Here is a 72,089-nt window from a genome sequence, read left to right as displayed (position 1 = left end):
TTGGTGTTGTCATGAGGAAGAATTATTTTCAAACACCAAAAACTATAGTATAATTACAATTACTTACCTATTATTCATCTAATAACCATTATATCATGAAATTTTTATAAGACTTACACACACACACATAGTCAAAAATCAACAACAAAGTTCATTAAAATGATGGAAATGTGCTTTTTAATAAACCCAACTTTTTTCAATAGAATCGCTCCGACTAGCATATTTCAACGATGGGACCTAAAAATCAGTCTCATCCACATGAAATCATTCCATCCACATCAGCAAAAGTTACACTCCTTTGTAACCAGGAAAGTCATTGGAGGTTTTCTCAATTACATCCTAACATTTCGCAACGCGATGTGTTGGACTTTTGTCTTTAAATCTGAGTCATTTTCCAATCATCCAAACATTTTATATGACAAGTTTTATTCTTTATGATGGAAAGATTATTAAAAAAAAAAAGCTATTAATAAGATTATTTCAACCCTTTGATAATTTGGCTCTTCTCTTTCAACATGAATGGCCTTAACCTTTCTATAATCAATTGACGGGGTGGATCATCCACATGGTTATTTATACCCAAACATTTTATTCTCCATGGAATGGGTATTCGGATCATTTAAATGCATTCCATTTAACCAATGTATAAAAAGAAAGTTTTATAGAACTTTTATGTATGATGGATAGGTGCATAATTGCAATTATATTGTAGTTTGTTGATGCAAAAATCTGGTTCACCCTCGCCGAGCTCCGAACACTCGCGCCGAACCCTGTAAGCCTACAAAGGAGGAGGACAAAAGAGACCCTAGCTAGAGCAGGGGACCCTCCGATGCTAAAGTCAGGCTAGGAATCTGGGTCTAAGTAGTGTAGATGGGGCTTAAGGTGTGAGATCTTGCGTACCTCTCTATGCCAATGGGTCCCCTATTTATACCTTTTCATTGAGATGACTGTGCCCGTCAATCTTGGCACGATCTCAGCCATTAAGCGGGATGTGCGCAGCCGGTAATATAGTCGGTTACCCTAAGATCGTGCGTTGGGCATTATTCCTGTCGTGCGTTACTAGAGTTGATCCCTCAATCGTGACTGCTGACCGAGCTCTCATCTGAGTTGCCTCGAAGTCTAGGTCTTACTCAATAGTCCAAGCCCACGAGTGAGCTGACCCCTGCACTGGGTAAGAAGAGTTAGGTCAGAGGCAATCAAGTCGGACATGTATTGGCTTCTTCCGGATTCCAAGCTGACATGAAAGCCCTGCAAAAGAACTTGGAAGCCAAGCCTTGGTTACTACCGAGCCAGGACTAGACGAGCTATTCTGCCGAACTGGGACTACGCTTGTTGGCCTTGGTTAGTCAATCTACTATGGTGATTTCACTAGGTTGGCCGAGCTGAGTCCGTCTCTTCCGAGGTTGGCCCATCTTTTCCCATAACTGAAACCCTCTACTCTTTGAGTTCATGCTTGGACGCAAGGAGTAAATGTCAGGGAAAGTGAACTGTCATTCCTCCCCCAATGATGAGTCGGTAACATCAAAACCGAGCAGTCGTGATCATTGCTCTTCGAGATCAAGGCATCATAGTTCGGTAGCGACCTTTTGATGTGGACCTATGGTGAGCAGGCACGTGGCCGCAGCTAGGGATTCGAATCGCTTGGGTACATGGAGTGATGGAGGTGGAGCGTCGTCGGAGCATTGAATGCTCTTCAGTGCTAACGGCGAACGGTACGGAGGGTGTCAGCTTAAATGAATATCTTGCCGCCACGTATACAGCAAGCCTCGGCGCCACGTCGCTTCGACTCCAAGGATAGCTGTTTGTAATGATTATGTCCAATCGCTTAAGGTTATAAAAGGAGCCTTCCGCTTTCATTTTGGTTCTCTTGCATGTCACTCCTTAAGAGAGTTTTAGAGCTTTGTGCTGCTAATCCTCTCTCGGAAGGCGATTTCCTATGAGTTCCCTCCTTCCCAAGCCATCTTTCATTTTCCTTTAATCGCATTATGTCGAATGGTTCAGACGAAGTCCAGATAGTCCGAGCAGTGGATGAGGAATCCGAGCCGGAGAGCACAAACTCCGAGCGCAGGGATTCTGACGGTCCCTTTGAAGCGATACCGCTCCAGCCTCCAGCAAAGAAGATTGCGGGCCCAAAAGCCAAGGGTCGCGTCACGGGATCGTAGAGGATACCTCGGGATCTGGCTGGAAGGGCCAAGGTTGGGCCCTCAGGAGGCCGATCCGAGGCGGTCGTCCCTGAGGACTCAATCCTGGTCGAGTCCCAAATGGCTCAGATCTGCGCCGAGTACCAGATCCCCGACTCGGTACATATCAGAGCTCCTTCTCCCCCCGATGCTCTAGAAGATCCGGCCGATGGAGACGTTGTCATTTTCATCTGCGCCCTCTAGTGCAGGCTTCAACTTCACACCCATCCATTCGTGCATCTGACGACTGCACGTCTGAAGCTAGCACCGGGTCAGCTGGTGCCTAATGCCTGGCGGATCCTGGTCTCCTCATACATCCTCTAGCGCCAACTTAAGAACCAGGAACTGATACCAGACAAATTTTTGTCTACGTACCAAGCTAAGCATGACTTGCTCGAGCCATGCTGGTACTACTTTTCAGCAAGGATGATTTCACTAGGTTGATGGGTTGGATCATCCACACGGTTATTTATACCCAAACATTTTAATCTCCATGGAAAGGGTATTTGGGTCATTTAAATGCATTCCATTTTACCAATGTATAAAAAATAAGTTTTATAGAACTTTTATGTATGATTGACAGGTGAATAATTGTAATTATGTTGTAGTTAAAGGTGTTTCACTGTAATTTTTCCTTTTGCATAATGAGGCTAGATATACTACAAAGCTTAGTCTGTTAATCTTAACCGCTAATATATAGTCAAGCTTCCATGACATCCAATCTCTCCGTCACGTGTGCCCACACGTGTTCTCCTTAGAGCCCAGAAATCAGGCCGATCTACGCCGTGTAAAATCATACCTGAAACTTCAAAAATCACATCGTGTAGTCACCTTAGTTTCTAACGGCCTGATTTTTGGGTTGTCCACTCATCCTGGTGGGGCACGTCTTCTGAATGGATTTGATGGCATATATATAACCGTTTGGCACCACACAATTTAGTATGTTTACATTTGTGGCATCCCTTCCCAACTATTCCCTCTGGCGTGGCATGCCATAGTTCCCAATCATCCAGATTTTTGGGATCTAAGGAGAACATGAGGTAGAGCATGAATGGACGGATGGGATGTCATGAACATATAATGGTGGGTGCCACACATCACATTTTAAGTTTATTATCTACACAGCTTTGTAGTGGATCCCTTCTCAATTGTAACTTATAAATAGACACGTAAGAATGCTAATCAGTCCTTTTTTTTTAAAATGTTCAGTGGTTCCAAAAGCGGCACAAGAAAGCCATGCTTGAAGCTTTGGAGAAAATCAAAGCAGGCCTCTCTCTATCTCTCCCCCACCGGTCCTTAAAATATATATTTTAAATGGGGCGGTTGCTGGCTAACGAATTGATAATTTCTCTATTTATTTATTTATTTAGTTTGATGTGCAGAGCTAATGCTACTGGGCTTCATATCCCTACTTCTAACTGTGGGCCAGACATACGTTGCCAAGATATGTATCCCTGCCAAAGCTGGAAACACCATGCTACCATGCAAGAAGGTAGTCAAAGCATACGAAAAGGTCGACGGTGGCCGGAAATTACTGTGGGATGATGATGGACTGATTTGGCGCCGGGCCTTGGCTGCACCTGCCGGCGGCGGTGACTATTGTGGGCAGCGTGGTGTAAGAAAACCTATTTTGTTTGGCTAGGAGAACCAAGTGTAGCTAGAGGGCCAGGTTGACCCAACCATTAGCCTAGGGTCCTACACTTTCAGGCTCATATTATAACTAGGCCCATGACACCATTAAGGAGGGGTTTGGATTGTAAGTTACTTTAGATAAGCAACTTATACCTTAAGTAGCTTATCTTGGTTTCTACTTATTAAGCTGAAGTGATTAAGTAACTTTAAATAAAAAAAAAGTTACTTATAATTTATCTTGAACCAAACTTACTTATCCACTGCTGTAGGTAAAAAAAAGTAACTTATTTGATGGTATTCAAGTGGCTCTTTAGGGAGTGTTTGGGTTTTAAGTTACTTAAGCCTGTCTTGGTTTCTACTTATTAAGCTGAAGTGATTAAGTACCTTAAAAATTTTATTGATAATTGATCTTAAACTACACTTGCTTATCTCAAATAAGTTACTTATCTACTATTGTAAGTAGAAAAAGTAACTTATGTCAGTAAAAACCCGGTGAGAATTAGGAAAATATATATAAATAAATAAAAACATTATTTATGAAAATATCATTATATCTTTTTTTTATTTTAAAAAATTCACTAATTTATTATAAATCTGATGCAGGGCAAGGTGTCCCTGATATCTCAATCTGGGGTCCACCAATTGCATATATTTATTTTCGTCCTGGCCGTCTTTCATGTCTTGTATAGCGTCATCACAATGGCCCTTGGACAAGCAAAGGTAAGTGTGACATATGTTTCTCGATTGAAATGGCACAAGTGGGCCAGCCTTTTTAATAATTCGATCTGTTCATTTGGTGGACCCCATCATGGAATGATCCTAGCCATCCAATCTCCAGCTCAGAGCCTAATCAGATGAGGGAACACTTCTCAGTAGCCACCATATGAACGATTTGTATCACCAAAAAGTGGACCCCACATGTACAATTTGCATGGGCTGATTAAATTGCTCAATTAAGCATTTTGAACTTATCTAACATAGCAATATTTTTATGGGATTCAAAAATAGATGAAGAGGTGGAAGAAATGGGAATCAGAAACAGCCTCTCTAGAATATCAATTTACAAACGGTAATCTTCTTTTTTTTTTTGTGATAATTAGTGATATTTGCAATTAGGGTTGGCAATGGGCCGAGCGTGGAAGTAAGTCTGGCCGAATTAATCCGGGCCCACAAGTTCAAAATGTAGGCCTAGCCGTTGCCATTGCCAGGCCTATTTTCAATGGTTAGGTCGTTCTAAATAGCAATGAAATCCAAATTGAGGTTGATGGTGTGGTGGCAGATCCGGCAAGATTTAGGTTCACGCATCAGACGTCCTTCGTAAGGCGGCACACCGGCTTATCCAAAACGCCCGGCGTCAGGTGGATGGTAAGTTTCGTTCTTTCATTTCATCATCATCGATCGCAAGAGAACGGTTTGCACATTTGGAATGCATCCGTGAAGTCAAGCTTGCCCTTGTATGGGCTGGGCTGGGCTGGGCTGGGCTGGTCTGGGCTGGGCTGAGCCTTCATATGGGTCCTTGAAATATAGGCTTGAGGGCTGGGGCCGGGCCAGTGACAAATGGTCTCGCTCAGACTGCTGGCCAGGTCCAATCATCAAGTGGACCACCATTATAAAAATTGAATTTTGACCGTAGTAGACTCATGGTATTGCCAAACACCCTAAAAATGGTTAGGCTTAAACAAATTCCCTAGCTACTATCCTGATACCTGTTTGGAAAAAAATTGGAATGAATTTACCCATAACTGCACCCATGCATAAAGTGTTGCCCCTGTTAGGGCATTGAAGCGGAAGGGAAGCAGATTGAGCGTGTTAGATAAACTCTATGAGGCCCACTATGGTGTTTGTGAGAAATTCACCCCATTCACATGTTTTGCCAAATCATTTTATGGTATGACCCAAAAATAAAGCAATCCAAAGCTTAAGTGGGCCACATAATATAGAACAATGGATATTGTATGCTCACGATGGAAACATTCGTGGGGCCGTAGAAGCTTTGGATCAGGCTATTAATTTTGTTTATCCCAGTGGTAATGACCTTATGAACACTTGGTCCATTTTAGGAGCAATGTGGATTGTATGTAAACATAACGGTTAAACCTAAAAAGGTTTGAACGGTAGGCAACTCTTTTCCACTGTTTCCCGTCAGATGGCCCATTTGAGTTTTGGATGCACCTTTAAAAAAAAAAAAAAAAAAAATTCTCATGTTTTAACATGATCCAACAAAACAGATGAACATGGTGGATTTCTCACAAACATCACAGTGGATCCGACATAACTTCCATTGCTAGTAACTTCCAGTCAAAGGCATTCACTGGAAATCTGCGCCCATGTGAAGGGACGTGATGCGGGTTGGGTACCACTCCAACAAGACCTATGAAGTGATCTGTGGGGCCCACTCTATATATATATATATATATATATATATATATATATATATATATATATATATATATATATTCCACCCATTTTAAAAGATCATTTTACCACGTGAGCTTAAAAATGAGGCACATCAAAAGCTCTAATTGACAATACCATAGAAAGCAGTGAGATTGAAACCCTATCATTGAAAACTTCTTAGAGGCAACATGATTTTTAAATCAAGTTGATATTTATGTTTCCCCGTCGTACAAGTCTGTGACCTTTAGAACAAGTTTGATGGCAAATATACATCATGATGGGCCTTAAAAAGTTTTCAATGGTAGGAGTTCAATCATCATTGTTTCTTGTGGTACACTGAGTGAAAGATACCTCGTTTCAAAATTGAGGTCTTGGTATCGATCCCTAGTGGGGGTGGCTAACAGTGAAGTGTGAATTGACAGTGGGGCGTACTAACAAGCTAAAAAAAAAAAAAAAGTCTTTGGCCTACCTCCTTTAGGGGCTCATGGTCTAAATTGTTCTATAAAGATATATAAACAGCATGGATAAATTATATACATCACAATGTGAAGCAAGACAATTAACCACTTGCTCTAAAAGCTCGAACTGTTAGAGTATGGTGAATTAACCCATTTATCTCATAGCCCAAGCCCCACATATCATGGGTTAGGACCTCGGCCGAACCTCCCTCGTGGGCCCCAAATTAAATGGACCGTCCACCCTGACTATGTCCCGCATCCCACAGGCTACCCCACTCGAGCCCAGTATGAAATGCGCATTAATCACCCCAGTGAGGAGTCTCGAATATGAGACCTCCCCCGGAAGCCCCAAATCACATGGGTTACCCACCCCGAGTATGTCCCCGCATCACACGTGCTACCCCACTCGAGCCCGGTGTAAAAATGCCCCTACATTAATCACCCCCAGTGAAGAGAACTATTAGAGTATGGCGAATTAATCCATTTATCTCATAGCCCAGGCCCCACATCTCATGAGTTAGGACCTCGGCCGAACCTCTCTCGTGGGCCTCAAATCACATGGGCCGCCCACCCAGAGTATATCCCCGCATCTCACGGGCTACATCACTCGAGTCCGGTGTGAAATACGCATTAATCACCCTCAGTGAGGAGTCTCGAATATGAGACATCTCCCATAGGCCCCAAATCACATGGGTCACCCACCCCAATTGTGTCCTTGCATCCCATGGGCTACCCCACTCGAGCCCTGTGTGAAAATGCCCCTGCATTACAATGGTCCAGAACAATCAATAACGATGGTTGGTGGTCATTCACTCCTAACTATTTTCTTATGGTGGGGTTCACTTTATTTGTAGATGTAACTCATTCTTTGACCATAAAAAATAGTGAGATTGAAAACCTACCATTGAAAACTTCTTGTAGGCTACAAAAATTTTAAATGTAACTTATTATTTGACCATTGACATTAAATTAAATTTTGAATCTAATGGACGGAGTAGATTTGACACATATCCAATGGTGAGCCCCACAACCCTTAATACATGACAACCTAGGCCATTAACACATGACAATTTTGACCCTTAACATATACTCGATAATAGGCCCCACAAATAATGTCCTTGTAGTGTTAAGAGTCAAGGTTGACGTTGTCCTGTGTTAAGGGTTGAGGTTATTATGTATTAACGTTGTTTAGGTTGTTAGGTTGAGATTGTCATGTGTTAAGGGTCAAGGTTACTATGAGTCAACCTCCCTTAACACATGACAACCTCGACCCATAACACATTACAACCTAGACTTTAACACATGATAACCATGACCTAAGCCCTTAGCACATGATAACCTAGACCCTTAACACATGACAACCACGACTCAAACCCTTAACACATGACAACCAAGACTCTTAACACGAGAACCCAAGCCCAATTCTTTAACACATGAAAACCTAAACCCTTAACACATGACAGCCACTTCAACTAAGGAAATATGTTACAAAAATTCAAATTCTATCTCCTTCATTGTCTTCTACATGACAACCACAATGATCATTCTTGACCTCAAAACCCTTCCAACAATCACTTCTCCTCACGGCAACAACTATGGTCATCCCTCTCTATCCACAACAAAAGTAGCTTCCATCTCTAAGAAAATGATATTCTACAAAAAGTAAAATAAAAAAAATTCATTTAAAATATCTTCTACATATCAGTGGCTTCTATCTCTAGGAAATCTAGTTGTCATAGCAAAAACAACACTTTTTGTAGGGCTTTAGAAGTTGTTGGCGGTGCCCAAGAACTTGTTGGCAGTGCCCATACACTGGAGAAGTTGATGGTGATAAATATACACGGGAAAATGTGGTCAAAAGGAGTTGTGGTGGGGCCCTAAAAGACATGTTTGAAAATGAAGAAGATGTCCTAGGAAAACAAAGAAAGAAGAAGAAACTCTATACAGGCACTAGGTTCCAAAGTAGGGGCATTTTCATCCATTAATTCTCTAAAAAGTTATCAGAAGGCTAACTAAGGAATATATTTGAGAGGTCAATTTTTTTATGCTTTTGACAATACCACAAGGCTAGTATAGTCAAAATCCCTTATAAAAAAAATGGACAATTAATAGGCACATGTGAGTGGCTCATACATCTATAGTTTAAGCACACTCATAGTCAATATTACATGTGTGCTATGTAAAAGTGACAAATAACAGATATTTTTGTAAGAGGTGTGCAATCCTAAACATGATGTTTTTGTAAATGACCATAACATCGCTAATTTTACCATTTTCTTTTGACTTGTTTGGTGAACCCGAAGGTAGCTTTCTTTCGGCAGTTCTTCGCATCTGTAACAAAGGTGGACTATCTAACCATGCGCCATGGTTTCATCAATGTAATGGGCCCTTTCATTCCCTTCGAGATTTTAATCTAAGTACTTGGTCCATGTTTGATTGCCAATTATAAAATGATTTCATCGCCTTATAATCATAAGGCTTAAAATGATTCTAATAACCCATAATTTATATAAACAATGATTTCTAAAATGCGATGAACTTATTATTAAGTGGCAACCAAACAGACCATTTTTTCCTCATATCTCAAGCTCAACAATAGCTATTGATTGTCTTAAAATGAATGAAATGTAGGCACATTTGGCTCCAAACAGCAAATTCGACTTCCATAAGTACATTAAGAGATCATTAGAGGATGATTTCAAGGTGGTTGTCGGCATCAGGTCTCTCTCTCTCTCTCTCTCTCTCTCTCTCTCTCTCTCAATCTATCTATATATACGTGTGTATCTAGCTAAATGTTGAAGTTCCTCCCACAGCATTCCGCTATGGGCTTTTGCAGTCTTGCTCATGATTCTCAATGTCTATGGTATGCAATACTTTCATCTTCCATTCCCTTTCCATATCCTCGCACTCTACTCATTTGGTCCACTAATGTTGCAGGTTGGTACACACTCTTCTGGATGTCTTTGGTGCCTCTCATTGTAAGATCCTGTAGCCCTCTCTAGCCTTGACTATTTCTTACTTAATGCCACATCTAACACTCAAAATTGCCTTCCACAGATACTCCTCATGGTTGGCACGAAGCTTGAAGTTATCATCATGGAGATGGCCCAGCAGATTGAAGAGCGGACGGCTGTCATTAAAGGAGCCCCAGTGGTTGAGCCTAGTAATAAGTTCTTTTGGTTCAATCGTCCCCAGTGGATCCTCTTCTTGATACATTTTACTTTATTTCAGGTAATTTTTCATTTTCTGTTTTTTTGCACATGAAATTTACATTACCAATCAATAAAGAAAATGGGGTAAAAAGTAGGTTTCCTTTAGGGCTTGTTTGGATGATGCAAGTTTTTTTAAGTTGTAATTAAGTGACGTACTGGTGAAAGTCACTTACAGGTGATCCTGTTTGGATGTAAGTTGTAAGTCACTTATAGATAAATTAGTTTTTGTATTTAGATAGCATATAAGTTATTTACAGGTAAGAAGTTGTATGTTTAAAGCCAAGAGGAGAGAATTATTTCAAGATGTTAGAATCACATGAAAAAAATCTTGACACCAAATATATCATTCTATTAAGCCTGCCAAGATGAATATTTAAGCTAATTCTTATGTTATTCCATGGTGGGCCATTTTTTATATTTTAGTTGTACAATGTGTAGTGTAGTCCCATTTGAAAGTCATCCATCTAGTGCACCCAATCACATAGATATACCAATGCGTAGAAATAGGTGTCCACTTGTTTCACATAGCATGTTATGGCCCATATAAATTTTTTAAAAAAAAAAACAAAACAAAACAAACAAACAGTAGGACAGAAGATGCACAATTTAGATGCATTAAAATAATTAAATTTAAAAAAAATTAAAAGTAAAGAACGTCCACCTCAATAGACTAGACAGTGGGGAGATTTAATGGTAGACATTCAATCACCAATGTTTCTTATGGTATGGCCCAACTAAGATTTGGATATACTTCATGTCTGGGCTTGGGCCCTAAAATGAGCTAGCAAAATTGGTGAATGGCATAGATATACCTATAATTAAAAAAACACAAATTACAGTGGGCCCCTCTGTCACAGCCTAACTGAATCAGTTGATTCCAATAAAAAAACCCTAACTGCATTCAAAGAAGGAGAGAGGGGAAGAGAGATGGGCACACAACAACACTAATTGCAGAGAGGAAGGCGCACAACACCATTATAATGGAGGTGCATTATCCCCCTTTTCTCCTCATTAAAAAAATCAGGCCGTTGGCCTGTAGGTCACTTACAAGGAAGTGATTTCTCAGTCCCCGCCCTCAAAATTTCCTAGCGGTTCTGCCTATAAGTGACTTATAGGTTGTAAGTGACTTACAGGTGAATTTCCTTCCCCAAACAGCACCTGTGAATGACTTCCCTTTTAAGTCACTTTGCACTAACCCAATTCGCATCTAAACATGCCCTTAGTTCATTGGACTTCTTACATTTCACATCTCACATGTGTGTGAGATTGGAACCACTCATCTGGCGATGTCCCACCATGCATGCAGCATGTCTTAAACATTGTGGTTCATCAAGTCCGGCCCCAGCTTCACATGAAATTTGGAACATCAGCAGTTTCTCGTAACCGTTTATTTACATTGCCCATGTGTGGACCACTCCATGATCGCATCGACTTGATTTGTTACACATGGGATCTGAAGAGTGAGGATCACCTGATGAGTGGCTCTGATCTTGCACGTGCTGCTCATTTCCACTTTGAAATAGAGAGTTCAACGAATAAAACCATTCAAATTAAACATTTTTTTCCTACTAACCAAAACTGATTATGTTTGAGCAGAATGCATTTCAGATGGCATACTTCTTGTGGGTATGGGTAAGTAAACCTCCATCTTCCTCTCTCTTACTTACACATGGCACAGACAGCATTCTTGTTTAGAAAAATTACAGGGTCTTGATTTATCATCAGTATAAGTGGGGCCCATGGTTTGGTTATCTAGATGAAGAGCGTTGATCTGAATGGCCTACCTTGGAAGATTCTAACCCTTCCATTAGTGACTAACAAAAAATGCCAAAGGTTAGATGACTTCCATCTACCAGTCCAGAAGTTTTTTTGTGGGTCCCCCATTGATGATGGGACTCATAGGATGGACGGTCTAGATCACTCTACCATGGGCCATAAGATTCCTCTTCGCACTGCCTAACTAGTAGTGTTGGAAATGCAGTACGAGTTTGGGTTGACATCTTGCTTCCACGCCAACATAGGGATGAACCTGGCTCGAGTTTTCGTGGGACTTGTCCTCCAGTTCTTATGTAGCTACATCACATTCCCCTTGTATGCTTTAGTAACTCAGGTGAGTTCTTTTTACAATGACTCAAATCTATCAGATGGGCCACACATGTACGTTGAATGTGGACCTTTGGTTGATCTTTCTTCCAACCGTCCATCTTTTTTCATGCATGTGTGGTCTACCCAATCCTTGGGCCAACCTTAGCTTTGGACCAAGACAGTTACATGGTGGGCCCTGTAGATAGTAAGCGGGACATGGGCCTACGTGAATCTTTCTTAGACATCCATTGTATTCATGCATATGTGGTTCACCCAATGATTGGACCTTGGACTCGGTCGAGTCTGATATAGTGGCCTGAAATGGATGTGATGGCTTAGCCAGTGATCCCAACCCCATTAACAGCTCTTAGTAGACTACCTGCAGAAACATTACACGAGGATAAATCTGAGTCGACTCAGACTCAGTCAAGCCTGATCTAGTTCACACTTCGAATATTAGGGGTGCACATTGTTCGGTTCGGCCTTATGGTTTTGGGGTGAAACCGGAACCAAACCGTTCCCAATGGTTCCAGGAAAATCAGAACTCGAACAGGACCGTTATGGGCTTTTTATAATCCAGTCCAATTGCATGGTTTGTTTTTACAATCCAGTCTAATTGCATGGTTTTTTTTTTTTATAATCTAATTCAATTGCACGTTTCTTGAGAGATAGAGAGGCCAAGAAAGTGGAGGAGAATAAAGAAATATTAGGCATTTTTTTCTTTTTATGTTAAAAAAATAATAATATTTAAATATTTATTGACTAAGGGGTCCAGTTCCAGGTTCAGTTCAAGGTTCGGTTTTACGGTCCAGTTCACGGTCCAGGTCAGTTCTACATAACCCTAAACCGATAACCGAACTGAATTAACCGGTTCTTTGATTTTCAAAACCAGAACCAAAACCGTTGCGCTTCAAAATTAGACCAAACCGTGCAGTCTGGTCGGTTCCGGTTTGGTTTACCGGTTCCTCCATTTCCATGTGCACCCCTAGTGAATATAGGGTGACTCAGCCTGACTCAGCCCAGTCTCCCCTCACTTGGCTGAGTCATGACTCAATTACGGACCAAAGTCACTAAAACAAGTTAGCTCTAATAACCAAGTCATAAAACGAGGCTGCACATCCACAGATGGGATCTCACATGAAGAAGGCAATCTTCGAGGAGCAAACAGCCAGAGCTCTTATGAAATGGCGAAAGGCGGCCAAGGACAGGAAAAAGCTGCAGAAGGCCGGAGTAGATGTTCCATCTGGGTTCATGAGCGGCGATAATACACCTAGCCATAGTTCATCTCCCATACATTTGCTCCACAAGCACAAATCCAATGTGGTCGACATAGAAAGTGTGCCGAATTCTCCTATGTCTTACCAGTCCGACACGGACTTCTCTGAACCAGAGCCTTCTTCCCCGGTCCGACATGGTGGCTATCATCCAAGGAGGCATGATCGATCACCACCAAGAGATGTAGATCTTAGCCGTGATTTCTCGTTTGTTAAGCCTTGATGGGTGGCCCATGATCAACTTCATGGGATTTCCAAGGGTGCAGGTCGATAACTGATATGAGATGTTTGTACATTGTAAGTTCAATTTGAGAAGTGGGCCATTTCTAGTTTGGGTGTAACAATATTAGAAGTGGGCCATTTCTAGTTTGGTAGTAACATATGCCTTTTCTTTTTAATAGATTGATTGAAGCAGGAAAGAAATTATCTATTTAGTTGATACACGTGAGTGAGTGGTTCTAATCTCTAATTAACGTACAATCATTGTTGAATATAGACTGTCCAACAATTTTTTATATTCGTGGGCTGTTGGATTTCCGTGGATTAGTCAATTAGGACATCAGTTTGACATGATTTACTGATTGTGTGGCCCATCTGTGGTATGGATTGGCATGATTTTTTGGGCCATGGCCGAATGATAGATGATGTGCATGATAGCCGGAGTGGATTCCGTGACTAGGGTATAATGGTGCCACACAACTCATTTGCATTATAACTATGGTGAAATGTTTGCGTTAGCTCACAGCTCTTGGGCATTGCTCCGTACACTATTTCCAACCATGTGCTCTTCCTAATCAAGGATAGATGATGCAAAGAAGGGGTGTAAAATGAGCAGAAGAAGAACATTATCTTTTCTAGGCAATATGAACCTTTAATCCACGAGGTAGTTTCTTAGATCTACAAGGAAAAAAGTGTTTATGATTTCTCTGCTATTCTAAACCTAATAAAAATTATCCAAAATAGTAAACTCATTTAAAGCCTAATTTGAAGAAAATAGAAAATCCAAATAAACCTTGCTATAAGAGTTCTATCATGATTACAAGTAATTTTTCTTTTAAAATAGAAATCTAAAACACTAAAAAAAATATGACAAAAATAGAATTATTAAAATTAATAAATAAAAGAAAAAAAATTCTAAAATCCCGTTTTTGAACTAGAAGTGTGAGTTTTCTCACAAAACTGATAGATATGACCCACTTTGTCTGTTGGTTGACTTCGAATGGCCCATTAGGGTAAAGATTGATAGGTTGTACATCCTATAACAATACTCGGATTAAAATTTATGACTGATTTATGGTTCACACTTCAAATGACAATTTCTCCCTATTTGAATTGAATTTCTTCAAATTGGACGCTTCTAAGGGCCAATTACGTCATGCCTTACATAGGACTAGGCCCGAATCTGATAGATTACTTTCACTTCCATTTTGCCTTCTTTTGGTCCAACCATGCTAGGAACGTATCTAGGCTATATCCTACATCATACCCCTCCACTTGGCTCATGATATTCATCCAAGCCTGGTATATTAAAAGGCTATGAGATTTCGATGCCTTCGGGAGGATTAATAATATACTTGATTTTTCTGAGGATCGGAACAAGGCTGATCTTCTTGTTCCTCCACTTGTTATACATTCCGGTCGAAAATCTCTCCTTAAATTGGTGAACTAGCACTTCATCACCCATTTCAAACATCTCATAGCACCGATGTTTATTAACCCTTCCTTGTACTTAGCAATAGGCTCCTGTTATAACTTCTTCCAAACATTGGTAAGCACTATTGTGATATGGTCCGCCATAATTTCTATTGCAACACTCATAACCAATAACTTAGGCAAAAAAACCAAGTCGAGTGTATGTTTGGGAACATGATCATACACAACCTTAAATGAGAACTTGTCAGCATATCAATTCTGCATGTTGTTGAAGGTGAACTCCACCTAAGCAAAAGCAATATCTCACATGGGGGACAACTCGTCAGGAAGTTTATCCGGTATAAACCCATTGAATTCCTACAACATCAGTTTCAACTTCTTTGGAATATTCAAGGATTCTACTTATTTCCCCTTCACAACTAATGCATTAATCTCCCCCATCTCTTCATTTTTTTTTATGAAATCAGGTGCAATTATGAGAGATTATTCCTCCACTTTAAAGGTCTTGGGTTGGTTCTTCTTTCTTCTAAGGGCAATGATGATATTTCTACCATCTTTGATAAAAATAAATATATTATCCTGGCCATAAATATATTATCCTGGTCTCTATGCGTAGCGTTAGCATCATATTGTTATAGTCAACCAAGTAACATGTGACAAGCTTATATGTCAACTACATCACACATTACTTTGTCCTCGTAATATTTACTAATGGAGAATAAAATATAGAATCGTTCAATTGCCTTTATTTTGCTCACCTCCTTGATTCATCCAATTGTGTTTAGAGATATGTGTTTTTCTATCTCCAATTACAGCTTTTCTACCATAGTATTCGACATGAGGTACTCACTACTCATTACATCTATAACCTTATCACAAACCCTTTTAATTTACAGTGCATCTCATTTAAAAGGTGTTGTGTTGTTATAAATCTATCTCCTCTCCTCCTTTAGTGTGTACAATTACTGTCACGCCCCGAACTCGGAAACCGAGCTCACAAAATTCTCGATCGCCGAATCCGGCGCCGACAGCCTCCGTAGAACCCCATTCTTGGCTCCCGGCACCCATTCACCAAGTTTCGATCCTGAGATACTACAAGGAGGGTTTATAATCATCAGTCTGATTCATAATGAGCATAACCAAAAGCATAACCCACAAATAATAACCACAAGAACACCACCACAAAATCCACTATGATCAAAAACTTTTGAGTACAATGCGATTGAAAGGGAAAATACAATGATAACAATAACGAAACTCTAGAAGCTCTGCGGCATGCTCCTTCTCCTGCTCAGCCACGATCTAGCGTCACCTGCACGCATCAATCGTGCATAAGCTTATAGAAAGCTTAGAGGGTGGTGTAAGTATGTGTGCAATATAAGCGTGCTCAAAATGCAAGGTCAGAGTAATGCGGAATCATGGTGATGAGCACATGAATGCAATCAGCCGTACCAAGGCTATGCGGTGCAAGATATGAATGCTATCGGCCATAACACGGCCATGCGATGCGAGATGCAACTCAAGCATGACAATCCTCATCATGTATCAGTACAGTTCTCATTCTGGATAATCACCGGGGTTTAGTACACTCCAAGAGGCACTGCCGCTCTCCAAGCCACACAGTCCAAATGAGCGTAAGAAACCTCACTATCCGCCTGGCCAATAGTCTGTCAATACCTATCCGACACGTCAATGGCGAACCCATTCACGAGTTAGTCAAACTCAGCCTAGTATTGCCCCCTACCCTCGGGCGAGTAAAGCCACACTCCTTTCCAACCGACCACGACACAGTGGAAGACGCGGCCTCCTGGTATTCGACCCTCATGCGCTCATATATCCACTCGGTCTCGACGTTGGAGTCATCCTCTGGTACCATCGGGTTTAGGGATTTTCACTCAGGGACATCTATGGCGCCCGTATGCTAGAACCAAACATTTCTGGTATCCCATTTGGCCATCCACAATATGTCTGTGGAGGCTATGGCCCTGGTGTCGCTAGGGCATACAATGATCATGATCACACAAATGCAAGTGCATGAATCACCCTACCAAACATGCAACAATCCTGCGCGTACCGAGCGCTCATGTGGGGCGACTCCGCCTATCCGAGAGCCCATAAACGATCTGTCCGAAGGCATATGCTATGATCAATCACTTCTCATATCAGGCATACATATGATGCGTATGATTATGAATCATGAATCTATACTAAGCATGTTATGTGGTGATGGGTTCTGATCAAAACGAATATGGGCCTAGACGGACTACATGGTACAGGTGTGAGCCTATTAATGGGCCCTAGGGAGAGAGCGACAATGCGGACATTTAACCAACATCATCCTCACAATGTGGACATCAAACCATCATTGCTCCCAAGGTATAGCCCATTATAAAATCAATATATATATCATGGTGGAATCACACTACAATGGGCCTTATGTACGTCCTATTGGGCCTTGACCCATGGGCCTCCAGTACATCAAATGGGCCTCATAATATGGGCCTAATACAAATCAAGGTGGGCCTCAACAAGGACCACCAATACATGAAGATGGGCCTCCACAATGGGCCTTAAATTATCTCCAAAACGGTTGGACAGTTGGATGAAACACATGCATCATGATGGAGCCCACTCTAGTAGAGGGTATGGTTTACAATACATACATAAGTGGGTCCCATGTGGGGCCTACCATAATGTTTATTTCCCATCCAACCCATTGATAAGGTCATTCAGACCGGGGCCCACAGTAGTGTTTATTTTCCAAGCAACCTAGGGCCCAACATAATGTTTATTTTCCAACCAACTGTTCATAAGGTCATGTGGACCAAGGTAGGGCCCATTGAAATATTTATTTATCGTCCAATCTATTCATAAGGTCACGTGGGCTTGGATAGGGCCCACTGTAATATTTATTTTTTCGTCCAAATTGGGCCCACTGAAATGTTTATTTGTTTACCATCCAAACTGTTCACAGGTCGTGTGGACCAGAGGAGGGCCCACTGAACTGGGGCCCACTGCATGTTTATTTGCCATTCAACTATTCATAAGGTCACGTGGACCATGGTAGGGCCCACCGTGATACTTATCCGTCATCCAATCTGTTTGCAAGGTCACATGGACCAGGGCCCACGGAAACGTTTATTTGCCATTCAAACAGCTGATGAGCCACCCAAACTTGGGACCCACCATGATGTGGTCCATAGATCCAACCCACCCATTATGTGTATCCCACTGGACTAACGGTCAGACCGAATTTCAGCAACATCCAAAACTCAGGTAGGCCCCACCAAGCGATTTTATATGTTTTAGGCATGTCTTCACATGATTTTAGATGGTATGGCCCACCTGAGTTCCGTATATGGCTGATTTTTGGGATGGACAGATGGTCCTTGGGGTCTCATCAAATGCACGGTTCTGATGGACGAAACGCATCAAGGTGGGGCCCATAGTTGGGCCGTGAGGCCCTGCCTCGTCCTTCCGTCAGGACGTCCAGCGCAGGCGCTGCCTGCGCCTGTTGTCAGTGGCAGCAGTTGTTGCTGCTGTTTGTTTTTTTTTTTTTTTGAAATATTGGTTTTTCTCAGGCGGGGCCCGCATCAGCAAGATCCACACCAGCCATTGGCCCTTGTGGCTCGATACAATTCTATCGAGACCAATATTGAATAGTTTTCTGATGTACAGCAACATCGGTGTGTATTTCAATGGTAAAGAACTTGTTCGCTATACTATGGCCCACCATAAGTTCAGATTGAGATCATTTTTCGGTTCAACGCCTAAAATGATCTGAGGAAGAGGATGGATGGCTTGGATTTGACTTATACATCAGGGTGGGGCTTGCATGAGAGGCCCACCACTTCTTTCTCTCTCTTTTTTTTAAAGTACACACCCATGCCAGTTAACACTTCACCGTTGCCAACGTCCAGCGTCCAGGGACGCTGGACGACTTACATAATCACATCATTGTGGTGGGTCCCACACGTGGACGTGGCCCACCAATATATATGCATATACATATAATATGTATCTTATATTATATATATATATATATAATACATATTATATTATATATATTATATAAAATATAACATATATATATACATATATATATATATATATAAAAGATGCATTGGGCCCATCCAAACAGTGGATGGTGTGGATCATCACCTGTAATAGAGTGGGCCACACCGTCTGATGTAGATGGACGGGGTAGATGTAACACATATTGGTGGGATCCACACCATCACATCGAAAGAGAGAGAAATATACGGTGAGATAGAGAGGAGGGACCCCGCCACTATGGGCCCTCCATTGATACAACACATACATCAAAATGTCCCATAACAAGTGGGCCCTAAAGATCAAGATTTCAACGGTGGATTACCCACCTTTAAGCCTCCTCCTTGCTCCCTTAGCTTCAAATGCTCCTTGCCTTTGCCTTGGACGGTGGATGATGGGAGATTAATGGTATGGATGAGAGATGAGAGGGTGTAGATGAGAGATGAGGAGGTGGACCACACTTGGGAGGGAGAGGGAAGCTTAGACGTGTGAGGCTTGGGTTGCTTGGGAGATTTGAGAAATGATAGAGAGAGAGAGATGATATGGATGGGTGAGGTGTGATGGGTGATGGGTTGGGTTGAAAATTTGTAAAAGTGGTATGGTTGAGGTTGAAATTTGGAAAAAGAGGAGTGGTGAGGTGGAAAGAGGGTGGACTTTTGAAAAATGAGGGAATGGATTGTAGTACTTGAGGCATGGGATGCATTTATGGTTGATTGATGGGACTAATTGTAGAGATTCCCTCGAAATCCGTAACGCGCCGTGTTTCTTCGGAATAAACGCAGATCGGCATCTTCTTGCCTGGGTATCGGTTCAGTGCGCGAGTCGCGGCGTTGGAACCGCGGCGACGGCGCGGTCGCCAAGATATAGGTTTAAGATCGCGCGCAAACGTCGGATATGGTGCGAAGGTTGTCAAAATTTGACTGGAAGGACCGCGGAAGCTAACGGAGCGGCACGGACTAAGATACGGGTCTTACAATTACTTCATCACGATTCTAGTGATAGCATGTGATTCACAGATGTGGATTTTCTACAAAAGTCTTTCACAGGAAGTTGTAGTAGATTCTACCAGCCTCTCATCACATTAGTCACCTCAAAGGGGCATCACATGCATGGTGGTTAATCATCGGAGCTAAAGCATTGACAACGCATCGACAACATGATTGGATGAGCAAATGGGAGTTGATTGAAGTACGGGAGAGCATCAATCAAGCAAATCGAGAAGACGCTACAAAAAAAAAGGTTCAATCCGACAAGTTATTAATTATAAGAGTCTATGTACACTCATTCCTATTATAAAATTGAGTGTAGAGTTTGAATTGTCAAACTCGATTAAGTCCTAGGGTAGGCCACCGAACATGGGTGTGTATGTGTTAGTCTTTGTGGGAGCCTACGATGGGAGTAAACGTATGTCTTTAGATTAGGATCGAGGTTATTGGTTAGCCGATAGAAAACCAACACAAGCCTCTTACAGGAGCCTTCGGCGGGAGTGTACATTAGTGTTCTTATGTAAGGTTGTAAAGGTTAGAGTTGAACCTGATTTAAAACTTCAAATAGTGAAATCTAGTATACTCATGGGTTGAGTGTGGAAACTGAGAGTGGAGTAGGGAATCCGAATAACTATACATGCTTGTGTTTGGGATTGTATTTGAGCAACAATTTAATTATGCTTATGTGATTGTTAATGAATTGTATGAATGCATGGGTAGATGAATGATAGAAATTGATAGGTAGCACATCCCACACATATGTACACTATTATATATAGACTGGTTGCTTTAATAGAATATAATTTGTAGTCTATGTAATTGGACTCTTTATTAGCTTGGAAGCCTTAGACTTAATTGTAATTAGTTTAAGAAGGCAATTGTGTATTAAAAGATGAAATTTTCATTTAATCCTAATCACCTCCCTCTAAGACATAGCCTTCATTTCGTAGCTCCATCAAGCTTTTGTGTGTCGTGGTATCCTATTCCACGTGCAATTTAAATTGGTATCAGAGAGGGTTCCTTTTAAAGGGTTCAACCACCTTAAGTTAATCCAATATGTTTAAAAATGATGTCTAATCAAGAGGGGTGTGTAGTCACATGAACACCCTATTTTAATGGGTCTAAATACGCCTATTAGAATATTAAAATGATAGTCTTTTTAAGATTCATCAATCTTATAATTTAGATTATTATCGAATAAGGATGGATGACGCACATGGAACAAGTTGTGATTAATAGTAAAACCATTAACACTCTCAAATATAAAACCAAATGGAGTGCTGATAAAAGAGCGTAATATACCTATGATGTTAAAGCTCTCAATATTATTTACTATATAATTTCTCTAATAAATTTAAATGCATTTGCACATGTGAAACCGGAAAGGAAGCGTGAGACATATCGGAAGTTTCCCACGAGACAACTAGCATAGTAAAAATATTGAAGCTTCAACTCTTGACAAGAAAATTCAAAAATATTATAATGGAAGAGTCTGAAATTTTATTTTAAACTAAATGATATTTGTAACTCCATGTAAGGTTTAAGAGATAGAATTTGAAAGGACATATATGTAAGAAAATACTTAGATATCTACTGGACAAGTTCACACCCAAGATAACCTCGATAAAAAAAAAACTAAAAAAAAAAAAGATAAAAGAAAAAAAGATAAAAACATCGATGAGCCCTACAAATATTTGAAATTATTTGTAATATATCTTAAGGCCTCCTCTAAAGCACAAAAATTAACTATCCTCAAAATATCTCATAAGCATTCATATAAACATAAGATGTTAAATATGAAATTGATAGTGATGATGATAATGGTGAGGAAGAGAAATTTCTAGAAATTTTAAGAAACTCCCCGAGTTTAGTAAATAAAAGAGTTGTGATAAGAAGGACAAGATGGTTGAAAAACATAAAAACAAATCTATTAAGCCACCTAAGCAAGTTCAATGTTATAACTTTGAGAGTTATGGACATATTGCCAGTGATTGTTCTACCAAAATAAGATCTAAAGACAAGGCTATGACAGCAATATGGGATGAGAAGGAGGAATCTGAATCTAATTCAAGAGACTCCTCTAATAACGAAGACTTTAGTTACCTCAGTGTCTTGACGGCCTTTATCATGATGTCCCTCTCTAACGACTTAGAAAACCATAACACCTCACATAGGTGACCGTAGAAGGTCTCTATAGGATTAAATAGAAAATCAAAGGATTAAGCCTATTTAATGAGTATTATGGGAAAATCAAAGGATTTAGTTTTTTTGTGCTTAATAGTTAAATATGATAATTAAGCTTCATTCATTTTTGAAAGTTTAAACTTTAAAGTTGTTGAATTTTTAGTATCACATGTTTTTAATTTAGATTATCATTGGTTATTTCTATTTTTAAATATTATATTATTTTAATGACCATTAGCATGCTCTATGCTTTAATATTTATATGCACCCTTTAATTCCCTAAAAATAGAGGTCCCATCACATGCAGGCAACCACGTGTGTCAACATGGCAAACGTGAAAAAAAAGAGCTTTCCGTTCGGTGGGGCACACTGTCTTGATTTTCTTGCATAAAAATCAGGACTGTTTCCCTCCACCAATGTCCAGAACAAACGGACTGCTCAAATAATTTTCTTCCAGCCATCCATTTATTTGGGACATTGTGGCCCACCTGAAGAATGAAACATCCCTGTTCTCAAGCTATAACATATAAACAGTGGCCCACCTGGTGAAAAGCTCAAATCTTCCACAAGCCTGCCATATTGGCACGTATTCTTGCCTGTAGGTGGGCTGGAACATCTTGATTGGACAATCTTATCCTTTCATCCCTAGCCTCTATATGGATGGTTAAGATCATAACCTCAGCAGTGGCCCAAGATTGGTAGATAGGATCTTTGAATCTGGAAATTTTTCATAGGCACAGGTCCATCACAGGCTGCATCAGACCAACGATCTGGATGATGGAGAGATGGGCCGCACTTGTACAAACTTAAAACCAGAGTAGAGCGTGTATATGCTGGGATAGGGGATCATATGTTTCCTTCCAAAATGCATATTACTACTCTGGCAGAGAATGACGCTTGATATGCAGGCACTTGACATGTGGCATATATACATTAACTCAAATTAAATAGACTAAATTGTGCAATGTCACTAAACCACACTTCCAAACCAGATTGGTTGAGGAGTCCTACCCTCTGGTTGGTGGACACTTATTTTTCGAAATAATACCATTTTATAAATTTCAATTTTAACCGTCCACTAAATGTCTATCAATTTGACAGGCAGGTTATCAAATAAGTCTAACTTTTCTTTCCATAGAACATCTAAACTAAGACTCATAATTTGGACGGTTTATGTTGAATTAATTATATGCTAAGTATGCAATTTCTAAGGGCATGTGTATCTTCCATCACAATCTGCCAGAGTATCAAGGTTTTTCGAGGTTTTCTAAACTGCTACATGAATAATCAAATAAGGCTTTCCTTACCCATTCCCATATAATACTCAATACAGAAACGCATTACAATTTGAAAACATAGCATTTGGACAAACATTTGCATCCAAATTGCAATAATAAAAAGATCCCCATCTGGGTATCTCTACTTCTACGAAGTCAAAGTTCTTATTTTAGCAAACGTATATTACACATTGTTCTCTACTTCCTACAAAATGATCAAGTAGGCCAATTTTTCAATTGATCAAAACACCCCCTTTGGTAGCCGACAAATGCCACCCTTTAGTAGGGGTGGCAATGGCCGGGCTGCTTTCGCCCCTTGGCAGCCTAGCCTTGATAGTGCCAGGGCTTGGGCCCTAAGCTTGGCCGGGTTAGTTCGAGCTAAATATATAGGGTTAGTGTCTAAGCCAAGCTAAGCTAAAGAATATGATTATTTTTTTATTATTATTATTTAAAAATAAAAAATAAAATTAGGGGGTTAGTATGTACACACCCCCTACCGTTAGCCACACCCCACTAGGAAATCGGTACATGACCTTAGTGTTGAAACAAAGTTATTTTCACCCAATCTACCACTCGAGCTATGAACTGGTGTGTATGACCGGTTCAGCGTTGGCTAACTAGGTCACTGTTGTAGAAAATAAGAGATATATATGAAAACACTTGTAAATAATTTCATTCGATATATATTCATTGTTTAAAATTAGTTGGTGATGAGGATACTGTAATTTATTCATACATACTTAGAATATTTTAAACCTTGGATTATATACATCTTTTTCTCTTGTAGACTACTATGCCTCCGCTAGGCTTTGCAAAGCTAGGGCTAGGGTTTAAGGTATAGGGTATAGGATCGGCTAACTTGGCCTAGCTACGCATGCTGCGTGACCCAAAGGTTTATTTTTGTTTAATTATGATTTAGGGTTTTTTTATTGAATGTTAATATAATTGCATGTTCTGACTACTAATTAAGAAAGAGTAAAACTAAAGATTCTCTGACAGATTATAAAGGATGATACACAGACTTAGAAATTACTTAGATATTAGCATGCGTGGCATACAAGTAATGCAATTATTTAACTGGATCAATATAGATGTACATGTGTATAAAATAAAATTATACTTATTTGATAATTTAACTATTGGATCAGTGGACATTTATTGGACGGTTGAAAATGACAAATTCGGTCTTTTTAATTCTACAAGCAACTGTCATGAAACAGATGTTAAGATTGTTCAACCAACACGATTTTTGGTACTGTTACTTAGAGATAGTGGGTTCCACAGATCTGACAGTTAATTTGAGTTGACGCATGCCACGTGTATAATTTGATAAGTACATGCGGACGCGGATTGCGTACTACCCGCGCCCGTCCCTAGCTCCGAACGGACAGTTCTGTGGGCGGCCACACCGTGATGTATCTGTACATCCAAACCATCAATCCCTTTTCTCATATTATTTTAAGTCATCAAGACAAAAATGAGCCATATCCAATGCTTAAGTGGACAACACCAAATAATAATCTTGATTGCATTAAAATGCACAAAGCATTAAATACAAGAGTCATCTGTGGTGTGGTCCATTTGATCTTTGCAGCTACCGCATTTTTGTTTTTATATATTAAAATAATATAAGAAAATGGATAGACGGTTTGGATGTACAGATAAATCATGTGGGCCCTCCCACAGAACTGCCCGTTCGGAGCTAGGGAGGGGCGGGGGTAGTACGCTATCCGCGTCCAGTACATGCAGCAAGCGTCACACCTGACCAGAGTATCTATTAATTCCCCTTAAATAGCCCGCATGAAGGGCGGGCGATTCGCGCGTGCAGATTGAAAGAGTGTAGTGCAGTACGTGTACACATTTTACACGTACATAAAATATCTGAACGTTAGCACTGGTTCAGTGACCAAAAATTAGTTGATTCAATTATCAGATCGCCCAAAAATATTTAGAAAAAAGAATGATGGTAGAAAAGTGCCCAACTGTCTAAATGTTCATGAATGCGTGTTGTCCGCCTGGTCTGTGGGCCTTCTTGAAATTTATAACAACGTATCTACAAATCTATCTCTGTCCTACGTCCGGCCTAGATCATTCACATGCGGCATGAATGCCTCCAATAGAACCTTCAATACCTCCACGCGCGAATCGCCTCGTTATTTCTAAATATTCCTTTGATGAATGGTTAGGACAGAGCCGCTTAGGTGCGACCCTTATGGCAGGGCGTATTTATTCTATATCCTAGCCGTCCATCCGGTTTTATAGATCATTTTATTGTATTATCCGAAAAATAAAATAGATCTAAAACTTAAGTGGACCATACCATAGGAAATAGTGGTGATTGATCATTAAAAACTTCTTTTAGGCAACGAAAGCTTTGGATCAATCTGATTTTTGCTTTTTCCCTTCATCCAAGTTTTTTCCGCATTATCGAAAGGTTGGATAGAACATAAGCATTACGGAAATATTATGGTCTACCATAGGAAGTTTTTAATGGTGGAGCATTCAATCACCTGATGTTTGGCCCACCTGATGTTTGGATCTGCTTCATTTTTGGGTTGATCAAATAAAATGATCTGAAAGACGGATGGACGGTGTAGATTTAGAATACATACATCAAGATGGGTCCCACGGCAAGGGCCTTACCGTCTTGGGTAATCCGCTCCCGGTTAGGACGGCCTTCCTTTGGCGCGAGGGAAAGCTGCTCGCCCCTTCCAGGCTCACCACGTGGCGATCCAGACCGCTACGGAAATGGATTGGCTCCTCCCCCCGACACCAGCCCCGTGGCTGGTAGTCGGTGCTCTGTGGGCCTTACCATGATGTATGTGTTTCATCCATTCCGTTCATACATTTTTTAAGATCATTTTAGATATTTACACCAAAAATTAGAGGGATATAAATCTCATTTGGACCACACCACATAAAAACAATAGTGATTGGATATCTACCATTAAAATCCTCCTAAGTCCCAATGTACTGTTTATTTGACATCCAATCTATTGATTAGGTCATACAGGAATAGATGAAGGGAACAAACAAAAATCATCTTGATCCAAAATTTTTATGGCCCTCAAAATCTTTTTAATAGTCGACGCTCATTCAACACTGTTTCCTGTAATGTGGTCCACTTGAGATTAGCATATAACTAACTTTTTGTCTCGCATGGTAAAATTATCTTTAAAAATATATGGACGGAATGGATTAAACACATACATCATGGCGGGTCCCACAGAGCACCGACCACCAGCCATTGGCTACTGTCAGGGGGAGTAGCCAATCCGTTTCCGCTACATAGCTACCTAGCAGAGTCCATGGACGGTTGCGCTCAGCGGTCCAGAGAAACAGTTCGTAACGCATCTTTGCCGTGTGGGCCATCGCGCATTATGCTGCTTCTAGTAGGTCCCACAAATGATACGCCCGTGGCACATCAACACGATCATCTGGACCGTTTATCTGCTGAGAACCGGTCTTGTTGGGTTATATTCCGGAAACGATATTAATCTGACATTCCCAGCCATCTAATTGCAGGACACTTTACCATTGAACGGATGTGATTGCAAGTATATTTGTGAGTGCAACTAGGCCGTACATGCGAGGCCCACTTGGGTATAAAATAGTACATCGGGACACTACAAATATCCTAGTACATCACGACCCCATGATGCCCACAGACCAGACGGTTGGATCTAATTCAAGCAAATTTTCATCAGCTAATTTTATTGGCTATGATCCAACCCTGTGGGTCCACCAGATGAATGGTTGGGATCACCGTACCGATGCCCCTTAACGTCTGCAGTGCGTAGCGGATCATACACGTGCTCGAAATTTATATACGTGGCATACGTGTGACTCAGATTAAACGTCCAAATTTAGGGAGCCATAGTAGATTGGTCATGACCCAACACCAGGTTGATTGGACGATCCTAGCCTCTGATTTATTAAATCGGACAATAGATTATGTTTCCTTTTAAGCCGTCTATTAGGTGTCTGCAAATCTGCAAGTTACGACACAATTTCAGTGTGAAATTTAAGATACGTCCTATGTAAGATAGGACAGAATCTGGGCAGTTTAATTTAAGTGTTTGCATGTGTACAATTTCCAAGTGGAAGTGTATAAACCATCACACTCCGCCAGAGCATTAAAAAAATGTTTTCTTTCGGCGGAGCTCGCTGGCGCTATCCCAGTCTTGAAATAGAGCAATTACAGGATCCCGACGGACCATTTTTTTTTGGCGTGGGGACCATGATTCAATGATCCACACCGTTGATTTGAAGTATCCCATGATTAATAGGTGATGGCTAAAAATCTCTAACGATTCTAACCCTTGCACCGTTGCCTTGCAAATTAAGGTTTACGGAAAAACAAAGCAGCGTTTCGAAACAATGGTCATAGATTGGACGGGTAGAATCATCCAATCTAGAAATGTTTGTGGCAGAGTCATTCCATGCTCGGGTCTATCACATCAACGGTCACCGATCGTGCGCCCCTTCAGAATGGACGCCTTCACGCCGTGATGCATGAAGACGATATGTTCCTCGTCATAACATGGACTGACACTGTCCCGATGCACCCATTCCCTACAAGCAGGACCCTTTTTTGGTGATCTAGACCGTTGATCGTTTGTTGACCACTTTGAATCGTTTGCCACTTAAAAATTTTCCAGACTGAAACATCATAGACATTCCTTTTTTTTCCTCTTTTTCTGGAACGTAGCTATATTGATCTCTAACTATCAATTTCTAGGCTACTGATCAAAGCTTTACAAGATAGTTTATCTTCGTTATTTTTTGGACCTATCATATGAACGGTCTGGATTATGGGAACATGGGTCCCATTTTACATTTTGATGCATCAGAAGTTTAGAACACCATCTTCGCGACTATGCATCAGCACCCCACGGTTCCGTAGCAGCAGAAGGGTTTTTATTTGTAAAGTGGCACCATATTTTTGGATAATTAGATAAAACTAACCAATTCAAAAAACTTTAGAAGACAACACCCAATGTCTCTGGGTTTCACATTATTTCACCACCTCATTCTGGTTTCACCTACATCACCAAATACTTTGAAAATAAGGAAACCATTCCTAACATGTGAAACAATGAAAATCACACCCCTCCTTTTGTTGAGATGATAAAAATATCCTCTTAACATATTAGATATTTTAGTTGTACATGGGGAGTGCATTAGAGAATGTTGTGCAATAATCTGGACAGTCTGACAGTGGTGAGAGGGAGAGAGAGGATGCATCATGTGAAGGGAGACATGGACATTCTACATAGTCTACCAGTTTTAAGTGGTCACCTAAAACACCATGTTGTATGTGGGGCATACCATGTTTTATGTGTAGCTCACTCATTTCATAAGATGAGAACTGTCATTTGAATAGTACATGTGAAAAAATTAGCATAATAAAGCTTCTTATGGGCCATGTTGGTCTGAACAATGTAAAGTTGCTCTTAAAATCTCTAAGATCATATGGTGAATGTGGCGCATGTGATGTTTAGGTTAAGTTGATTTTATATTTTTTTCACATCATCCTAATGAAACACACCTGATGAATGGGTTGGATGAAAGATGCACACCATAATGGCCCATCACATACTTAAGGTTGACATCCCATCCCCATTATTCCCTATGGCGTGGCCTACCCAAGTTGTGTATCTTGCTAGTTTTTTCTTTTTCTTTTTCTTTTTTCTTTTTTGCCTAAGGCCTTGAAATCAACAATAAAACTTAATGGATGCAATGGATTTTATTTGCACAAGATGATGACCCGTGATCGAAATCTATGGTTAGCATCTCATCGCTATTGTTCCCAGTTGTGGATCTCAATGAGCTTTTGCCTTGGGTCCTCAAACTATGAGTGTTTTACGCCATGCGTAAAATCAATCCTCCAGGATTTCTAAGGGAGGTGTAGGGTCTTAAAGACCTTGACTATGACTAAGGAGCATTTAAGTGGCATCTAAGCCAAATTGACCGGTAAGGGCTTGTACTCTCTCTTCTATAGACTCGCTATCCCTTCTCACCATAATATGGGAAAAGGGAAGTGAGATTTACTGATTGATTTGATATTAGATGAGCAAGTATGGCATGTACAATGCATGTGAAGCGAGGAGGTGATAAAGAAAATGGGAGAATTTTAAAGAAGAAAAATGATAAAAAAAAGGATGAGAGATGTTGAAACGATGATTTCAATCTATGTAAAATCATGGGACATCCATCGATCGAAACTCTCTAGAATAACAATTTTGGACCATGTTTGATTGCCAATAATATATGTAAAAAAATCATTATTTACTCTCCGGATAGTTTTGAATTAGTTTGATCGCTCGAACTTTGGTACGCTCGATTGACTAAAGGGTGCTCGATCAGTGTTGATCGAGCATCAACGTGCACAATACTATGTAAGTGTGCAATTTGTTTTCTATTCTAATTGTGATGAGTGAGTGTGTGTGTGTGTGTGTGTGTGTGTGTGTGTGTGTGTGTATTGGGTATAATTGAGATTAGGATAATTCTAAGACATTTTTAAAGATTTTATAGAAAAAAAATTAGGGTTTTGAAAGATTCAAATGTGGTTCTCATCATTGTAAGTGTATCATTTATTATAATATCATTTAATAGTGGATTATTTGTTGCTCTGTACCGTGGTTTTTTTTTACATTTGATTTGCTTTATTTGATTGAAATCGGATATGCTTCTGCATGATTTCCGATAATAGAGATTAGAATTATTTATAACAACTATTTTATGGACAACTTAAAATTTGCTCAAATCATTAGGTTTTATGCTCATGTTAGGCCTTTAGGCACACACTGATTCATAGCTCAACTAAGTAAAAACAAACTCATTTCAATACCAAGGTCTTAGTATTGATTCCTAAGTGGGATGTGGCTAATAGTAGGGTGCGTACTTATGTGCTAATCAATAACAAAAAAAAAAGGTCTTAAGGTAAATAAAAAAAACCAGCTATATAACTACATCTACAACTTAGATGGGCTATACGACATGGAACAATGGGAAAGGTACGGCAACCACATATTTATAGGTTGCCCATGCGTATCCTCCGCCAAACTGCTATTTTAGCAAAGCTCATTACAATGTAGAGATGAACAAAAATAAGCTTGATAAAAACCTTTTGTGAGCCATGCCATGTGAATTAACATAGTGTTTTTGGTAGCAATGGATTATTTTCAATGGGACAGCTTATGTGAGTTTTTAATTGGGCTCATCTTTTGTACTTGGAGTGAATTTTACATGGTAAAACCCACAAAACATTGCACTCTCTTTTCTTTCAGGCTACCCCCAAAGAAGATGAAAGGTTAGTGAGGGCTACTCATATTAAAGAAGGGGAAGGAAGTGGGTTAAATTCAAGCTGGTCTTTTGTGGAGTGATATCTCGACCATTCCTGGTCAATCGGCTACACTTCTACGGTGGATTTTCATTTGCCCTCGCTTTGGCTAATGATAGGGGGTTGACTTCCAAGGTTTATTGAATTGGGTGGTTTTTCTAATTAGGCCAACATACGGGTGTATTTTTAAAATTCCCGCAGCAAAGACAGAACAAAAAACAGCGAGCTTGCTTTGTTTCTTTCGTTCTTCCGCGGCTTTTGGTTGATTATATCAAAATCCAAATGGAACAGAGAAAATATAAGTTCGTGGGTCGTTTTCAAATGGTGGTTGGAATCTTAGGTCGAGAGATCAAAGCAGCCCAAAAAGTAAAAAAAATATTTGGAGCTACCAATTCTCAGTTTGGGTTTTTACTAGTTCTGAGATCTTGGGTTAGATATCTCATCTGATTCTCACCATAAAATTTCTCTCTCTGTCTCTCTCTCTGTCTCTTTCTCTCTCCCTCTCTACAACTGTAAATGCTGTTGGGTTTTAGCTGCGAGTTCCGGCAATGGCGAGACGTCATGGATGGCAGCTCCCTGCTCACACATTTCAGGTACATTTTCATTTTTAATTTTAATTTTAATTAGTTTCTTGCTTTTTGTTATTTGTTTCAGGCGTTCTTATGGGTAAGATTATTTTTTCAGACCATGTTTGGTTGTGGGTGGTATGAAATTCCAATTGGTTTCTTTCTTTTCTTTTTTATTGTCTGACTTTGTGGTTTCGGATTTCAAGTCGCCACTTCACTGTCTGTTTGATCATCTACTTAATTTGTGCACTGTGGGTTTTATTTATTTTTATTTATTTATTATTTATTTTTTAATACTTTTTAGTCGTGGTGGAATATAATCCGCGCATCATGCACAGTGATGTTCCAAGAGAATGTGGCATGTGGGATGATGTTAGATGATCTAGAGCGCTCGTTTAGTGGGCTCCACTTTGGATGCAGCACGGTTTGAATACTCTCATTGATCTGGACCGCTCATATATTGGGCCCAACTTTGGATTAGACACTGTTCAGAAACTCCAGTGATTGGATGCTCTTGATTGCCAACTTTTGACTCCAGAAGATAGATGGTAAAGAAGGAGATTGGGAACATGGAATGGAAAACTGTGAATCAGGTGGATAGGATTACTTGTGTTGTGTGGTCTTGGAACCATCTAGACTGTAAGATCATCATGCCATGTGTATTATTTTCGTGGGAGCACATGATAAGCAGCATTATGCACAGTTTGTTCTTTTTTCTTATTAAATCTTCTAACTAGATTGTGCATTGTGGATTTTGTTATGGGCTTTTGGGTTGTGGACACAACGATTTTGGTTGTTTTAGATCGCTATGCAAGTACGCACAAGTGTTTCCAATCCAGACGAATCTTGCATTTCTGGTTTTGTTATAGACCTTTCAATTTGATGGATATCGCGCCTTTTTTTTTTAATCCTTATAATTTTAGGCCCTATTTGATAGAAGCCTAAAAAATGAGTTCATCTCATTTGAATTAATAATAATTATGTATTAGAGATATTGTTCTCTAATACATAATTACTGCTGACATGAACATGAACTTGTTATGCATTAGAGATCAATTTCTGAAATACATAATTACTCTTAACTAAAATGTAAACTCATTTTTAGGCATCTACCAAACATGGCCTGTCAACATGGTTTTCGAGTGATATAATTTTACTTGCTCCAAGCAATATTTTCACATCTACTCTATTTATTTATTTATTATTTTGCATGCATATATATTTTTTACCAAGACTATTGTAAAGTTGCTTGTATTTTACCAGTAAAATTCTCATTGGATTTGATTAGCTTATAGCATTCCCTCGCCAAAATCATAGATGGGTGTACAAGGCTTTTGAAACATAATATCTTTGTTGAACTTTAACTCGTCTATTGTTTGATTTAAAATCATTTTGGATAAACTTATCATCATCATCATCTAAGCTTCATCCCAACTACCTGGGGTTAGCTGCATGAATTTTGTTCCACCATTCCCATGTCCCGAGCTAAACCATAAGTTATCAAATTTTTTTGTTACTACCTTCACCATGTCCTTTTGGGCCTTCTCCTTGCCCATTAAGAGCCTTCAACTTGGAACCAACTTACTACTCCTAACTGGTGCAGTTCTTCATCTCTGCTGACAAGGCCAAACCTTGTAAGTCTACTTTCCCTCATCTTTTTACCTATCAGTCTACTCCTAAATTCCCTCGAATGCATTCATTTCTAATTCTATCCTTCTTCATCTTGCCACTCATCAATCTTAACTAATTCCTTGTTTCCACTCGTATTACTAGTTAAATTGTATTCTATGTACTGCACTTTAGTCCAACTAATATTACAACCTTTAGATTCTAGAGCATCTTCCATAGTTCTGGCTTTGCGTTTACCCCTTCCTGCTTCTCATTAATCAAAATCATGTCATTTGCAAAAAAAATATATACCATGGGATCTCTTCTTGTAGATGCCTCGTTAGCTTGTCCATAAGTAATGCAAAAAAGATACGTACTCAATGCTGACCCCTATTGTAAGGCTACACTATTTGGAAACTCATGTCTCTGCACCGGTGGTCCTCATGTTTGTTACCACACCTTTGTACATATCCTTTTATTATTATTATTATTTATTTTTTACACACACTTGCACCCACACACACCACAATGGGTAATCGAACCCATGATCTCTGTATTGAAACTCTTGTGAGTCTACCCTTGTACATATCCTTAATCAGCTCAACAAGTTGGAATTTTTTTAATGAAATGAAATAGAAAAAAAAGAAATTTCACTAACTAGGGTTAGTCAGTCGGGAATTGCCTGAGTAGGCAGTGAGTCTTTTTGGCTGCATCGACTAATCTTGTGTGGATCATGAGCCAAGTCGGTGTTTATTTTAGTTTATCGTTATCATGGCTCAATATCATCGTGAAGCTTCTTATCCTCATTTTCTCTTTTGTTGGTGGACAGGTTGTAGCTATAACGGTATTTTTCTTGCTAGTAGTTGCATTCTATGCCTTTTTTGCTCCATTTCTCGGAAAGAATTTATACGAATATGTGGCGATAGCTGTGTATACTCCTGCGGTTAGTACCCATTTCTCGCAATATCATTTCTGGACATATCTTTACTTGCTCCACGAATTTCTAATTATTCAATTCATATTTCAGGCACTTGCTGTGTTTTTTCTCTATGCCAGATGCACAGCTATCGATCCTGCTGATCCTGGAATATTAATTGATCATGTCTATAGATCACGTGACGCCGCTGATTTGCCTGGTGATCTGTTTTTAACAACATTTATATAAAATTAGTTTTGATTTTTGCTTATTTAGACATGTTGAAAAAAGGTTTTGTGTTGTGAAATTAGGGGATGCGGCTTCTCTTGGGGAACCAAGCAAGGTAGAGTTGAATGCAGTAGATGAATCCGCTGAGCATAGTTCATCTTTCTGTTCAAGTGTCGGGAGCTTCTTTTGTTGTTGTCTGGTTAGAGGTGATTGCTGTGGTGATGAAGATACTAGCCATCAACAAGGCAGTGATGGAGATGCTTTGTTCTGCACATTGTGCAATGCAGAGGTGTAGCCTTCATCTTGGATACAATACACCTCTAAAGCCTTTTTCTTTCATTTTATTTCTATTACTTCTCTTGCTGATCTGAAATTCATTTTTAGGTTTGTTTGCGTTTTTATGTGGATTTGATGCCCTCCCACCTTTTCCTCCATCAGGATAACTTCATGATCCAATTGAAGTTTATCCAGTTGAGGTTGTGGGGGAAAAGGTGACCTCCTTAAATGCCTGCATATTTGGATCGACATTTGAATCACCATAGGTGCCTGATCCAATGGTGATTTGAAGTACATCTAAATGGCCTTTTAGCTATTCGAATCATGATTTTAAGACTTGGACGAGTCTAATGCGAATTGTCTAACTCAACTTGGATTCGGAACTACCTGATCTAGTTCAATAATATGAGTTGTGCCCCGGACTCGGGCAAGTTGCGACTTGAGAGGACGAGTCGATCCGAGTCACTGAGTCTAAAAACCATGATGCAAATAGCAAACATATTAGCTGATGTTTCTATCTTCCGTTCTCATCCTCACTCCCACTCTCACCAAATTAGCACAAAAATCATGTCTCTATCACCCCCACCTTTACTGGTTGCACCTTTTAACTTCTAATCTCTTTGTAATTTACGTATGACTGAGGATCTAACTATTTGTGAACCAAACTGCCATTATATATTATTTGATATTTTTCTTTTTGTACATGTGCTTCCTAGATGTTGTTGCTTTGTCAGTTCAAATGGTTTCCTTTCATCCTTCTTGTTTTTTACTTCGTTAACTAAGCCCTAAAATTATCCATTTACTTTGATGTTCCTTTTTATGTGCCAAGGACATTGTTTGGTTTCTCTTTTATTTGCAATGTAATTCTGTCTATATCAATCTATATAAGATTTAAGTACTTGTGTTTAAGAATTTTCTTCGAGAACTAATCACATATGGTCAATGTTACCACAACTTGCTATACTGTACAATATTTCTGGCAAACATGCCAATTGTGTGGGACATCAGTACTGTGAAAGCTTTAGGACCCGCTATGAAGATCACCCTTGTCGAAGACCAGGATGATCTTCTCAATAGGTTGGCCTCACCTGTATGTTGAGCGAGACCGTCAGTTGTCCATTGATCTCAACTGTGGGGCCCACCTAATGAGTGGGTGTTCACTCTCCAAGTATAGGGTTGTGATGTAGTAATAAACTCGGTAAGACCGAGGTCGAATCCCAAGGGACTGATACCTGTACGTTATCTGAAACTAAGTAGAAATAGAACTAGCGTAAGATGAAATCTAAATCCAATATAAAGTGATGAATAATGGTGAGAGATTAACAGTAAAACTTAAGAGAAATTGGAGATAAGAAACTATAGATTCAGAGGATCCACTTGTAGAGATCAGGGAGATCTTATGTCTGCTTCAAAAATCATGAAAATTAAACTGAACTTCCTCTAATATAATTTTAAAGAGATGAAAGGTATATGAATTAGAGTGGATTCCATCACCAAACCATGCCTAGGAGACAAAGTCAACAACAGAATTAGACTAATTACCAACCAATCAGATGATTATGAAGGTTAGGAAGGGTACCGACATCCAACCATGCCCATGAGACGATGGCGAACAACATGGCTTCCTGACGTCATAATCAAAATAAGGAAAAAGAAATACTCAAAGCCATTGCAAACCCATTGTAATTTCAGTCACAACAGGCCATTAAAAACTAAAAATATTCCCATACTAAAATTAAATCAAAAATCCATTCAATCTAAACAAAATGCACAAGCAAATAGTTCTCCCATCACGCTACAAGCTTCACCTCTTAGCCCTAACTAAGAGGTTTAGCCACACTTAAGCATGATTAGGCTAAATCTCAAAAAGAAAAGAAAAGAAGAAGAAGAAAACAAACAAGAAATAGGAAAAACAACAAACTCTCTTTCCTGTGCTTCACGTCCTATCTGTTCCCCCAAAACTCCCCTTTCTCTAGCTCTCCTAGGACGTTTTTATAGCTACTAGGGGTGGTGGAGAAGCTGTCGCAGCAGCTACACACGCATAACGAAAGCTTTTTCGCAGCAAACTTCGGAGCCTTTAAACTTGCCACTTTCCTCGCTCAATTTTCAAAGAAACACCGTCCCTTAGGATGTTTTTGAGTGCTCTACATGATGGATGGTTCAGATTTACCATATAATGAAAGATGGTGGGCCACAACCGCCTGGAAATCCGAATTTTTGCGGATGTGGGAAAGCTTCCGCACCTCTTCGCTGTCGTGATCGGTGGGCCTCACAGGTATTTTCGGGGAAATTCACCCCGTCCATTGGATTCAGGACGAAATTTCAGTCAAGAATGGGTGGTTTTGAACGTCCATTGACGAGGCCCAGAGAAGAAATCACGCCAAAAATCATTTTGATCGTCGCAGGACCGCCTGTTTGTAGCCTCTGTATCGCGCACATGTGCACGCATGGGTGTAAAATTTCAACAAGGTTTTGTAGTATTCGAGGCGTTCTACACGATGAACGGATCAGATTGGTCGGACAGGCCATGGGTGGGGCCCACAAACTTCCGCAAAACGGACTCTCGCCGGTTGCGAAATAGGGACGCGGAAGCTTCCGCTGTGACGTTGGTGGGGCCCATTTTAGTGTTATTTTGACAAATCCAAGCCGCTCATTAAACTCCCCTCGAAAAACCAGTCAGGAAAGAGTATTTTTGGCTATACTTTGATACGGCCCACGTAATCTTTAAAGCCACTGTCCGTTTTGTGTTTGAATGGTTATAATCCCATCCTCTTTATTTCATCAAATATTGTCACCTAGACCTTGGTAACATGGAGCTTGGAAATATAATGGACGGTTTGGATTGTCCACTAGGACAATGTGTGGGGCCCACTAGCGTCTGCAAAACAGACAGTGTCCGTCCGTGGAAACGGGAGTTTCCTATTTTTGAGGAGAAGGTCGGGTCAGCGCCTGCTGACCCGTCTCTTGATTCCGGTGCGGCGCGGGCGTGTGCACGCTCCATGCACACGCTGCATGTACATGATCCGCTGTGATGTTCTTGCTAAATTCAGTCCATTCATTCAATTAGTATCTCTATTTAAGGCGTTGAGACCAGATTTGAGGCAGTTCCAGATATCAGGTAGGCCCAGAATCAACAGTTTATAGGCTGATCTGTCAGTTGGGGCACTTCCATAGTGATCCGAGGGCTGAAATTTGATATGTACGGTTAATTTATGGTCCTCAGGCCATGTATAAAGTTTCGAACCGAATGGATGGTGGGAACCCCGTGATCTTGCATTCTGAATGATTTTCGGGCCACTTGAGCTTCAGTTTCTCGATTTTCTTGGATCTCTGGCATGTAATTCCATCGATCTTGGTCCCCTAGAGTCCGTCCCTTGCCTTGGGTGTCATCAGAGCGTTAAATTCATGGTTTAAGCACCCTTTTTCAGTTCATGCTCGTAAATACCTTCTGCATCACAAACACGATTAAATCGGGCCATTGAATGGTATCATGCTTGTAAATCCAGGCAATAATTGGGTCTGATATGCAATATTTGACCCTCAACAGTGGGATGACCTGATTTTTGTTTCACGTGATCTTCATGGTAGGGCCTATTGTTTCCATGGCAACGATTTCCTACACAAGTGCCATGATGGTGGGAAGGATGGTATGGTACCACAAACTGTGGTACCTTGCCTGTATCCAGTCAGTTCTTATTTTCTTCACGAGATGGTAAGTCTTGAATTTGATGCATCAGGATGTGGATATTGTCCTGATTCCCTGGGCTATACAGGCGGGCCCATCATACAGTGAGCCGAACTTTTGATCTGATGGACCCCACTGTAGATGGGAACATACCCCCCAAAAAATCTTTCATTCTGAAGCTTAGATGAGTGGACTGTGAATGGATAGTTCAGAAAAAAAGAAGGAAAAAAAATAAAATAAAAAATAAAGCAACGGTCCAGAAGGGGAGACCTAAGACTGGATGTCAGGATATCATAATCTGGGTGATTTTTCCAACATTCCCAGACTCATCGGATCAACCGTCTGGATCATTGAGACATGGGCTCCACTTGTTTTGACTGGTTCATTAGGACACTATTCAGATCCTGTTTCATAAGGACTTGATAATTCCTCTTTCTACATATGTTTTGTCGGTTGTGTGTATAAAACTAAGACCTGGGTTTTATCTAGTCTACCAAGATGTTGCCGCATCCAGTTAGGGGAGCTCTAAAATTTCAACAATTTATAAAAAGATCATTTAACACCTCCCCCCCCAATGATATGAGAGTGATGTGGTTCTTTCTCTAGGTGCGTAAATTCAGCAAACATTGCAGAAGCTGTGACAAATGCGTCGACAGATTCGATCATCATTGTCGTGTAAGTGACCGTTGGAACTTGCTCATTGATTTGTTTCTCTGTATGTTTGACATTTCTTCAAGTGTTACAAGTTCTCTCTTTATGGTGCAGTGGTTGAATAATTGCGTGGGGAGGAAAAATTACATTACATTTCTTTTCCTTATGGCTGCAAGCCTTGTCTGGGTGAGTATAGAGAGTAAATACATCACGAGTGATTTTCCTTTGGAATGTTGTGATTAATTATGCATATGTTTCTGTACTTTGTATCCATTTTGGTAATGAGCAATTATATGGTCCTCAAGGGCCCGTTTGGACACTTGCAAAAAGGGGGGGTTTCTGGAGAAGGGGGTTTGAAGCCTGCTTTTTTGGCCAGCCCGATGAAAACCAATTGGATTGGTTTTAGCTCCTATTTAATCGAGCAGGATGGTGAAATGCGGGTTTGCATGTGCACTCAAACACGCATAAAAAGTGCCGGTTTCACTCAAAAGGTGGCATATGTGTCAAATGCCTGTTTTGAGGGTGTGTCCAAATGGGTTCCAGGACTAGGATATGCAGTATATCCACCTTTATGCTTGTACACGCATGTCCCATAGCATGTTGAGGCAGGCTTGAATCTGATGGTCTCCACCATGGATGAGGGATCTACCAAAACCCCCTTGGTCAAATGATCTTAACCGCCTATTGGTGCTCTGTGAATGGATGATTGAAAATAGGGTAAGGCGATGGTCCACATTCCAGAGAAAGAAAAAGAAAAAAAAACCAAAGGTTCGATGGATATGAGCTTCAATCCTTGGAGGTTTTGAGGACATGGTCAGATGGTCTATCCACATTGGAGCCCATCAGATGTACTGAGCTGTGGGGTTCATTTTCCCAACTCAGGGCTTGAGGATACTGCAGATATCCATTCCATTCCTGGACTGGGCAATCATATAATATCTGTTTCGCAATATTACTGATATTGAACGGCTATTTATATATTTATTTTTGCTTATGTTATTTATTTCTAATATTTGTATGTGTCAGCTTGTGATTGAATGTGGGGTCGGGATAGCAGTCTTTGTACGCTGCTTTGTTGATAGAAAGGGTACTGAAAATCAGATCAGTGATAAGCTTGGAGAAGGGTTCACCCGTGCTCCATTTGCTACTGTGGTGGTATGTACCAATAATTTTGATCCCTGCTTGTCTATTTGCAATTTCTCCAAAGTGTGCTTATATTTTCTTTTCCTGAAAAAAATTACTGAGCTTTGCTAAGCTCACATGCATGTGCAGTAGAGCTCAGGTACATGCCACAAATGTGCCAGCATGGCATGATAGGTGCGATATCCAATCCATCCATCGGAATGGGATTACTATATTGATGCTATAACCCAAGAATCAGGTTGATCCACTAGTCAGGTGGGCCACAGTTAGCAAAACAAATGTACGGCTCTGGAAAACCTTGCTGAAGTTTCTAACCCATTCACCTGTTTCTAATATTGGGGCCTACGTGCTGAGAGGACCAGATTTGGTTTTGGGAAAACATGTGGAATGCTGGACCAACCTGATGGATAGATCGGATTTTGCACCCATGTGCCATGCTGGCACATGTGGCATGTATATGAACTTTATTGCATGCACGTCTGCGCCTAGCAAAGATCCAATTATAACTTTATTGTTCTGGTCATCTGGGAACTCCTGTTTGCACTCAAGAGTGTATGTTTGGTTTCAAATGGAAACATCTTTTTTGTCTTTATAAAAGGAGCAAGTATAGTGACGTCTTAATGTAGGGGCATTTTCACACCGGGCTCGAGTGTGGTGGCCTGTGGGATGTAGGGGCACACTTGGGGTGGGTGGCCCGTGTGAAGTGGGTGGCTCGTGTGAGGCAGGCCCCACTCATGTGAGGTGGAACCTATGTGAAGTGAGGCCCACGAGGGGGGTTCGGCTGAGGTCCTAACCGGTGCGATGAAGGGCTTAAGCTATGAGATAAAGGGATTGATTCGCCATGCTCTATCAGTTTGAGCTTTTAGAGCAAGTGGTTAGTTGTCCTGCATCACGTCTTCTAGCATCTTGGGAACCCACTAGAATGGGACCCAGGTCTAGCCTCAATCTAGCTCACTAGCCAGCTGCACAACTTGACAGTGTTAAGTTGGACCCAGCTGGCCTATTTGGAACTTCCAAATGCATTTTGGCACTAGCTGATCATGTTACAGGATCCTTCTAACTGGTTGCCGGTCTGCTTCAAATAATGCTTCCAACTTGTGCTCCCTCTCCCACTTCCTAGCAGTTTATACTTGCTAACATTTTGATATAGATGCTTCCCTGCTCTCACATTTGAACTTGGTGCCGCTTCGCTTCACGCTTGTGCAACTATGTCAGACTTGGCATGTGGGACTTCCAAACATAGCTGACAATAATTGGCATGTAGAGAATGTTCCTTTTACTTGGTTGGATGCATTTTACATGTTTTTTTTTTTGTTTTTTTGTTTTTTTTTTTAAAAATATTTTCAGGCCCTATGCACGGCCGTCTCTTTGCTGGCTTGTCTTCCTTTGGGAGAACTATTTTTCTTCCATCTGATATTGATTAGAAAGGTGTGTTCTGTAAAAGTTTTGCTCCTCTATCTCTTCCATACCTTTCTAGCAATTCTTTTTGCAGCTATACATGAGATGAACACATTTTCATTGCTTTTTATTTTTATTTTTACTTGTAGGGGATTACGACATATGAGTATGTCGTTGCTATGAGAACACAAAGTGAGCCACCTGGGCCATCTGTTAATGAGGACCCACAAAGTCTGCCATCTTCACCAATCAGCTCAGTTGCCACTGGTATGAGTGGAGGAAGTTCCCTGGGGTTGCAGTATAAAGGTGCTTGGTGCACACCTCCAAGAATTTTTGTGGACCATCAGGTATACATCATATCATGCTCAACTTCAATGGCAAAGAGCCCATGAAAGTCTAAAGGTGCACATATCTCTCACCGTTTACAAATGGTTGGAAGGAATCTAGCAAGCATTTCAAAATGGCGGGATAAATATGTGCACTGACTCTTGCTGCACATTGTGCCCATAAGATCTTTTCCCATATTATATACTTGATGTTTTATTTTTCTAAATTTCAATTGGGAGGCTTTTTTCTTCTCCCCATTTCATATCTTAGTGCTATGAATCTTCTAGTGAAGATGCGGCTCCTCCAAATCCTGGTCTTGCTCTTGGTTTTTGATCTTTTATAGCTTTGACCACCAAATACCTTGCCATAATTCTTTGAAGGCTACCTTTAACACTATCAATTCTGTGCTTCTCTGCAACTTTACCATTTGTGAATTAGATGTCTCAAGTTATATTGACACAACACTGAATAAAATGGTTTTGATATTATGTTTACTGTAAATGCATAGTCGAATGATTTTGTATTATTTTAGGCAGACATCCTGGGTTTTTTGGGTAGAGATTTGCTCAATATTTTAGGCAGTGTTCGAAATATCGGTATCGCGTTAGATATCGCACCCTTGGGATACGGATATGTATCGGTTTTCGCATGGGATATATTGGTTGTATCGCATAATGTGTCACTGTTGCTGGAAACATGGGGAAACATTGGGAAATTGGTTGACTTTTTCAATGAAACTTCAGTGATTGTTAAAAAAGACATCAATACACACTTATAAATCAATACATTACAAAAAAACAAGTGCACATAATAGGTTTTCTTTGTATGGGTTCTTAATCTATGCATTGTCTAACTGAATTGATGTAAGTATATTCAAAATCTGTTCGTATAATTTATCAATGTAAGACGACGTGTGGAAACACAAGCAATACATTTAAAAGCAAAAGAGGAATCACTAGATTAGGTTATGTACATGTTTGATTTTATGTTTGGACACAATGATTGCAACTGATTTGCGAGAAATTGGATTATTTTTTTTTTTTTTATTTTTTATTTTTTTTGTTTTTTTTTTCAATTTTCTGCAACTCAGCCCATGTCTTCTATATTTCAAAAGTGAAGCTTCCAATCCATGATTTTTCATGCAAAATCATGAAAAATCATGTATTTGTAATAATTTGACACTAATTTAACATGATTTATAGAAAAAATGGATCGAAAATAAAAAATGCTCACCGGATCGAACATGTGAGATATATCCCACTACTTGTGCGTTTTGTATCGCATAGGTGGGATACAAAATATATCGTGGGATATATCGGCTAATATCATCAATATTTAAAACATTGATTTTAGGTATTGATATTGCACATGGTATCACACCTTTGAGAATGGGAAATATTGCAGTTATTGTGTAAAGTATCACTGTCCAAGGGAAACTTCAGGGAACTTGTGGAAATTTTCAATGAAACTTTAGAAGATGTTAAAGACACATGATGGTTCGGTTAGAACTCAAAAAAGAAAAAAGAAATTTTTTTATGCATAATAGTTTTCGATTGTTTAAGGGATGAAACTATGCATGGTTGAACAATCTCTTTTTATTGCAGTTTTGTAAAGGCCGAGCTCTAAGTCCTAGGGGGGGGGTTGGTAAATAGGACTATGCCAAATAAAAATTAAATGCGGGATTCAAAGATAGATAGCACAATCAAATAATAAAATAGCACAAGTAAATAGCAACCTTAAATGCACTAGTCTTGAGAGGTTGATATAAACTGAGTTCTAAGGACAACCTAACACAAAAAACTAAAGGCTTATGGCAGGACAGCCTTAATAGAATGTTTGTAAGTATCAAAAACCCAAACCAATAAAGAGGCAAAGGAAATAAACTAAGTTATTACAACATTCACCACAAGTGCATAAAGTAAATTACACCATTCATCACAAGTGCATAAAGTAAATTACAACATTCAAACACAAACAAATCCAATCATCCACCACAACTCCAGGAATTATAGGTGGTTCGTTTGTGTGTACACCAACTGTTAGCAAACAGCCACACAACTACTCCACTCCCAATAACCACACAGGATATTGGCTTTCACTATGAAATAAGGTTTTCTAAGGTTCAGCTTAAAACCTTCACAATTGTGTCTTTCAAATGGGCTTACACAATCACAAAAACCCCACAATGAGTTTTTCCTGGCTACATCTCTCAAACCAAAAATGCAGAAATTTAAATACTTATCTGAAGATTCCGATGTAGCCCGGTAGAACCAATTCGATGTAGACGTAGATATTCAATGTCCAATCTCACAAATGAAAGAGTTCTAGGTCTAAATGATTTTTAAATTAAATCAACTTGAGGCTAGCTTGATTTGATTTTGATCTCAAAAGGGTAAATCACAATTCCCCTTTTTAATACAATAGAGTTGAATAGAGATCACAAAATCAAATTCAAAAAGCTAGAAATAGAATCTGAAATGAATAAGTAATAGTTTCACAATATGCAGGAACTTATCTCTCAGAGTGATGGCTTGATTAGGCTTGGAATGAATGAAAAACTCTGAGATTCGTCCTCTATTTATAGGTTAAAATTCTGTTCCCTCGATTGGTCTAAGGATTGGTTCGACTGGTCGAAGCACCAACCAATTTTCAAAATTTTTGGTGCGATAAGATAAACCTGTTACTCGACTGGTTAAGTGGCCTGCTCGACTGGTCGAGTGGGACCAGAAAAGCTTGTTGGACTTTGAGTCGAGCACTGCACGACTGGTCGAGACTGTTCACTCGACTGGTTGAGCAGTGTCCACGACTGATCGAGCCATAACAAAAAATTCACGAAAATTCTCAACAAATCTTGGACTGGTCGAGAAACTTCTTAGACTGGTCGACCCAGTGCTTGGACTAGTCGAAAAAAAGCTTATAAACTTATACATTGACCCAAATTCAATATGCAATCAATATGACCTATACTATGGTCAATCTAGGGTCATCCATACCTTGTTCGTGAGTTTGAAACATCGCCTTGAAGTCTTGAACTTGAGCTAGACTTAAGGTAGTGATCTTGAACTTAGCTTGAGCTTTGAACTTCTGTTCTTGTACTTGAGCTTGTAGTCTTGAACTTTGTCAACGTTATTCAACTTGAATATGCAGAAAAGTTTGACGAAGACATGGACAACTTAAAATGCAGGAAGATGATCTTTCTAACTTATCAAAACATGATACTGATTCTAAATGGTTTGGCACAACAAAATTTGACAAATCTGGGTGCTGGATTTCCAATATAGCACTTACAATCTCCCCCTTTGTCAAATTTGTGACAAAACCAACTAAAGAATCATGCACCAGTTCAATAAAGAATCATGCACCAGAAATGCTACTACAACTCACTACAACTCCCCCACAATCCAATACTCCACCTCAAACCAGGCGAAGTGATTTGTAGAGTACCTGTATTAATCAAATACATATCCAAAAAATGAAAGAAAATGAAAGAGAGGAGTAAAATACCACAATCACACATCATATATATATATATATACCATCAAGAATCATTTAACATTTCTCCCCCTTTTTGTCACAATATGACAAATGAAAGAAAATGAAAGAGAGGAGTAAAAAAAAAGAGAAGAGTATGATTTAAGAGAGTGAATAGCATAAACATGTCCATAGATTAGTATTAAAATATCATCATGAAGCATAAACCGAACATGTCTAAGAACTATTTAAGCACAAGTAAAGTTAAGAGTTATTACAAACCCAACATAAATAACAGCTAGTCAGAACCAGAAGAGGGAGCAGGAATAGATGGATCAATTTGATGTAATCCCTTGTTAATACGCTGAAGGTATTTGCGCATATATTTGAATTGAGTCTCTTGAGATGCATGCAAACCTTCCCACTTCTCCTCTAAGGTTCTCAACCGCTCATCAAAATTAGATGGCTGAAAATCAGGATTAGCCTCAGAATCAGATTCTAATTCATCAAAAATATTATCCATAGTCACATCATCAGGGGGTAGTGCTTCTTCCTCTCCAGCTTCTTCAGTAGCTCCTCCAGCATCCCTATCAACTTGGCTAGGAGCCAACTTTAGATTCATCTTGTTAATGTTGGAATTGTTGAAGGGAATATGGGAAATGGGAGCTTCTCCAGTAGGCATGACAACAAGACAATGAGTAGCAAGGGTAGTCATCAAGTAAGCGAAAGGTATATCGCTATGGCCCGGATGGAGACGAAATTGAATTATCATATAGCAAATTAGAGATGGAAGACACTTGAGTACCAGAAATAACAGAGTGAAGAATACTTACCATGAAAGAAGTTAATTCAGTGTTGTTACCAGATCTTGGGTAAACATTCGAGATAAAGATACGATGAAGAACTCTATATCTGGGCAATATATGGTTGGATCAGAGTGCAATCCCAGAATTCCAATCCGAGTTCATGTTGAATAAATCTTTGGTTAACATTCGTTTTTCAGATTCAGTCAATCTTGCAACCAATGTAGATATTGGTATTCCTTCATCATTAACAGGAATATCCATCAAGTTAGAAATCAAGTGACGATCTACTGGAAATGTACCTTCTCTAAACGAAATAATGAAGGTTAAATCTTCAATAGACACATCACTAATGCATGCATACATGGCCTAGGCAATGGACCGATATGCGGGTCCGCCCCAATTCAGTATGTTAGCCCATCCTATAGCCTCAAGGAGGGGAACGATATTGAAAGGTCTAAAATGGTTGGAATTGATAGTCCGCTCAACAATGATGTTGTGGAGACGAATATCCCGCACATATTCTGGGTCCTCTTCGGGTGGTTGAAGAGTAGGCACCGAAATGGGTGTGGAACAAGAAGAAGGACCATGAGTGGTTCTCTTCTTATATCAACCTTCCATTGCAAGAAGCACAAATAGAATGCAAGAAGGGTTTATGGATTTCACATAAATCAGATTCTTTTTTTTTTTTCCTAGAAATGTAAAGAAACCACTAGAAATCTTGAAATAAACCTTAGAATCAAGCAAATAGAAGTGCAAAGAACCAAAATCCGAAAGGAAAATGGAAAAAACGTACTAACCAAGTTGCAATCGAAGGTGGGTTCGGCCAGTTGTGAAAGGGGCTGATGGAGAAGATGAAGAAAGTAAAGAAAAAGTGGTTTTACTCATCTTAAAAGCACCCTACACGTGCTACTCGATTGGTCGTGTAGACCCAAAAATGTGCAATTTTTATTAATTTTTGAAATCCAATAAATTTGCAAAAATAACAATATTCAATATGATACAAGAAGACAATAATCTCAAACCACATTACATGTACCAATATCCAATTTCAATTTAGCGAACCTGTTTATGTCAAGTGGCTTTGTGAAAATATCCGCAAGTTGATTTTCAGTTTGAACATAATCCAATGAAATAATCTTATCTTCCACTAATTCACGAATATAATGATATCCAATGTCAATATGCTTAGTTCGTGAATGCTGGATAGGATTTTTAGAGATGTTGATAGCGCTATAGTTATCACAATAAAAGAACCATAGTATCTTACGCAAATCCATAATCATTTAGCATCCTTTTCATCCACACAAGCTGGAGCACATGCATTTCCAGCTGCAATATATTCAGCCTCAACTGTGGATAGCGAAACGGAACTTTGTTTCTTACTATGCCATGAAACTAAACAGTTCCCGACATAAAAACATCCACCGCTGGTAGACTTTCGATCATCTATATTCTCAGCCCAGTTAGCATCCATTTAACCAGCTAACTGAACATTATTATCATATGGATATCAAAGGCCAAGATTGGCTGAACTTATGACATATCTCATAATTTGCTTGACAGCAATCATGTGAGATTTTTTAGGATCTGATTGATATCTAGCACAGATACCTACGCTGAATGCTATATCAGGTCGGCTCGCAGTTAAATATAATAAGCTACCAATCATACTGCGATACTGTCAAACAACCATTTACTCCAAAAGCTTAAGCTGTCAGAGTGTGGTGTATCAAAGTATATCAAGGGACTTTATCACTTCAACACCCCCCCGCACGTGTGAGGTAGGAACTCCGCACGGGAACATATTGACGAAGGTGGAGGGACACTCACACCATAAATAGGCAGGGCTTAATTTCCCGGTCCTTGGGTCGGACCTGATTTTTCCTGACCCCCCGTGGGAGAATAATATATTAGCGAGGCATATTTGCTGCTCTCGAAATTCGAACATAGGATCTTCCACTTTGATACCATGTCAAACAACCATTACGGGCCCGAAACGGTAACTTTTTTTTTAGCTCTGTTTTTGCCCTTTTTTTGAAACCTCTTGCTTCCAAACTGTTTCTAAGTCCTTCTACTACTAATTTCGACCAACCTTAGCTAGGTATTTGATAGAAAAACACATTATATTATAGATTTTTTTGAATCAAAGCTCGGTGGGCCATTTTTTAAATTCGTCAAAAATAGGTATTTATACTTTTTTAATATATTTTGCTGTTTTAATCATGTCATATGATGTGTTAATCATAGTAGAACATGTTAATGTGCATTTTACAGATTTGGGGTGCCATTTAATAATTTTTTAATATTTTTTTCTATTTACGCATGAATTTTGGCCCCTTTTTTAAAATTTGAAAAATCAGTTTTTAATGGTTGTTTTGCTGTTTTAATCATGCCATATGATGTGTTAATCATAGTAGAACATGTTAATATGCATTTTACAGATTTGGGGTGCCATTTTATATTTTTTAATATTTTTTTCTATTTACGCATTTATTTTGGCCCTTTTTTGAAAATTCGAAAAACCATTTTTAAATGATTCTTTTGCTGTTTTAATGATGTCATATGATGTGTTAATCATAGTAGAACATGTTAATGTGCATTTTACAGATTTGGGGTTCCATTTTTTATATTTTTATATTTTTTTCTATTTACGCATTTATTTTGGCCCTTTTTTGAAAATTCGAAAAATCATTTTTAATGATTCTTTTGCTGTTTTAATGATGCCATATGATGTGTTAATCATAGTAGAACATGTTAATATGCATTTTACAGATTTGGGGTGCCATTTTATATTTTTTTATATTTTTTCTATTTACGCATTTATTTCGGCCATTTTTTTGAAAATTCGAAAAATCATTTTTTAACGATTCTTTTGCTGTTTTAATGATGCCATATGATGTGTTAATCATAGTAGAACATGTTAATGTGCATTTTACATATTTGGAGTGCCATTTTATATATATTTTTTATTTTTTCTATTTACGCATTTATTTCGGCCCTTTTTTTGAAAATTCGAAAAATCATTTTTAATGATTCTTTTGCTGTTTTAATGATGCCATATGATGTGTTAATCATAGTAGAACATGTTAATGTGCATTTTACATATTTGGGGTGCCATTTTATATTTTTTTCTATTTACGCATGAATTTTGGCCTCAAAAATAATTGCAAACACCTAAATGTAAGATATTTTCATATTACATTCATTCTAATATATCTATCATTGATAGTAGATAGTTAGAAAATTAAATATATGAATTTTGTAGTCAAATTCAGGTTATCTGGTTCATAAATTCATCAGACAGTCCGATACTTCTCACTAAAGAGTGGACCGTTACACCACCATAAACATGTTCCAATTTATAAATGAATGCATATTTCGAATGCTTAGAATATTCCGGATTTAATCCATATTTTTTCATATTTTTTGGCAAAAAATAAAATAAAATTGCCCCGTTACGGGCCACTACGCCCCCGTATCGCCGTTACACCCCCGTATCCGTATCGGTTTCGGAGGGCACCATTACGGCAACCGATACCGATACCCCGGTCCTTGGGTCGGACCTGATTTTTCCTGACCCCCCGTGGGAGAATAATATATTAGCGAGGCATATTTGCTGCTCTCGAAATTCGAACATAGGACCTTCCACTTTGATACCATGTCAAACAACCATTTACTCCAAAAGCTTAAGCTGTCAGAGTGTGGTGTATCAATGTATATCAAGGGACTTTATCACTTCAACAGATACAACCTAGGATCTACACTTTTACCTGTTGCAGGTTAGAACATGTAGAACCATAAATAACATCATCAACATATATCTGCACAATGAGTATGTGATCATTGTGTTTTTTTAGAAATAGTGTCTTATCAACATTCCCCATTATAAATTTATGACTTAGTAAAAACTTAGTCAACTTCTCATACCATGTCCTGGGAGCTTGTTTTAAACCATATAGTGCCTTTTTCAGGCGATCAACATGATCAGTGTATTTAGGATCTTCAAAACCCTTAGGTTGTTATACATATACTTCTTCATGTAAATCACCATTCAAGAAAGCACTCTTGACATCTATTTGATAGATTTTGAACTTTTTGAAACAAGCAATGGATATAAATAATCTGATAGATTCAAGACGAGCTACTGGGGCAAAGGTTTCATCATAATCGATACCTTCTATCTGAGTGTACCCTTATACAACCAGTCTTGTCATGTTTCTTATAATATTTCCTAATTTATCAAATTTATTTTTAAATATCCATTTAGTTCCAATTATATGTTTATCATTAGGTCTAGGAACCAGATACCATACATCATTCCTTACAAATTGATTCAGTTCATCTTGCATGGCTACTATCCAGTTTTCATTAGTAAGCGCTTCTTTTACATTGGCCGGCTCAATCTGGGAAGTGAAGGACACATAATTAAATATGTTTTCTAGTTGTCTTCAAGTGCTCACACCAGTGAGAGGGTTCCCAAGAATTTGATCAGTTGGATGGCCTTTAACTAATCGCAGTTCAGTGACATTTTGACTGGCTGAAGAGTCTAGTTTATCAAATATGGAGACTTCATCATCTTCTGAACTAGAGACAGGTGTATTCAAGTGGTCATCTATAATCACATTAATGGACTCTTGAATAACACCGGTTCTCTTGTTGAGAACTCGATACGCTTTACTATTTAGAGCATACCCTAGAAAAATCCCTTCGTCACTTCTAGTGTCGAACTTCCCTAAATTTTCACGATCACGCAAAATATAGCGCTTGCTGCCAAAAACTCGAAAGTATTTGACTGTGGGCTTCTTATTGAACCACAGTTCATATGCAGTCTTATCATTTGATTTTCTAGTATAAACGCGGTTTATTATATAGTATGCATGTTCACAGCTTCAACCCATATATTTTTAGGTAATTTCATGCTATTTAACATAACATTGGCTATTTCTTGAAGCACATGGTTTTTCCTTTCAACAACCCCATTTTGTTGAGGTGTCTTAGGTGCAGAAAATTCATGCGATGTGATATCCCGTGATCGTTACAGAACTCCTCAAAATTACTATTATCAAATTCCGATCCATGGTCACTTCGGATTTTCGAAAATTTGATTTCTTCTCAGTTTGGATACGCTCCAGTATCCTTTTCACTTCATCGAGAGTTTCAGACTTTTCTCTCATGAAAGCTACCCATGTATACCTGGTAAAGTCATCTACTATTACCAGAATGTATTTCTTACTGCATCGACTCTCCGTTCTAGTAGGTCCAATGAGATCCATGTGGATGAGTTCAAGGGGTCTGGATGTGGCACTGGAGTTCACTTTCTTGTGAGCATTCCTAGTTTGTTTCCTAATCTGACATTCGCCACAAATTTTATTCATTTTCTTTAATTTGGGTAGACCTCTTATTAACTTGCTTTTGCTCAGTCTATAAAGATTATGGTAGTGTACATGTCCAAGGCGTTTATGCCATAATTCAGTCTCATTGGTTTGGACCATGCAGCACGATAATTTAGACGAGCTATAGTCACTGACTATATAACAATTCTCATATGTTCTGCGACCAGTCAATATCACAGAACCTTTCTCATTAGAAATTTCACATCCTAGGTTAGTGAATTTTACGCTATGCTTATTATCGCAAATTTGAGAAATGCTTAAGAGATTATGTTTAAGATCTTCTACAAACAAAACATTCTCAAAAGGAGGAAGATTGAGGAGTTGAACCATACCTTGGCCAATTATTCTGCAGTTGCTACCATCACCGAAAGTGACTGAACCATTAGTCATATCTTTAAGGTTGGTGAGCAAATCTTTGTCACCTATCATGTGTCTAGAGCAACCACTGTCTAGGTACTACTTTGATTGACTCGAAGCCTTGAAAGCGGTGTGGGCAACCAAACAAGTAACCTTAGGGACCCATTTCATTACTGTTTTGGGTTTTGGAGCAATGTTGATTTTTCTATACTTGTAGTTGTTATACATTCTACCATTAGAGTTAGATTTCAGAAGCTCCTTAAGTAGATCCACAATTTTCTCAGCTAAGGGGTTATAATTCTGATTTCTAAAATTGATATGGTTATTTTTAGATTTAGTAGTCAGAAAAGTTTTAGGATTTTTAAAACCATTTTGATTAAGACTTTTCCCTTTTGAGTTGGAGGTCTCCCCTTTAACAAACTTAGGAGGTGTAGACTTACATTTTAGAGGCGTAGTCTTCTCATAGCCCAGACCGGATCTATCTCCACATTTCCTTGATTCGGTTAGCAAATTTTCTAGTTTAGGATCACCCTGGGCATACCTCCAAGTATCCTTCAAACTCAAGAGAGGAGACTTCTAGTTTTAGTTTTTCATTTTCTGATTTTAGATTTTCAACTTGGGACGTTTTGAAATCTAAATCACATTTAGTCTTTTCAAAACAATCAGAAAGATGTGATTTTTCTAAAACTAGATTTTCAAAATCTTCTTTTAACTTTAAAAACTTTTCTTTTTGAAGTTTAAGTTTTATAGCTATCTTACAACTTTCCCTGTATAGGGCATTATAAGCATCTTGTAAATCTTCATCGTTTTCAGGGTCACTCCTCAGATTTTCATCATAAGTTGAATCACAACTCTCCGAGGAAGTGACTCTGGCTAGAGTCATTAAGGCTTTGATCTCATTAGAAGATTCGGGTTCAGAATCATCTGACTCAGAAGAAGCTTCAGAGCAAGACGATTCATCCCATGTGGCCAACATGCCTTTTCTCTTTGGCTTGTCCCTTTTTGGACACTTATTTGCCAAATGCCTGTATTCATGGCAGTTGAAACATTGGCTGTCTTTAAGTGATTTTCAATTTTTAGATCTACCCTTTTTCTTCTCAGAGGGTTTTTGAAAATCAACTCTCCTTTTGCTTTTGAAAATTTTATAAAACCTCTTGGCTAATAGTGCCATGTCATCTTCTGAATTTTCGCAATCAGAATTACTAGAATTATTTTGAGAAATACATTTAGATGACTTAAGGGCTATAGACTTACCTTTAGGAGCCTTGAAATTTAACTCGTAGGTTTGTAAAGAACCAACAAGCTCTTCAACCCTCATATTATCCGTATCACGAAGTTCCTAAATGGCAGTGACCTTAGAATTGAACCTTTCAGGCAATGAGTGCAGTATCTTTGCACAAACTTTACTTTCTGGGATGCTATCTCCAAGACCCCACATTGAGTTGACTATGTCATTCAATTTAGTATAGAAGTCTATGAAAGTTTCACTTTCTTCCATACGTATTTCCTCAAACCTAGTGGTAAGGATTCGAAGTTTAGATTTCTTGATTATAGTCGTACCCTCGTGTGTCATTTCTAAGATATCCCAGGCTTGCTTTGCAGTATCACAAGATATAATTCTTTTGAATTCATCTGGTGATAGTGCGCAAGTGATTGCATTTAAAGCTTTAACATTGGCACTACTCTCATTTTTCTGAAGAGTGGTCCATGAATAATAAGGTGTAACTTTAACAGATTTAGTTCCATCAGTGCCTAGAACTTCAGATGTAGGTGGGTTCCATTTAGTCACTGTGGCTTACCACACGCTCTCATCGATGGACCTTAAAAAGATCCTCATCTTGGCTTTCCAATAAGCATAATTGGAGCCATCAAAAGGTGGAGGCCTAGTAATAGAGAGGCTATCAAAATTTGACATATTATAAGCTCGAGATCGGTTAGTTCAGGAAATGAATCCAAATAAATGAATTATTAGGCGTTGATACCACTTATAAAGGCCGAGCTCTAAGTCCTGGGGGGGGGGGTTGAGTAGGACTATGCCAAATAAAAATTAAATGCAGAATTCAAAGATAGATAGCACAATCAAATAATAAAATAGCACAAGTGAATAGCAACCTCAAATGCACTAGTCTTGAGAGGTTGATACAAACTGAGTTCTAAGGACAACCTAACACAAAAAACCAAAGGCTTATGATAGGACAACCTTTCTAGAACGTTTGTAAGTATCAAAAACCTAAACCAATAAAGAGGTAAAGGAAATAAACTAAGTTATTACAACATTCACCACAAGTGTATAAAATAAATTACACCATTCATCACAAGTGCATAAAGTAAATTACAACATTCAAACACATAAACAAATCCAATTATCCACCACAACTCCAGGAATTATAGGTGGTTCGTTTGTGTGTACACCAACTGTTAGCAAACAGCTACACAACTACTCCACTCCCAATATCCACACCCACGGGATATTGACTTTCACTATGTAATAAGGTTTTCCAAGGTTCACCTTAAAACCTTCACAATTGTGTCTTTCAAATGGGCTTACACAATCACAAAAACCCCACAATGAGTTTTTCCTGGCTAAATCTCACAAACCAAAAATGCAGAAATTTAAATACTTATTTGAAGATTCCGATGTAGCCCGGTAGAACCAATTTGATGTAGACGTAGATATTCAATGTCCAATCTCACAAATGAAAGAGTTTTAGGTCTAAATGATTTTTAAATCAAATCAAACCGGGGCTAGCTTGATTTGATTTTGATCTTAAAAGGGTAAATCACAATTCCGCTTTTTAATATAATAGAGTTGAATAGAGATCACAAAATCAAATACAAAAAACTATAAATAGAATCTAAAATGAATAAGTAATAGCTTCACAATATGCAGGAACTTATCTCTCAGAGTGATGGCTTGATTAGGATTGGAATGAATGAAAACTCTGAGATTCATCCTCTATTTATAGGTTAAAATTCTGTTCCCTCGATTGGTCTAAGGGTTGGTTCGACTGGTCAAAGCACTAACCAATTTTCAAAATTTCTGGCGCGATAAGATAAACCCGTTACTCGACTGGTCGAGACTGTTCACTCGACTGGTCGAGCAGTGTCCATGACTGATCGAGCCATAACAAAAAATTCTCAACAAATCTTGATCTGGTCGAGAAACTTCTTGGACTGGTCGAGCCAGTGCTTGGACTAGTCGAACAAAGGCTAGGACTAGTCGAAGAAAAGCCTATAAACTTATACATTGACCCAAATTCAATATGCAATCAAGATGACCTATCCTATGGTCAATCTAAGGTCATTCATACCTTGTTTATGAGTTTGAAACATCGAAACATCGACCGCTTTCGATTACTTGAAGTACATGAAGCTTGTCCTTGAAGTCTTGAACTTGAGCTAGACTTAAGATAGTGATCTTGAACTTTAGCTTGAGCTTCAAACTTCTGTTCTTGTACTTGAGCTTGTAGTTTTGAACTTTGTCAACGTTATTCAACTTGAATATGCAAAAAAGTTTGACGATGACGTGGACAACTTAAAATGTAGGAAGATGATCTTTCTAACTTATCAAAACATGATACTGATTCTAAATGGTTTGGCTGATGGGGACATTATGCGCACATGCGCACGCATACCACCCCTCCTATGCACGTACATACGAAGAAGGAGGGCCCCACCGTCGATCTGATTCGATGACGACGTTCAGGGAGGGCCTCCTAGTTAGAAGACGAAGTTTGGTTCAAAAGAGTGGGCCCGATAGTAAAGTAAAACCCATCATGGGTCTCATGATCGCAGCCCACTAGTCGGATTGATCTCATATTTTAGGTCTTGCTTATTGATATTATTTAGAACATCATGAACGCTTTAGATTTCTTTGTTTAGTTTTTACTTTAGTTTACTTCATCGCCGAGTAATAGGTTGCGCACATGGCATGAGTTTTGAGGTATAGAGTTTTCTTATAAATAGGCACTCCTTGTAGTTCTTTTGATTCATTGAAGATTAATAAAAATTCTGCGTTTTCCTACTCTCTGAGTTGTGAAGCCTAATTGGGTGCGAAGCCCTCCTATCATCGAAGGGTTAACTACTGTGGTGCGAAGCCACATATATCCCGATTTGCCCCCATTTATCGCCATCTCTACTACCCATTTTCTACCATCCATTCTTCTCATCTCACCTTATCATCTACACTTCGAATCAATCATCTATTGCAGCAATTCTCCTCCCCACAACAGAATTTCAGAATCTGGCCCTACAGGAGGGCCGAAACTTCGGCGGAGCACTACGCATAAACTGTACATCGGATCAAGTTGAGATTTGGGGGTTTTGGAGTCCATTCCTGGCCGACCAAGGTTAAGGTGGCCTTTTTTTGAATAGTGGGCCCCACACACGTGCGGCCGGGATCACACGCATGTGCGTCTGGGCCATTGTTGTTGTCCACGCGTGCGGTACTTCTCTGGTTCGTCTCTCTCCTCTTTTGCACTCCACTTTCACCCAAAATCCCTAAACCTAACCCTAAATTACTCAATTCTCCAATTTTATGCCCCTTTTCTTTCCCCAGGGTTCCTCGAATTGGAATTTCTGAATCCCTTGGATTAGGGACTGATTACTATGCATGTGGATGATTATTTCTTATCTTTGAGTCTCGTTTGGTTCATAATTTTTATTGATCTAGCCTTATCATGTGTAGGCTTGGACCCGCATAGATTCCCCTTAATTGAATGTTTGGACTTTCATGTGGGATATGGAATTTGTGTAATTGTTTTTGAACTAACGTGATCTTAAGCCTGAAATCTCGCATATAATATTTAATTTTCATGTCCTGCATCATTGGCACAACAAAATTTGACAAATCCGGGTGCTGGATTTCCAATATAACACTTACAAATTTCTCCACCAAATTTGTGTTTTGATGTGAAACAACTCAAGTGGAGTTGTTAAAATACTAATACAAAGAGTTTCCAAAAATATTTGGGCAAATTTTTTTTTTTTCTATTTTTTGCTGATTTATTATGCTGGTTTTTGTCGAAATTTTGCAAATACCATAAAATATCGATGATATATTGCCAAAATATCACAAATATTGCAATATAGTGGCCAACATCAAATGGCACTTTGGTTGTTACAATGTGAGGGTGTTGGCAACATGTGTTATACCCCCATGATTGTGAGAAGCCAATGAAGCCAAATGATCTCACTGGCAGTAGTAGGCAATTGCACATAGCTAGTGGTTCTTAAGTCTCTGCAAACGATTGAAGCCCAACATCCTGCCTTTTGCTCTTTGAAGTAGAGGTGGCAATGGATTAAGTGCGGGTCAGGTTGGGGTCACCCAAGTTCAACTCGTTTACTTAATGGGCAAGCCAAGCCCAATGTAACCCAATCAAGCCTGCCCACCTTGTCAAAACCCAACCTCAGGTTTTAGAAAGAAATATAGGGCTAATGGTATGCTTGGCCAGACTGAATTAGTGGATGCATATATACATACACACATCATATGTACACATCCATACTTATCTTCTATTATTTTTCTGGGTTTTTGGTTGGGTCTTCTGGCCCAGCCCGTTGATTACTTATATAGGTGGGTTGGGTCGGGTAGGGTTCAACTTCAACCAGTCTGACCCATTTACTTAAATGGGCCACAGTTTCTATTCTGAAGCCGACCCACTACTATTTATTGGCTTATTATTTACTACCTTGCAACCCGCCTTGAAGTGGGTTGGACCAGTTGACCCATGAACTGAATGAACCCACTGCCACTCTTACTTCTAAGAGATCAACAGGTAGTCAAGGAAGATGCAATAGCCAATAGTCGATCAATGATCAGTGGGATCACCAGTCCAATGAGCATAACATATGGACACAACTCAAGTGAGGATGGGGATGGAAGAAATAAGGACCAAGATATGGTCCCTCAATAACTAAAGAATAATCCAGGTACCAAGAAGCTGGCAGTAGTTTGTGGGATCAGCTAATGGCTCCCCCTTAGTAGGATGAGGCTTCAAATTAAGCTCCATTTATGTGGTGTCTGTCAAGCAGGTGCCGGCAATGATGTCATAGATATACTTTTGTTGGGAAAGTAGATATACACATGGAGAATAGGCTACCAATTCCTAAAGCAGTATCATAAGTGACCTGGATCCTTAATGAACTGTCCTCACAAGCAGTATCTCAAAACAACATCGACACTGAGAAAAATGCAAAGTGAACAAACCCTCATCTGCAGTACCGTCTCACAAGCTACCGCACTTCTCAATGAACTGTCCTCTTCTTGCCTGAACTTCCATAGTCATTTCGCCAGTACAGTTCAAAGATTTTAAGGGTCTGATACCTAGTCCACCAATCTCCTTCATTGAGAAACCTGCCCCCCATCAAGTAGGTGATTTTTGTGCTTGTAGTCAACCCCTCTTCAAAGAAACTCCAATAGATGCTTTCCTTTATGTAGATAATGTTAGTTGGCAATGGGACATTGACATGGAGTAGATTGGAATATTCGCCTAAGGCTACTTTTGATTAGAGTAATGTGATCTCTTGAAGATAAATAACGGTTCTTCCAATTTGATAGCTTTCACTCCATTCTTTCCACTGCCATGTTCTAAAGATGCTTGGCTAGTTTACCAATACAAGGAGGAAGAGTGAAATATGTTGATGAGAGCTTACCTAGCTTGCACCCTAAAATCTAGGTGAAAATCTAATCTCTGCCTCACCTGGTCTTAAACCCTACAATTCAATTCTTAGAATATTATTCTGACATTGAAGCCGCCTCAAAACACCAAAGGACTTTGTGAAGCTTATCCATTTGAACTTGATTAGCTTCATAGAAAAGGATTGTATCATTGGCCGATTGGAGATGAATGACATGAAAATTAACATTTTCCACTGAAAAACCATTGATGAAGCCTTCTTCTGTCACGACCCTAAATCTAGTGTTGGTAATCCATGATTACGGGACACCAAATTTTGGTTGACAGCCTCCGTAGAACTCCGATTTTGGGACTTCCAACTATCACATCCTAAGTCCCATAAGCGGGGCTCCATAAGGAGGATTTCTAAAAGTAAAGACAACAAGCATGTATGTCTCAAAATTTCATCATATTCAACATATATTATTGTGTACAACTGAGCACATCAAGGCAAAAACAAAACATAAACCATGTCATATTTACTATACCTGATGTACATCTTCAAGGTATTACAAAAAAAATATACACTGATATGTATAAAACAAAAAGGACAACTGGATTCTGTAGCCTCTACTCCTGCAGCTCCCTACTCTCACCTGTAACAAAAAAAATAGAAAGGAAAGCTTGAGCTACTAAGCCCAGTGAGTGCGTGTGCAGTGAAAATGCATGTTTCATGTCATGCTCCTCTAATGCACATGCTTTCTGGCTCGATAACAATAAAATAAAGATACAATGCCTACTCTTTCAACGTTTCTACAACTTTCCACATTTCTTAATTGGATCACCAGGGTCTAAAACAGAGGTGGGACTCGCATATGATTACTATCCACTTGTGTAGACTTTTCCACCGTGGTCAACTACAGAGGTGGGACTACATAGTTCACGGGCCAAACTAATCTAACCCACTTGTGTTAAACCTCACTATTTGCTTAACAGCGAGAAGTAATAAGTCGCCTGGCAAAACGATAGTGGACAATTTACGAGCTCGTCACTCACAACCTATCTTTGCTTGCCCATAAGCAGGTCAGGTCAAACCTCTCAACCAATCGACACGCGTCGGTGGGAGTCGATGCCTACTTTGGTATTTCGGCATTCCAGCGCTCTGTTCTTCCACCCGGTCTAAGCATTGGTCGCTTCCAATGGTACCAATCGGGGTTTAGGGACTTTCACCCACGGACCCTCTAATCATGTCCTGTTGAATTACACATTTCCGGTGTGGTGTCCAACTCAAGTTATAATAAAGTATGTTACATCGCATTTACAATTACCATATGCATAAGTCCACATACAAGCACAATATGTCATGGTTTTCAAGGCAAACATAGGACGACCTTCTTCATATGGTCTCCTCATACCTTTAAGTTCCACATTTAAATTCCTCATAAGGGTCTCATGTAATACATCATGTATCTAGACGGTTTACATACTCATCATAGACACATCGTGTGTCGCACCACAACTCACTATGATCACCATATCATGATATGAATCATTCACTCTCAAGCATACAATGATACAACAACTATGAGTCATGCATATGATATGCACATGACTTAGCCAATCTAATTCCAATCCGGGATTTATTCTGCTAGAAGACTTCATGTTACAAGCATGTTTTTTCTCAAGAGGTAACTATTAAAAAGATGTAGGATATTTTTTTGAAACAATTTGCCAAACAGATAGTGGGCGGATGTAAGGGACAAAGAGAGAACCCGTTTGTAAGCGACAAAGAGAGAACCCGTTAGAAATACGTATGACTTTCATCTAATCCGCCATTAATAACCTAGTCAACTAACGTAGAAAATCCACTTTCATCTAATCAGCCATAACCTTAAGAAAGTCCAGCAATAACCTGACGAATTTAAATCAGCAAAGCTAGTCTTCTATAGGGTTTTGAAAGAAAATCCAGCAATCTATTAACCCTAAATACAAATCCAGCGAAAACCTAACCCTAAAACAGACAATCCAGCAATTATTTAACCTTAAAACAGAAATTTCATGAAAATCCAGCGAAAACCTAAGCCTAAAACAGAAAATCCAGCAATTATTTAACTTTAAAACAGAAATTTCAGCAATCTTCTAACCCTAAATGAAAATCCAGCGAAACCCTAACCCTAAAACAGAAAATCCAGGAATTATTTAACTTTAAAACAGAAATTTCAGCGATAGGGTTTTGAAGAAAACCTCGACGTACACATATACGTGCTCCTAATCTATACACTCACCTGGAACTATCAAAGGATTGACCTGCAATCTCAGCTTCTATTTCCTTTTCTTCTTCTTCTTCTTCTTCTCAACTTCACATTCAACAAGAAAGAGTGCTGAAAAATAAAATCCTGCAAGAGGGTTTTCATATGTGTGGACTTGAAATTAGTTTTAAAGGGTTAAAGGATGTTTTGTGATGATTTTGAAAAGTTAAAGCGTATAGTAGCAATATAACAATGTTATTTAAGTAGTTGGAATTAACGTATTCCAAGGAGTTTAAAAACATCGAGGTCGTTTGAGTATATTTTCTCAAAATATACATGTACATATCTATGCATAACTTACACTCCGGGTGTCCTATTGACATGCCGTTTTCGCCATTAACTCCGTAACCCGACTACGGTTACAACGGTTAGGCTCACGGACCTAACAGATTTTGAAAACTCGATGGTGGGGCTCCGCCAGATAAAATAAGGACATAATTATCATTTCTCAGATTATTTAATTTTAAGTCCATATCTTAAATTTGGACATCGGGTTGAAATACGGCTTGCGGCTTGATAACAGAACAACATTATGAGCAAGTCAAAACATTCTCGAGGCCAATAGACCTATATTTAACGGCTATCCAGTGTACAAACCAGATTTCGGGGTCACAGGTCTTACATCTTCCCTCTCTTTTTCCAACATCCTGCCAAGGGCCTCAGCCACCAGATGAATAAAAGGGGGTATAAAGGATCTCCTGCCAAACCCTTATTTCAATAATATGCTAGTTATATATGCATGTATAGATCTAGAGATTTTCTAATCCCATCATCTTACCTAAGGCAGTTCCTCTACATGCCTCTACATGTGCCATTGTGACAGAAATGTGTGACTGCAAGATCCAAGTAATCTGTCAGGTGAATCCACCTTGCAGATGTCTTTGCCTAAAAATATCAGGATGGTCCACCAGTCAGGTGGGACACCGATTATGTAACAAATCTAAAAGAACTTGCCCAATTTTTTTCTAAGCTGCCTATTTGCTTCTAACATTGTGGTCCACATGATAAGTGGGCCAGCCTGGTTTTTGGGCCAGGCATCCACAAGGTGGGACACAACTGGTAGATGACTTGGATCTCTCACACTTGTGACATGTTCGTGCTCGTGCATGTGGTGGCGTATAGATGCCCTACCTTATACATGTGTGTGGGATTAGCAAACGTCTTGAACGTAAGTTTATATTTTGAAAAGTCTCTTCCCTTTTCTGCTTCATTACTGTTATTTAGACTTATCTATCGTAGGCATTTTGCAATTGATTCTTATTTTGTTTTCTAGAAATAACAAGAAACACCCTGTCGACCAAATGTTTACAGCACTTTCTCCTTGAAAATGTGCTTCTACCATAAGATTCTTTCCTAGTAACTTTCAATACTATGATTTTTCAAAGTTGTGGGAATACTTCCAATTTCTTTTGGAGAATTGCTCAAATATCTGGACTCTATTAAAGTAATGACAAAAAGGCCCTGATTTTCCAATATGAAAGTGTATTTCCTTTTAAGCTTTTGCTGGCGAAAATACTATGTTTTCGACACCGTTGTTGTCGAAAAGAAATTGCTAGATTGAACTTCGTATACTTCCTCTGTGCTATAAATTGCATAGCAAGCCAACATTTTGCTTCCTTGTTATCTAACAACAGGATGAAGTACTTTCACATTTGGGGCCCGGACATGTACCGTCAACAGTTGATCCAGACACTGCCGAAGCATTCGAAAGAGGGAAAAGATTACCAAAACGTCCAGTCAGAATCAGCGCCTGGAAGCTTGCAAAGTTGGATACGAATGAGGCAATGAGGGCAGCAGCTAAAGCTAGAGCATCATCGTCCGTGCTACGGCCCATCAATTCCCGTCATCAATATGATTCTGATCACGGCTCAAGTGGAAATATAAGCACCAGAAGCAGTGTTGTCAGTACAGAAGTCGCATTCAACAAAGACGCTAGATTGAAATCATCTCCCATGAAGAGTTCTTACCCACCGAGTCGTGCAAGCAGGGATGATCTTGAAACGTGCAATCACAGCTTAAGTAGTTTCAGCAGTCCCCGTCACATAAACAATTCAGTTGGTGTCAGTCCATTGGAGCAGCTTCCTTCAAATATTGATAACTTCAACCCAATATATCAATCATCTGCTGATCAATCTCCATGGTCTGTAAAAACAAATGGTGCGAGCCAGAATGCTGTTGCCAGTAGTGTAGACTGTGCCCCAGTTGGAAGAAACAGCACTGTTATTTCAGAGAACCTGAGATCTTCAGTATTTTGGGATCAAGAAGCGGGCCGCTTTATGTCACTGTCTGCTCCAAGAAATAACAGTCACGGATTAGGAAACCGCATTGGGTTTTCTTCTCAAGTTGCTGAACCGGACCTTTTGTACATGGGCCAGTCAATATTCTTTGGTGGGCCTATTTTAAATGAAGGGTCAGCGAGGAGTTCAAGAAATGGTGGCCCATCAATGCCCACTTTGGATAGAGCATCTACTTCGAATGATCAGAGAGGTGAGACTGTGAGTGGAAGAGGATCAAATCAGCTTCCCGTGTTTGTTCCAAGGGATTCTCAGATAAATTAGTTCTCTAGATTGCCTTGAGCCTTTTCATTTGTTCCTAACATGGCTTCTTTCATGTGGAATCATCTGAACCATCCATTGTCATGGAGGAATGGGACAGAGAGGTATTGTTAGTTTCAGTCCAATATTTTTCTCTAGTCATTTTCTTTTTTCTTTTCCCTGGCCATTTCATTTTTCTCCATCTGTAATCTTGAGATGCATCTTTAATGGAAGTGCACGTTCCTTGTTCACATGCGTAAGGCATCTCTAAAGTGTATCATCAGTTATCTCACATGCGATCAAGCATGCACTCATCCATGATTCCATGTACGTATTTTTTTTTTCCATTGCCCATCAGTGCGTGCCACTTCCCATGCTTTAATTACAACTTCAAACACATGCATGCGCAAAGACATTGTAGGCATCTGTTTGTATATACGTTCACAACTATATACATGCATGCACAAAGCTACATGTATGCATATACGCACATTCAAAACTCATGCATAGTGATAATTGCATCTGCATTCGTCCTATGTGCATAAGTTTGAACATGCATATTTATATCTACTCTCCATGCATACACGTCACATACATGTAGGAACTGCACTTGTGTGCATGAATGCTTGTGTAGATTGTAATCTTATACTGGGACATTGCTATGGCTACGATGATACATATAGATAGATTAGCATACATATTGAGACATCTACTAAATCCGCAATGCATATTAAGGCGAACAAACGTAGTAAACAGATATTCAGTTAGGACAATGGATGAGTGAATGTGGGAAATATATAATTAAGGACAAATGATGTGGAAAACAACAAGTGATAAATGTAAGGACCCTAGTAATTATGGTAAGCCCTTGTTTGGGCCTAGATGAGCACCCTCAGCGATTGATCCTGTTATCATGGAATCATTATAAAGGGTAAGAGGAAAACCCAAATCCCAGTCATTATCTAAGCTTGGAAGGTAATTAGAAGGCACAAGTTCCATTACTTTTCAAGATCAAGAAGCAGAGGATGTACTTGTCTCTTGCATTTTTTTTTATTTTTTTTTTCGTTTTTCTTTTTTGAAGGGCAATGAGAAATTTTATTGAAACTATGCTGAGATTGTGTAATAAGCTATAGACTGAAAGGTAAATTACATTACAATCTTTTTAGGACTTTATACTAGTAGTCCATTCCAATACAAAATATTTATCCTTCAAAAGTACCTCCCTCTCCTTACGCAAAACATTGCCAAAACATCTACCATTTCTTTCCACCTAAATAGTTCACTAGATGGCAAGCAAAGCCAGTCTTCAGAGGTCTGCCTTTTGCCTTTCAATCCCTCGCCGTGCCAACTTGGGAGTAAATCCTTCACCGATTCTGGCATAGTCCAAGGCATGTCGTGTCATGCCCTGAAAATCGACACCCAACTATGATGACTTCGATCGTGAGTTCCCGAGCGTGAACCTAACAAAAGTGCATGTGGGCAAGTTCCCACGTGCTCGCGCAGTCCGGTTAACAGTCACCCATGATCAATAATCATAGTAGCTTTAAATCAGTGATATCAAGAGTTAAGCAAAGATAAATAAACCCAGAAATATACGGCTAATATTCAAAATGCGAAATTCCAAAATTGGTGTCCACCCAAATGGGGGCTATACAAGTAACAATAAACATTTAACAATATCAAACCATGGAGTCCAAGTTGGGGACTCCAATATATACATGTTTTCTGTTTTCGCCCAGCGCTCCAAAAGCATTGACGATGAAACGAGCCGATCTATGCTGGCACATCTGAGACCTCGATGGTACCTGCATCAACAATATCGTCTGCTTTGTGTTTTAAAATATTGTCTCAGGTGGGAGTGAGTAGCTAACTCAGTGGTACCTTTTTTCAAGTTACACATGTTATCAACACAATCAAGCATAGACAATGATAGTAATACAAAACAAACAATTCCCAAGTTAATTATTTAAATGCATGGATAACATGATGATATGCGTAATCGTTGGCCCGCAACAGAACATAACAATGCTTACCATGATGATATGCGCAATGATTGGTCCGCAACACAACCTAACAATGTTTGCCATTATGATCTGCATGATTAGCTAAGTAATTATTATTCCCGGTTCAAACAACAGCTTGGCGAAGTTAGGATACCGCTGTTGTATTGCGGGTTTCTACCCGAATCACATGGCTCATCGCAGCACTAGGTGGCTCCTTACCAATGTCCCTTGATCCAAGTTTGGGTTCATCACCCAATAGTCCATATAACTTTATCAGATTGATAGTAGGGCTCGTCACCCAAGGACATTCACAATTAGGGCGAATGTCGTCATCCAAGCCCCAAATGTGGAGAAGGCACGCCACCCAAAGCATTAACAACATGGTAGGATTGCGACATTTATCGATGCTTGGTGGTCATTATGGGGAGGCTCGTCACCCAACGTTTTATTAACATGGCAGGCTTGTTACCCATTATTTTACTTATGTGGCAGGCATGTCTCCCCAGCGTAGGTCTACTGCTCTGACATGGTATCCCATACCACCATGCCCGACCTCCTGAGTCTTGTCGAATTGTAACACATTAACGGTTATGAGTGAACCTCATTCATTGGTGACAAGGTATTCCAGATTATTTAGTGTGTCATACAATCACCAAACATAAAGGCGATCAAGCTAGGTATTAGACTGATCTGATTGACCAAGGGGAAACCCTAGACTAACCGACATTGGGTGCAAAGCATCCATGTAGTTCCAACTACTTCTGATCGCCCATGTTCCACCTAAGTCAATCACATACGTCGGGAATGACCAACTACGGCGGCCATCCCTTGCTTCTACGATTGGCAAGGCTCGATACGTTATAATAACAATATAGCTTACTATGTATGCAACAATGTTCACATAAATAGCATTTTATCACAACAAGGTATGTCAATTTGATACATATACGAATCAACATAATCGAAAGTATATCGACGCAATCCCACATATATCAACGATTTCAACTTATTACCCCACCGTGGTACAATATAACACAAGTACCACCATCACAATCCAATGTATGTCAACGCGAACCAAATACGTATCAACAACTCAATTCGCATGACATGACAGAGTTCTAACAATAGGAAACTGATATTGATCAAGCATTTCATCAAACAGGTTAACTACTAATGATAATATCATTAAGGTTAGCATTAATAAAGTAAATACGGCATGAATATTGCATAGACTCCTAAACTACAACAAAAATCATTGACTAATGCCCTCTAGCGTTTATAAATGAAAACTTAGGAAAATAGTTTGCACCTTAGAGGGTTTTGCGCGATCTAATTGTGCTTAGGGTTAGGGTTTTTGGAGGGAAAACACCAATTCCTATACAAAGTCAAAGGAAATCTTATTAGGAATCAAGAAGCTAACATCAACTCGCTAAATCGAAAGGTTAGATGCGATTCTTACCTCCAATCGCAAGCAGGTGTGGACCTGATGAAGGATGTGATAGCGATTAGGGTTTAATTGCAAGAACTTAACAAGAACCAACACCAATATCCTCCCTTAATTTCTTTCTTCTCTCTCCTCTCTCTCTCCTCTCTCTTCTCTCTCACCCAACCTAGGGCATGAAATTCGTATTGGGAGAGGGGGTGCCCAAATGAGGGTCTTATATAGTGCTTGAAGTGGTGCATTTGGCCCTAATGGCCTGTATTTGATATATCAACCCAATGGGAGGTTGTTTCTAACTATTGGGCTCACTTGGAGGTGTACGGTCAATCTATGCTGTAGAATAGTTGTCCTAAGTGGTGATTTACGTAAGACTTCGATTGCCGTGCCATTCAGACATGATAATCAACAATTATGATCAAAAGTCAGTTCGACTGTCACCGATCATCGGGGCTGCGGCTATGGGGATAGTTGTAGGGTATTAACTTAGATTGGTGCCCTAAAATTGGTTGCGATCTAATGGTCCGAAAACCACAGCTTTAGCAAAGATCGGATGTGGACAATCAACTTAAGTTTTTGACATATTCTAAAGACATTTACACATCTCACCTTGCGAGCCCAAGTTGAACAATTCGATGCGCGATCTCGGCTCGAGATCTCGCGATGAAGGTCAAGCTCGCCAAGGCGAACGTCTTTCTATAGTTTCGCGTCTAGCGGCCCACTAATGAGTGGTTTAGGGCTTGTTTGGTTAATCCGAGCATTTTTGGAATAAGTTATACTACGAGATTTCTCGTGCATGACGATTAGGGTTTGGATTAGCTAAGTTCATTGTGTGACCTATTCGTAATTAATAGAAACGGTGATTTGATACTAATTATCCTAAACTGTTGGTTCTTAGGCTAAGAGAATCATTAGGTCTATTTGGTTTGTTAATCAAAATTCGACCCCTAGTTGTCTTGGCTTTAGGTAGGTCTTTTTTAAGATACAATTATCTTGATTAGTCAGTGATAGGTCGGCTAGATTGGGGCCTTAGATGGTCCGATTACAAGGCTAGACCCTAAGTTTAAGTGATCAGGCAGATTCGAAAGCTCCTTGAGGGTATCTAATCAAATATGTACAGTTCGATTTATCTCTAAAAGCTTTGTTCGAAGTTTTGTTGAGGTTTGATACTTAGAAATAGGTTTTCATGCATAAGTTTTTAGGAATTTCAAGTGTGGACATACATATTCATCATATTTATTTAAAGTTTCAATTGTAATGCCCCATATTTTTACCATCTTATCATGCCTCGAAAATTGGCACCCAAGTACGAAGACTCTGATTTCGAGTTCCTAGGTGTGAACCTAGCAACAATGCACACGGGTGAGTTCCCACATGCTTTCGCAGTCCGGTTAACATGATCAGTAATCATAATAGTTTTAAATCAGCAGCATCAAAAGTTAAGCAGAGATAACTAAACCTAGAAATATATGACTAATATTTAAAGTGTACAATTCCAAAAGTGGTGTCCACCCAATGGGGGTGAAACAAGCCACAATAAACATTTAACAATACCAAACCATGGAGTCCACCTAGCTAGGGATTCCAATATACAAATCCTCACAATGTACAAATAGAAAGAAGTGAGGTGCTCCGCCTAAGCCTGCCCATCCGACAACTGGAAGTACAGAGCGTCATAAATAAGGTCCATCAAGTTTTGTCTAATGTGTCAGTCTCGGTGGTACCTGCATCAATAATATCGTCTGGTTGGTGTTTTATAACACCGTCCCAGGTGGGAGTGAGTATCTAATTCAGTGATGCCATTTTCAAAGTTACACATGTTATCAAACCATCAGCAATGATAGCATTACAAAATAAACAATTCCTAAGTTAATTATTTAAATGCATAGATGACATGATGACATGCGTAATGGTTGACCCGCAGCATGACCAAACAATGTTTACCAAAATGATCTCTCCACACAATAATGAGCAACTCCTGACGGGTTACAAATTGACCCATAGAAGGATCTGATAAGGAAGCAACTTGATCTATCACTTAGCCAAATCATTTTATCCTTCTCCTCTCGCTAGTAAATACAATTAAAGACGGTCAAGAAGCCTCACAAATTCCACCATTTCCTCATCTATCAATCTCTCCGACAAGGAGGGAACCAAACTACGTTTCCAATAAAAGAGAAGCATTTGGACACCAAAATGTTCTTCTATTAGGAGATGCAATTCTTGGGCAAACAACCTGAAGATGAGAGTTCCCAGTCCACACATCCTCCCGTAAACGGATTCTCTCCCCATTCCCAAGAAAGAAGCCAATCCTAGCTCTGATTTCTTCATTTTACGAAGAGTTTCCCTTTTACAAACTAAAAACCCTGTAAAGAGAGGAATCCTTAACCCGCCATCCCCCATCCTGGCATCCATATTTATACTTGTAATGAGCTCTCTCCACAACAAGTCTTCCTCCTCCCGATTCTTCCTCTCATCCCACCCCTACCAAAAAAAAAAAAATCTCTTCTTAGCTTTTCCAACCTAGCGAGAACCGACTTGGTCATATGAAGAGGAACACAAAGGACAAAAGGGAATTTGATAGAGCAGACTTTCTGAGAGTTATTTGCTCACCAAGAGATGAGTACCGGCACTGACATTTAGCCAACTTCCTTTTGAACCGCTCCACCACCTTGTCCCACAAGTGGTTCGCCGGTTTCCCAATACAGAAAGGAAGCCCTAGATAAGTCAAGGGAAAGGTCCTCTCTCGAGTATCGACAACCAAAAAACCCTTGCCAACTGAGCGACCTCCTCCCTAGACATGCAAACTTCCAAAATCTCGCTCTTGGTTACGTTCAAGTTGAGACCGATATAGCTTAAAAGTATAGGATGATCATTCTGAACTTTTCCACCATAGCCTCCTCAACTTCACAAAAGATAAAGAGTGTCATCAATGAACTAGAGATTGGAGATTGAGGGATTCACCTTATCTATCTTAAACCTACGAAAGAGGCCAACCTCCTACCCTTTAGCTAACATCCTTCCCAAGGCCTCGACCACCACCACAAACAAATAGGGAGAGAGGATTGCCTTGCCTTATTCCCCTCGAAGGCTTAAAGTACCCTTTGGGAGATCCATTCACGAAGTTGGAAAAGCAGCTGAACTGATACACTCTCTAATCCACCCTCTCCATCTCGGCCCACAACCTATTAGTCTTAGCATGCAATTGAAAAACTTCCGGTTGATGTGATTATGAGCTTTCTCCAAATCTAATTTACAAATTGTCTTTACCTCTGTCCTTGTATTGAGAGTTGACGCACTTGTGTGCTATAAGAACACTATTAATGATCTCTCCACACAATAAAGGCACCCTGATTCTTAGATACAACTCTCACCAAAACTGCTCGAAATCTTAAAGCCAACACAAGGATCTTGTACAACTCTCCAATCAGGGTAATCAGGCTGAAATCTTTCAAGTGTTCCTCTCAGTGACCTTTGGGATCATGACTATGAATGGCGCTCCTAACTCCATCGACAAACATTCCCTTGGATAGAATTCCGACATGAAGCTCATGATATATTCCCCTCTAACCACCTCCTAGAATTCCTGATAGAAGGCTAATGGGAAACCATTGCGACCCGGGCCCTTATCCTTTTCCAAAGATTCCACAACAACCTTGACTTCATCCTCCGAGAACGGCCTCTCAATTGATGCAATTTCAACTTTGGAAAGACCACAAATCTTGAGCTCATCCATCAAGGGCTTGTATAATTTGACCACCGATATGCACACCCGATCTTTTTCGTTGATTCTTTTGCCATCCTCAACACCACCACCAATCTTACTGCATCTTGCATGCGTCGTGACGGTACTATGAAATAATCTAGTGTTTTTATCCCTCTCTAACCAAGTGGACCTCGAATGCTGCTTTCATTTGATCTCTTCCTCCTTAAGATGACTCTAATATTCTTGAGATAGCCATGCCCTTTGGTTCATTTCTTCCTTTGATACCTCCTAAGTATTCCTCCTTTATATCGAGGGCGTGAATTCCTTTCTGTAGATCATCCATCTCCCCCTAATGCCTCCTCGGGAATTTCATCTTCCAAGAAATGATTTTCCCTTTCAGAAGCTTTCGCTTTTGACTTATCCAAAACTTGGCATAATCCTCAATAGTAAGGAAATCCATCATTCTTTAATGAGGTCATCAAACCTTTCCACCTTTAGCCATGATAGCTCGAACTTTGGCCCCCCAACTCTCCACCTCTAGCTACAGCAAAATGGGACGATGATTTGAGACAAGTTTTAGCAACCCTCTTAAAGAGGCCAATGGGAATTTCTCCACCCACTCTACTGACAACAAGAATTTATCTAACCTAGACATCATTGGCTTTACTTGCCTGGTCCACCAATAATACTTTCCATCCACCATCAAAAGGTCCACCCACCCGTGCTTGTCAACCCACGATGAGAACTCCTCCATACCGCGTGTAATCTTGCCCTTGTTGGACTTTTCAAAAGAAAATCTTGCCATGTTGAAGTCACCTCTTATATTCCAAGGGAAGACAAACCTCTCACGCATGAAATTGAGCTTCTCCAATAAGTCGCACCTCCTCACAGCTTGATTCGGCCCATACACTGCCATGAAGCATCACTGGAATCTAGACATAACATCCCCAAGAAACATCGACAACGAGAAGGGCCCTCCCCAATAAGCCTCCTTGGCCTAGATATTAGAATCCTAAGCGACCAGAATCCCCTCGAATGACCCAATAAACTTAATAACCACCCACTCCTTTGGGGACACTTTCCATAGAGAATCCATAAGCTTTTTGTCTATGGCCTGCATCTTGGACTTTTGGAAAGAGTTCACCCGAGGCTTCCACCTATGGTAGATATCATTAATTTTTCTCCTCTTTTGCAGCAACCCAACCCCCTTACGTTCCAACATAAAATCTTCATTTGGGCACTAACTTCCCCTCCTTCCCTTCTTAGCTCAAGACTCATATTCCCTAGCTAAGAAATTGACATCTGAAATAAGACTTACTAGCTCTCTCTGGCCTCCAGGGATCGTTGGATCTTCCTCTGAGGTGGAGGTTAAGGCATTTGACTTAACTTCTCCTTCACAAAAAGGAATAATACATAATAATCTTCTACCTTGTTGCCAAAAGCAATGCCCACCATCCTACCCACTTGGTGCATCGCCACTTTAAGCCATATTTTTCTGCTAGCTTTCACCATTTGGTCACCGAAACTGACTTCCTTAGCAATCTTGATGCAGGACGTGTGATCTAGACTAAATATGATGCAGAGAAATTATAGACGTATTAAAGAGCAATTCAAAGCATAAAATATACTAACCTACCACAAATCTAAGAAAATGAATAAACAATAAAATTCAGATACCAAGCTAAATCACAACACCATAATAAACTAAGCTATGTAAAATGAATTTCAAAGGGTCAATGGAAGGTAGAACTTCCACTTTAGCATAGGCTTAGGTCTAATTCAAAGGGGCTGATTTGGTCTCTCTAGGGTTGAGGATTTAATAATCTGGGGTAAGGGTTTGAGAATGTAAAGTTAAGGATTTGAAAGGAATTAGGACTTCGGAAGGATTTGGGAATTTAGGATTTTATAGGAAATAGGGAAT

General features: G+C 39.5%; 2 protein-coding genes across 3 annotated transcripts in view; both read left to right on the top strand.

The window, feature by feature from the left end:
- The window catches only part of LOC131228523 (MLO protein homolog 1-like), a 14,473-nt gene extending 906 nt beyond the window's left edge, over positions 1-13,567 (top strand). Inside the window, exons 2-14 of the mRNA XM_058224224.1 lie at positions 3,390-3,447; positions 3,563-3,795; positions 4,416-4,532; positions 4,821-4,881; positions 5,092-5,177; positions 8,971-9,045; positions 9,299-9,387; positions 9,481-9,530; positions 9,605-9,645; positions 9,725-9,898; positions 11,476-11,511; positions 11,861-11,989; positions 13,090-13,567. Of these exons, the coding sequence (XP_058080207.1) occupies positions 3,390-3,447; positions 3,563-3,795; positions 4,416-4,532; positions 4,821-4,881; positions 5,092-5,177; positions 8,971-9,045; positions 9,299-9,387; positions 9,481-9,530; positions 9,605-9,645; positions 9,725-9,898; positions 11,476-11,511; positions 11,861-11,989; positions 13,090-13,461 (1,521 nt within the window). The 3' untranslated portion in view covers positions 13,462-13,567. The remainder of the gene's footprint in view (positions 1-3,389; positions 3,448-3,562; positions 3,796-4,415; positions 4,533-4,820; positions 4,882-5,091; positions 5,178-8,970; positions 9,046-9,298; positions 9,388-9,480; positions 9,531-9,604; positions 9,646-9,724; positions 9,899-11,475; positions 11,512-11,860; positions 11,990-13,089) is intronic.
- Positions 13,568-30,968: 17,401 nt separating this feature from the next.
- Positions 30,969-63,272, top strand: LOC131236987 (probable protein S-acyltransferase 19). Of its 2 annotated transcripts, XM_058234588.1 has the most exons (10): positions 30,970-31,329; positions 33,740-33,853; positions 33,938-34,046; positions 34,138-34,343; positions 38,622-38,690; positions 38,781-38,852; positions 39,693-39,821; positions 41,157-41,237; positions 41,357-41,554; positions 62,122-63,272. In XM_058234588.1, the coding sequence occupies exons 1-10, from the start codon at positions 31,285-31,287 to the stop codon at positions 63,043-63,045; spliced, it is 1,947 nt and encodes a 648-aa protein (XP_058090571.1). In that variant the 5' UTR covers positions 30,970-31,284; the 3' UTR covers positions 63,046-63,272. The 2 variants fall into 2 exon arrangements, with proteins under 2 accessions (XP_058090572.1, XP_058090571.1); XM_058234589.1 differs by lacking the exon at positions 41,157-41,237 and having other exon boundaries at positions 30,969-31,329.
- Positions 63,273-72,089: the final 8,817 nt, after the last annotated feature.

Source organism: Magnolia sinica, chromosome 2, assembly GCF_029962835.1.
Source record: "Magnolia sinica isolate HGM2019 chromosome 2, MsV1, whole genome shotgun sequence".
Classification (NCBI taxonomy): Eukaryota; Viridiplantae; Streptophyta; class Magnoliopsida; order Magnoliales; family Magnoliaceae; genus Magnolia; species Magnolia sinica.
Note: the sequence above shows the minus strand (reverse complement) of the source record. Positions and strands in the feature narration are given on the sequence as shown.

What these genes read in the sequence shown, in the direction of transcription:
- LOC131236987 (XM_058234588.1), top strand. Translation starts at nt 31,285, where the DNA reads ATGGCGAGACGTCATGGATGGCAGCTCCCTGCTCACACATTTCAG. An exon ending in TAGCTGTGTATACTCCTGCG is followed by an intron (nt 33,854 to 33,937) that starts GTTAGTACCCAT and finishes TTCATATTTCAG; the next exon opens with GCACTTGCTGTGTTTTTTCT. An exon ending in TGACGCCGCTGATTTGCCTG is followed by an intron (nt 34,047 to 34,137) that starts GTGATCTGTTTT and finishes TTGTGAAATTAG; the next exon opens with GGGATGCGGCTTCTCTTGGG.